The 60948-nt window shown below is 39.6% G+C and overlaps 3 protein-coding genes and 1 long non-coding RNA gene across 8 annotated transcripts; 3 read left to right on the top strand and 1 right to left on the bottom strand.

The window, feature by feature from the left end:
• The first annotated feature begins 10573 nt into the window (after positions 1 to 10573).
• LOC124299510 (uncharacterized) lies at positions 10574 to 11464 on the top strand. Its single transcript, XM_046752765.1, has one exon. It carries the CDS (start codon positions 10574 to 10576, stop codon positions 11462 to 11464), a length of 891 nt encoding a protein of 296 aa, XP_046608721.1.
• Positions 11465 to 20265: 8801 nt separating this feature from the next.
• Positions 20266 to 22774, top strand: LOC124300382 (transcription factor Adf-1-like). 2 transcript variants are annotated; one of them, XM_046754443.1, is made up of 4 exons: positions 20266 to 20506; positions 20762 to 21013; positions 21356 to 21518; positions 21617 to 22774. In XM_046754443.1, exons 2-4 carry the CDS (start codon positions 20764 to 20766, stop codon positions 22263 to 22265), a joined length of 1062 nt encoding a protein of 353 aa, XP_046610399.1. In that variant the 5' UTR covers positions 20266 to 20506; positions 20762 to 20763; the 3' UTR covers positions 22266 to 22774. The 2 variants fall into 2 exon arrangements, with proteins under 2 accessions (XP_046610399.1, XP_046610400.1); XM_046754444.1 differs by having other exon boundaries at positions 20747 to 21013.
• Positions 22669 to 24647, bottom strand: LOC124300381 (protein ANTAGONIST OF LIKE HETEROCHROMATIN PROTEIN 1-like). Of its 4 annotated transcripts, none has more exons than XM_046754441.1 (4): positions 24424 to 24647; positions 24307 to 24343; positions 23786 to 24130; positions 22669 to 23685 (listed from the first exon to the last, which is right to left on the bottom strand). In XM_046754441.1, the coding sequence occupies exons 3-4, from the start codon at positions 24091 to 24093 to the stop codon at positions 22803 to 22805; spliced, it is 1191 nt and encodes a 396-aa protein (XP_046610397.1). In that variant the 5' UTR covers positions 24094 to 24130; positions 24307 to 24343; positions 24424 to 24647; the 3' UTR covers positions 22669 to 22802. The 4 variants fall into 4 exon arrangements, with proteins under 4 accessions (XP_046610397.1, XP_046610395.1, XP_046610398.1 ...); XM_046754439.1 differs by having other exon boundaries at positions 23786 to 24095; XM_046754442.1 differs by lacking the exon at positions 24307 to 24343.
• Positions 24648 to 29590: 4943 nt separating this feature from the next.
• LOC124300383 (uncharacterized) lies at positions 29591 to 29932 on the top strand. The gene is made up of 2 exons (XR_006907204.1): positions 29591 to 29773; positions 29846 to 29932. It is a non-coding gene; the product is annotated as an uncharacterized LOC124300383 (long non-coding RNA).
• The last annotated feature ends 31016 nt before the right edge of the window (positions 29933 to 60948 follow it).

Here is a 60948-nt window from a genome sequence, read left to right as displayed (position 1 = left end):
TAGTGGCGGTAGCTTCATCGGCGGTAGAAAACGAATTTAAAGCAACATCAGGTTCCGGGATTCGGGAGAGTGCGTCCGGCACGTGATTCAAGGCGCCTTTACGGTATACGGTAGTGAAATCATAGCCAAGTAATACTAGTGACCATCTAGCTAATCGACCGGTAGGATTCTTTCGCTTGTGAAGCCATTGGAGGCTGCTATGGTCGGTCACGACCGTGAAATGGTACCCTTCGATATACGGGCGGAATTTTCCGATTGCCCAGATAACGGCGAGGCATTCTAGTTCGGTAGCAGAGTACTTCCTTTCGGCATCCGATAGGGTTCTGCTCGCGTATGCGATCACGTGCTCTCCGTCTTGGTCGGTTTGAGTTAGAACGGCGCCTAGTCCGCAATTACTAGCATCAGTTTGTACAACGAAAGGAATTTTAGGGTTAGTGGTCGAGTGATTGAGGTAGATGACAAAATTGGTTTACTTTAACACAGAAAAATTATTTATTATAAAACACTTGATTAAATTACAAAGAAAATAAATGGCGTAATGTAATATTTGAATACGCGCTGGCAGAGTTGATGAGCGCGGGTGACTGTTGAGTGTGCACGTCAGTCACCCTTGAGTGTCAGAGAGAGTCCCCGAGTCTGTCCTTGCGCTGTGTCCGTGCATCGGTTTTCTGCCGAGGAAACAGTTGGGAAGTAGGTGGATGGAAGGGATTTCTTGTCTGTGATAGGACGAAAAGGTACAAAGGAGATGACATGCAGAAAAAATGGGGAAAACCCAGTAATTAGGAAAACGTGCCTAAACTGCGCATGCACGATCAAGTCATAAAACTTGGATCTGCGTGCGGGCGGTCGAGTTGTAAAAACTCGAGACGCGCGGCGGCGTCGGTTGTAAAGGCGAGAGTACAGTGTATTGAGAGAAAAAAAACGAGAATACATTTAAGTACCTAGGAGTTCATAATTGCGGTGCAATAATTCAGGATTAGGAGAAATATGGATTTTTAAATGCATTTGGGATTTTTGGGATTTGTCACGTCCGGTTGTAATTTTCTGTTTAATTTTGTGAGGCGAAGCCGCCACAGAATATTAAAATCGGGGCACGATAGCGTCGGAGCGGTAGTTAATCGGTTTTTAATTTCTTCAAAAGCGAGAGATTGCGATTCAGCCCAAGTCCATAATTGGGTTTTTCGCAAAAGCCGCGTCAGTGGTTCGGTTATCGAGGCAAGATTTGGAATAAACCTTCGGTACCAAGAAGCCATTCCTAAAAATCGACGTAGTTGTTTTACTGTATGTGGAACCGGATAATTTACAACGGGAGCTATCTTGTCTGGATCTATTTGTAACCCATATTCGTTAACTAGAAAGCCGAGATATTCAACTTCAGAGCAACAAAATTCACATTTATCAGGGTTGACCGTGAGGTTCGCGTGTCGGATAGTTCGTAAAACGCATCGTAACCACTCGAGGTGTTCGTCAAATGTTTTTGTGGCGATGATAATGTCGTCCAGATAGGCGAAAGCGTATGGGTCCATGTCTGGTCCAATTAAGCGATCTAACAACCGTTGGAACGTAGCCGGTGCTCCGGTTAATCCGTACGGCATTCGCGTAAAGTGAAAAAGTCCTTTACCGGGAACAATGAAAGCAGTTACCTCGCGACTCGCTTGAGTTAAAGGAATTTGAAAATATGCCTGACTTAGGTCGATAGTCGAAATATACCGGGCGGATCGGAGTTTGTCCAGAATGCTGTCCATTCGCGGTAGCGGATACGCGTCCTTTTTGGATGCCTGATTTACTTGCCGGAAGTCAATGCAAAAACGGTAGGAGCCATTTGGTTTTTTAACCATTACAATCGGACTTGCCCATTCGCTATGCGAGGGTTCGATAATTCCGTTAGCGAGCATTTTATCAACCTCCTCATCGATAGCTTCTTGTATCTTCGGCGATACTCGATACGCTCGTTGCCTAATCGCGGGATGGTCACCTACGTCTATGTGGTGGGTGGCCAAATTAGTCGCACCTATTTTATCGGACGCTGGAGCTATCTCTGTTTTTAATAAATCCCGTAATTTGACGGTCTGCTCGTCGTTCAGAGCTACAATTCCGTTACATTGGGTATCGGGAGTAAATCGGGAGTGTGTTTGAAATTTATAAGTTACGGGAGAATTATACTTGAATGACCAGTTAGGTTCTGTGAAATCTACTATTATATCAAATGTGTGAATGAAATCTAGACCTATTATGCAATCAAAGCTAAGGGAAGGTATAACGCGAACGTGAATATCGCGGGTAGTTCCTTCCAATTCTATCGGCACGATTATTTCACCCGTGACGTCAGCCTTTCGGCCAGCGGCCGTTACGACTGCTCCGCTATGAGATTTTTGAATTAGAAAACCTCTCGATTCGATCAATGCCGAAGTTTTCAAATTTACAAAGGTTCGTGATGAACCGCAATCAAACAAGGCCGTTACACGTAAATCGCATATTTTGAGAATCAGAAACAACAGTGGTTTCCCGTGAAGCGGGTAGACTGGACTGCAGAAGTCAGTTTGTTCAATAGGTGGACCGGTAGTAGTATTAATAATGTCGGTAGTATTAATAATTTCGGTAGCATCAATATTTTCGGTAGTATTATCAATTTCGGTAGCATCAATAATTTCGGTAGTGTTATTAATTTCGGTAGTATTATTGATTTCGGTAGTATTATTAATTTCGGTAGCTAAAGAACAAGGTCTGACAATTTGTTCGAGCGAGGTTTTGGGCTCTATTGTGAGTCTGGGTTCCGAGGTTGCCCTTGCGCGCGGTTCCCGTGGTAGTTTTCCGCACACCGGGTACATGTGGCTCGGGTATATCCTGTCAATCCGCACGTGAAGCAGAATTTTGTGCGCGGCGCGGTGCACTGTCTCTGATGATGACCAGGTTGCTGGCAATTGTAACACACAAATCTGGAGCTTGTGCGTGCAGTTATTTGTTTGATAGACGGTAGAAACGGATTGGAACCGGTAGATGGAGCGGTAGAAGTTACAGGCGAGTTAACGTTATTCGGATTTTCATTTTGACGGTAATGATTCCGGTGGCCGGTATTATTCCTAGGTGGTCGTTGGTTATAACGCGGGTCAGGTCTAGGATCCGGGGGTCTTCTATTGATGTTCGGGTTTGATCGATTTTCTCGAATAGGTGTTCTATACGCAGCATTAACATCATCGTTTGGTTCGTCCTCTAGATGTAAGTTGGCTAACGCGAATCGCGATTGACGAGAGTTAGCGCGTGTTCCGCGATATGCTAGTTCCGGTAGCAGTGAGTTTTCGGGAATCGGTGGTACGTGATATCTGTTACTAGCCGCAAAACTCGTCTCTAATTGTCGGGCGATATCCTCTAAATCATCCAGATCTTCGAGCTCTCTTCTTCTTATCAATACTTGAAAACGCGGTAGCAGGTTTCGATAGGCATAATCCATCTCCTCGTCGTGTGAGAATCTGGGATTTAATCGATTAAAATACGAACGCATATATGTGAGGTAATCAACGACTGGCTCGTTTTCGCCTTGCGTACGGTTACGGATCTCTTCACGCAATGTGAATTGTAAATTCGGATCGCCGAACCTATAACGCCAAGCGCGTTCAAAATCGGAGAAATCGTGTTATTGAGGTCGTTTGTTTCGGAACCAGTATAAAGCTACTCCAGAGAGGAAAAACGGGAGACTGTTAAGAATATCATTATCGCGTAAATTAAACAAAGTTCTTCCCTCCTCTATTCGCGTTAAGAAAGCTTCGGAATCTTCATTACGCGTTCCTGCAAATCTTAGATTCCATTTTCGCATAGCCTCGTGTGCGGCGAGCGTATTTGGGGTGTTATTATTGAAACGCGGCGTGTTATGATGGAACGAGGGAGCTTCGCGACGCGGTGTAAAACTAGGCGGTATCGGGAGGTATTCTCGCGCAGTGTCTATATTTTGCGTTCGGTGTTCCAAAGAACCTCTAACATCGATAGCCGGAGCGCTGTTTTGGTTCGACAATGAATCATGCATATTACCGGAAGAAGTATTATTTAACGACACATGACTTTCCGTGTTTATTCTGACTTCACGCGTCGATTGTGGGCTTTGCCTCTCGTCCGTCGGTATTTGTAAAGACGAGGGGCCGGCTTCGGCACCAAGCATCGTTTTATCGGGAGTCGCGGGATCAGTCATTTCTCCGCGAAAAATTCGGTAGAATCGGATTAAACGATCTCGTAAAGTCGGTAAAGTTCCTTCTGCTCATAATGCACGCTGTCTTAGCTCGTGACGTAATTCCGCTGCAGTTAACGAATATATCCACGCGTCCTTTACAGACGGCAACGAAGGCATGTATTGTTGTTTACTATTTACAAAACTGCTTGTAACGAACACGGATGATCCTGAGTGTCAATACGCGGTCACGAACAATAAACACGGTCTCGCTCGTGAGTTGTCAACAACTATTGCGGGCGAATAAAAAAAACTGTTTGCGCCGCGCGCTGCTCTCCGCGAACAATGCGTCGGCTAGAAGTAAGACTCGCGGGGGATTATACCGTCGTTGGAATAATATCTTTAATCCGGGACGTTCCGTCCGCTAAATATTTAAATATTTGGGGTCGATTGGTCACTCAATATCAACTGTTTCTCCAGATCTTTTTGAATCTTTAGGTTAGTAACTGACTGAATAAAAGCGGGAAAAGGTTTCTTTTGTTAATGATAATTTCTCTCTTTCACTCTCTCTCTCTCTTATTCTCTCTCAAGTTTTTAATTGAATTATTAACTGAAATTTTTCTGTAGCTGGCCTTTTGTGGCCCCACGTTGGGCGCCAATTTGTAACGTCAAGTCTTTTCTGCCCCTCGTCGAGCACTAATTTGTAACGCTAAATTTTGTTACTTTCGGATGAGGACTTACCGTTGACACTTTGGCGCGATTCTCTACTTATCCGCAACATCAAACTATAATAAAATAATTACGTTGGGCGCCAGACGCGTTAGCGTCAATTTTCAAACAATAATGTAAATCAATAAAGTTAACACAAAACCGTACAAAAGAGATAAATAGAGAACCCGTTGTATGGCTGGCTAGGCACAGGTACGATCGCGTACATCCCGGTAGAGTGGCGGAGTTCAAGGCAGCTAGCAGTAATTCCAGAATTAAAGAAAATAACCAAATAAAGAATAAACTCCAGTTAAAAGGGAAATGAATAAGTCAATCGATCATATATTGTCGAGAAGGTTACATAAGTGAGACAGGCAAATAAGATGGTATCGATAGCGGTAGTAAATAAAATAAATAATCGTTGTTCACAAAAATATCGGTAGAATAGCAGTAAACGGTAGCTTCAACACGAGAGACGGTAGTTAACAGAGAAAAATAGACGTAGGCCGAGAGATGCGATATAATGCAAGAGTTGACTTAAAACTACACGTCACTGGGCGACGTGATCTTACCCAGGTTGCAAACGACGCTACGAAAATTATTATTCTGTTAATTAGAACGAGAGAGCTTTACTGCGATCGGTAGAAAACAACGTAACGGTAGTTCGGTAGATGATACGTCAAATTTACCATAAATTATAACCAAGATGAGAGATTGACATTTAGTAACAATTTACCAAGTCGGCAAACGATCGACTAGGTAGCCTTCGGTAGAATTATTCATACGGTAGATTCGATAATTTACAATCATTACATAATTGAGGAATCAAATAGTGAATTCCTAAATGTAACTTTTGAGAGAATACCAAAATACAAAGTTATGAGAGTGAGAGAATTTTGGAGAATTTACCAAATAGAGAAATATACAAAAATACACCGCAATACAAAAGAATAAGTGACAGAACTTAATTTAACAAAATACAGGCAAATAAATAACAGGCAGAGATAGTATAAAATTGTCAATAATAATAAGGAAAAAATGTGGTAATCTATAAGGGTGATTCTACGCTCGCTTGTACCCCAAGGAACTCGATTTACGATACAATAGGTACAAAAATAAATAAAAATATAATAAGCAATAACGGAAATAAAATATAAAACACACTACTATTACAAGAAGAGTATGGAATAAAATATGAAGCCAATAGGGCTCAAAATACGATAGAAAATACGGAAGCAAAATAATAGAGATTCACAAATAATTAGGAAAGTCATAGATACAAGAGATAATTATTTGGCAGTTACGAGGTCGCTCAGATACGAAAATAATGAATTACTGAAATCATGCAGTCACACGGAAGTCGTGGACCATGATTCACACAAAATGGCATCACACGATGCAATCAAGAAACAATAAATATAATATTAATGACCGGAATCATGCAGCCACACGGCGGCTTACAGCAACTTTAACCGTGGACCATGATTCACGCAAAATCGATAAATATTACGAGAAAGAATAGAAATTGTGAGCAACTTCGTAACAGTACAATTCAAAGGCAGAAGCCTTACCTTAACGGTCGATCTCAGGCACACAAACTGATTCTAAGTTAAATTATACTATAGAATAACAAAACTGGGAAGGAAAGGAAAAGAGAAGGAAAAGAATTTGGAAGGATAAAGGTACTCGGTAGGATAGACGGTAGAACGATAGCGGTAGGATAGACGGTAGAACGGTAGCTTAAAACGGTAGAGAGGTCGGGAGAGTAATTGGAAAATTGAAGCTGTTCCTCAACAGGTCGAGCGTAGAATAGCAGGTCGTAGTTCAGCTCGCCGATCTCGCGGTTGTCGTGAGGTGATTCTTCTTCTTTGATTGGTCGCTTGACCCCCACCGCAAATAGGCCATCCCCCTGTGGCGAATATCGGTTACTGCGTGGTCGTACGTTTTCCAAAAATTACCGCTAGATGTTGTGCAATGTGCTGCTCGCGATTTCGTCGTTGACACCAACTCGTACGGTTTCATAGTCGCTCCAGTTTGCAGTCCAGGCTGCCTATCCTCGGGGACTTCTTTGACAGAGGCACACACAGGGTGCCTCTCGGTCAAAGTTAGCGGGTGGAGAGTGACGCCTCATTGTTCACCTCCACCGGCTTTTGTACAGGCAGTAGCTAGCTGCCTGTACCTGAGGCCGTGCAGTCAGACGGTTGGCCAAACCGTGGACCACGACCCACACAATCGGTCCTCGTCGATAGGGAGGCGGCTAGTTCCTCTTTGAAGAACGATGCCCCCGGCCGCCGGGAGGATTTTTATCTCCCTGTTCACCGGCAGTCGAGGTGATACGGAAGGTTCGGATGGATGCTACCCCAGGTGTATATAAAGGTGCACCAAGGTAGCCAGTGTAGTCTGGTGAGACCGTCAGTAGGCGAAGTCGTCGAGAGCTGCAAACGGTAGATAGTGGTCCCTTGTTGATCGGGATCGTAGTCGTCCAAGTACCTTGTTAGCTGGCGCCTAAGCGCGAAATAAAGAATTTACAGAAAAGAATTAGTTAAAAGTAGATATTGCCTATTTTGTATCGAGTTCGTTTGGAGTATCCTGCTGAGGACGCGTAAATTAAAAATAATAACGGTTGTGTGCCCTTGTGACGGGCGATTCTGAAACGCCACGTTACAGTATATCACGATGTTTATTGTCAAACGTGTTGTGTACACGTATGCCATTATTGCGAACGGTTGAGTTCACCGCAATGCAGGTCGAGTATTGCATATCGTTAATTGAAAGTATTTTATAACTGATACAACACGGGGGTTGCTGTGTCCGAAGTGTTGTCAGCGCGTGAGGTATATGATGGTGCATGTTCATCGATTACCTCGCTGACGGTGGTTTGTGATGGTGGTACTGAATATCTATCATATTCATTATAGATCGTATCGTCAGTGTGTCGATGGGGTGCATGATGACCAGATTCGGAGTGTGAATATGATACGTTCGGAATTCGTTGGTGATGAACAGCTTCCATCGTGTTTGATTCACGACGAATCTGTGGTGCAGCGGGTAGCCGGTCGCTTTGAGAACCAGTTAACATGCGCATCTCGTATTCGTTAATTAACGTGAATATTTTAGATTTAATTTCCACTTGGTATCGCGGTGGAAATGTCTCCACCGTTTCCGCCATCGTGGTAAAGAATTTTAATAAGTTGGAGCTGTTTTCTTTAGGTTTCTTTTGTTTGGTGCTTAAGTAATCTGACAGCACACTCGCAACCTCAATTGCTGGATTTTTGTCTGGTTGAACGGTCGTCTTATTTCTATTCCGCAAACCTGGTGTAGACATTGGACGATGCGATACCATGCCTGGAAAGTGAAATCGTTACGTTTGGAATAAAAAAACGGATCTACCAAGGTGGTCAGAGGTGGTTTGGCCTATTTGATGTAGATGATGCCAGAATAAATAAAAAATTCTTTTGATTCCTTTCAATAGTAATAACGCATTGTTCAAGTTTTATGAATTCAAAATAACTCAACTACGAATGAGTGAAATTCAGAACTTTGTTGTTGAATGTTGATCAAGATTTACCGCCATCTGAATACATGTAGTATTTTCAAAAGTTTCATAACTTTCAAACAAGCTTCATTAATTTCTTGATCATTTATGATAAACACATTAATTGGATTGATTTTATTAACCGAATAATTCTTACTTTTGGGTATGAAGCACTTTATGGTGTTATTAGATCAAAATTTTCTATCAAAGTGACTTAATTACACGAACAATCTCATGTCGCGGGGTCTACACTTTCTTAATCCCTTTGCTGTCAAGCAAAAAGGAACATTTTCTGCAAAAAATGATTTCAGATTTGTATTTAGTGCCCTCAAAACCGTGAGATGACATTATAATAGTCTGGACATGTATTTTTCAATATGCACATACGAGTACAATGCGTCATGAAGCAAAACTGGCACTACTTTTTTTTACACATATATGTGTCACTGACAGTGGAAGAGTCAGGGAGCCCACACGTTTCTCCCTCTCCGAAACATGTCAATAATCAAAAATGGTTTTCAAAGTCAACTTTTTGTCCAAATGTTTTTTTTTTTGTGTATGTGTGACGAAAAATGTATAAAGCCTAGGACGAACATTATTTTCAACGAAGTCATTGTTCCTCATGAGATATGAAATCTACCCAGACGGTGGGAATTATTCAGATTGTCGCATTTATCCGAAACGGTAGAAAATAGTTTTTCAGCACTCTAACCTCAAAATCGCAACTTTGTCGCGATTTCTTGGCTTTCGTGATGAAAAATTATGCTCAAAACTCGTATCGATAAGGTTGTTTGACTCGCGTGTTACAGCACTCGCCTTCGGCTCGTGCCGTAAACCTTACGTCTCGTCAAAAAACCTTATCCATACTCGTTTAGAAATGTACTATTGTTGCATCAGATATTTTCACGTGCAAAAAGCAAAAAAATGGAAGAGATTCAAATTATAGGTTCGATTTTTAGTTACTGTAAAAAAAATCCTTACTTTGGTCGTTAAGAAGATTTAACACATCGTTATCGTCTGCATTATTGTCATTATTGTCCTCAATAGACAAAGATGGGGAATTATCCTCTGGGGTAGTGGTTCGTGACTCTGAAGATAAACCATTCGGCTCTTCAAAATTTGAATGTGTTCTTCTGTCCACCATATATGAAGCTAAAAAACTCATCTGTTTTTCATATTTCCAAGGCCTAATCTTAATTGCAGCTTGTCCACTTTTAGTTTTTCGTACGTTCATTGCCTTTCGATATGCATCACGCAACTTACGCCACGTATCCTTGCAATCTTCCACTGAAAAACATTGTAAAAGATTGTAGTTTCGACGATAGTTTGAGACTAACATTACAGGTAGAGTGAGAGAAAGACTGTTCGGAGAACTAAGTACCTTTAGATTTATGACGTATAGGTTTAGGCTAGCGAATAGTGAACGGAAAAACTTCGTATGGACGCAGGGGTTCATAAAAATATTTAGAAGGTGCATTTTTATACATAAGGGACGAAAAAGCGAAAGCCTAAAGATAAGGAGGAACCCTAGTAAAAGTTGGTTAGAAATGTAAAAAAAAATTGTCGTGAAAGGTGTTGAATCTCAAAATCAGTACTGGATATTGTAGTCTATGCGCGATACTAGGTGTATGTGAAAAAAAAATGTATTTACTGCGATGAAAATTAAGACGCTAGGAATGTTTCAGAGACTTTTCTTTTTGCTTCACATGCAAATAATCCGCACTGCAAATTACTCCATTAAATCTTAACAATTTTAAAAACCTTTTACCTGTCGAGAAATGTTATTACGTTTTGTCTACCGACGTATAAAATAGAATTGAAGATCCGGCTGACTAATTGATTTCTTTCACATAGAATTGACAATACATAAATAATGAGAAAGGATTCATTGATTTTACCAATTATATTTCAATAATAAAATTATTTCTGCTTTATCCTCAGTTCGATCGAATGAATCGCTTTTTATTTGACAGCACAGGTTACTGAACTGATTATTCTATACCAATTGCAATTTGTTCAATCGGAAAAAAACTCGTTTGGCCATATTTGATCATCATGTTTGGCTCAGTCAGTTCACTATCAGTTGTCTCAACAGAGCTCTGCTCTCTGACTAGGATGCATAAACATGTAGACTGTTATTGTTTGATTCTAGATTTTTGGCAACAGGAGATTACATGAGGAGTATAGCGTTTAATTACCGCTTGGGAGACACAACGGTCCGAGAAATTATTCACGAGACATGTGACGTGATTTGGAGAAGGCTTTCTCCGCAAGTTTTACCGGTACCCACGACGGAGATGTGGAAATCGATAGAGAATATGTTCTTTACCAGATGGAACTTCCCAAATTGCATCGGGGCTCTGGACGGGAAACACGTCACTATAGAAGCGCCTAGCAATACCGGCTCGTTGTATTTCAACTATAAAAAAACATTTAGTGTAGTGCTCATGGCACTCGTAGATGCAAACTACCGCTTCATTGCTGTGGACGTTGGGGCTTATGGAAAGAATAGCGATGGACGAATTTTTGGGAAGAGTGCATTTGGAGAAGCCCTGGAAAATGGAACGTTGTGCCTGCCGCCAGACAAACCCCTGCCTGGAAATGATGTACCATTGCCACACGTGATCGTTGGAGATGAGGCTTTCCCACTCAAAAGAAATATCATGCGACCATACCCAAGTTCACAATTGGCGAATGACGAATCAAAAAAAATATTTAATTACAGACTTTCACGTGCTCATAGAATTTCCGAGAATGTTTTCGGAATTTCAACTCAAAAATTTCGAATTTACCAACGAAGAATAAAACTAAGTCCAGAGCACGTGGATAGTGTTATATTAGCAACGTGTTGCCTACACAACTTTTTGATGAACGATGACCCTCCGATTCGTCAAAGTGTACATGACTCTGGCGCTTACACTTTGAATCCTATGGGAAACATCGGAGGGAATGCGACTGCCGAGGCAATAGCGGTCAGAGATAAGTTCAAAGATTACTTTAATTCTGCTGCAGGCTCAGTCGATTGGCAAATCGAAATGGTTCGACGTGGAATCAAAAATGTTTAACGTAATCTTGAATGTACATAACTTTTTTTGAAAAAAATTCCAGTCACTGAATATTTTTAAATTGTTCGCTCTTTCCCTTCAATAATACTCTAACGAACATTGTCCACGAAATTATACTTCTGAACCGTTCGCCTTCACTTGCATGTGGAATTTTATTCGGAAAAAAATCCAAATCATAGGACATACCGCTATTGGTGCAAAGCGTCTTTTCGAATCTGAGAACCTGCGGTGAAGACGTAATAAAGGTATCTGATGGATTTACCTCAAATTTTAACTGCACATTTTTAGGTAGCATCATAATTTGTAAATTTTTTATTAATTTAAGTTTTATAACTATCAATGCATCGCTACTTCAACTTTTTTTTTATTGTGCTCTTTAATTTTTATTCCGAAGGGCGGTTTGCCAGCATCGTGTACATCGCATACTATTGCAATCAAAAACACGCTTCACACGGGCAGCTGTATCTTCAATCAGTTTTTATTTCAATTTTTTTAATGCAATTTTACACAAGAGTCGTCAAAGTCGTGTAAATTTTGATGTCAAAATGCAATGAAAATGAAAAAATGAAACCTACTTTTTTCGCAATTTTGACAAAAAAAAAAAACCCTGAACGCAAGTGTGATAACTTGAAACTACATTTTCAATGCAGAATTGAAGGTGAAATGTATAGTTTTACTGAATAAAAAGATACGATAGACCATCAAATTCTATTCTGCATTTCCTTAGAAATAAATAATACTTATAATGACTGTGAAATGTAATCCCATACTTACAAAAATCAGATGATAAACTCAATTTTCGTACAACTTACCTGATTCTTTCATTGCTCTTGAAATATCGTTCCAGCAATTTTCTTTAATTTGGTGGTTCGAGTAGCGCGCGTCACACATATCGTACAATGGTTTGTACTTTTCAACAAGGATCAAGGTCTCTTCATCCATTGCAGGTATCTGGATGATACACAACGCAGATTTCTATACACAGAGTTCTTCGAACAGAAAGTATGCAAGCGACGCAATGCACGCTATTGAGCCCAAGCCGCGGCACTACGATACTTACCAAGGTTACCGACCAACATAATTGACTGATTCTCAATTGTTCGGAAGATTCACTTGTTTAGTTTCGGTTCTTAAATCACTCACTTCGAGTAGGCGATGAAAAAGTCCCCGCTACTATATCGCGTGCCTAACGGTATAAGGTCGTATGTGCCAAAAATGCGATTTTGGTGGTTAAAGGGCGTATATATATATATATATTTTTTTGCGCCATTCGCTATAAAAATATTCAAAACGCATAGATGCATTAAAATTAGACGAAAAAATAAATAAAGGTAAAAGGTCGTATGTCGGCGGATATGCCCTTTTATCACTAGCTTTACTTTGGTTTTATTACATTTGTTAACGGAATAAGGGCGTATCCGCCAATTATTACTTTTTCTTCGCAAATGCTATAAACACATCCGAAGCGCAAAGATTAATTAAAACTCGAACGTATTGAAAAATAATTTTATTATAATAAAAAAATTTAGAGATAATAGTACCTACAAGGGCGTATCTGATTTTTTTCCTTACAAACGCTATAAAAACCCTTGAAGCTCATAAATAAATTGAAATTTGAATGAATTTTCAAAACTTTTAATTTTGAAAAAAAAATTATTGAAGATAATGGTATAAAGGGCGTATACGCCACTTTTTTTTTATTTGTATACGCTTCAAAAACCTCTGAAATGCATAGATAGATCGAAATTGAAGAAAAAAAAATTTGATTTTCGATTTCGAATTTTTCTTTTATGATAATGATATAAGTGCGTATGTTAGCACATGTGCCCTTATACCATTAGTTGAGTAGTGCTTTTTCAGAAAGTTAGGGATGAAAGGGCGTAACCGACAGTACTTACGACCTTTTACCGTTATTTGATCAATTTTTCAATTTCAACGTTTCTGAACATAATCTCATGTTTTTCGCGTGAATACAAAAAAAAAAATACGCCCTTTTACCTTTATGCATGGTAAAAGGTCGTATAATGGCACACACGACCTTATACCGTTAGACACGAGATATCAAGAGCCCAGTCAATGAGCGATTTTTATGGCCTCACATTCCATTATATCGCAAGTCCATGAAAAAATATGGAAACTGTTTGGAACGACGTACATAATAAGAATTTCAATTATTGTGATTTCACGCCTGCGTGTTTTAGCAAAATAAAACGAAAATGTGGAAATTAAATGCAAGTTTTTCGCGCCACGTGCACTTTTACCGCAAACGCCAGGAGAACGGCTAGAGATAGAGCAAAAATGTGTGGGTCCAATCTTGTAGAGCATAAAATTTACTGTCAGAAAGTTTGTAGTGGCACTTTTCGATCTTCAATAGCTTAACCGTGAGAGCGGCCCAAGGAAAGACATCAAAAACGCTTGGTTCTTGCTAAATCCTCGAAAATACGTTTTACTTGTTAAATTCATTTTTGACATGTTAATGTTATCAAAAAAAATCACGAAAATTCTCTATGCAAGAAAACGTTTTGAAGAAAAGATTTAGCATTTAAAAAAAAAATTTCCTCGCAACTTGGTTTTGTGGCGGCAGTTTGTTACTAATGTTTGTTTTTCAAATTTTCCTTTTTTGCGAATCGAATGTAAATTTTGAAGCAATTATCTAAACGGGATGAGACAAAAATGCAATCCTGAAGATTCAAAGAAAGTCAGGGGGTTGAATTTTTATGGCATTGAATGACGAAAAGACTGCATTTTGTCTCATCTCGTTCGGGAGATTAATTCAAAAGTTTTATTCGATTTGAAAGAAGCAAAGATTTGTGAAACAAAAATTAGTAACAAAATGCCGCAACAAAACCAAATCGCGAAGTAGTACATTATGCAACAAGGGAGTAAAGCCGCAGATTATTCCTGAGGGCAGTAAGCCCGAGGGAATCATCGGTTTTACTCCCGTGTTGCATATAGGATTTTATATTCGACTGAACCGTGGCCACTTTATTGACCTGAGGAGCTGGACAAAGTGGCATTTGATTCCGTCATACTGTTTGTAAACTTGCGGGAGAAAAGTAAATTTGCGGGACGAAAAGTATTTTTTCTGATCATGTCAAAAAATAAATCTCTCTCGATGCAGGGAATTTCGAGTAAAATGTAAAAAAATCTCATTCTTTACAGAGTTAATTACTCGCTTCGCTCGGGCAGCAAACTTCACCCTCATCAAAATCGCTTACTTCTGTCCCTAGTGGCGTAATGAACTATGTTCTTTGTACGAAGCCTTCCATGTAGAATCATTAAAAGTCTGTTTCGATATGAAAATGTCCATATGAATCACAAATTTGAATTTCTAGACATGACGCACGGGGTTTAAAAATCTAAGAAAATTCATGAAAGTAGTATTCAACCATACAAATGATATGGTGGAATAAAATTTTCCGCAGCCCTTTTTTGGTCGAATGAAAATCCACTTTGTAAGTTGAAATATTTTTTTTAAAAAGCTTATAGGCGGATCAAGAGTCTGAAGAAATTCTGAGACGGAAGTACCAATGTTCTCTACTACCATGAATTTTTTCAGCTTTTTCACCTCTATGGTTTGAGAAAAACAAAATCCAAACCACCACATTTTTCGACCCTTAGAGGGTGGAAAAAGGGTTCGCGAGGTATAGATCATACGTACCTTAGTTTTTGGTCCCAACCAACCATAAAATCATACAAATTCAGAAATTCGTGACGGGGGCATTTGACCTATCTTAACCCGAGGTACCCTTTTTACAAATATTTTCGGGCCACTGCACCATGGAAAAAAAGCACTATTCAATGGCAGGCTGATGACACATTAGTATTCGTTGGATACATAACACGAAGTATATTATACCGCGAACAGGTAAGTTTGTTTATCGTTAAATTTTATCAGAATTTCACCGGGATCAAAATGGCCATAAATTATGAAAGTCCGGCATAACTTCCGCACGGGTTTAAAATCCTTTAAATTTTTATATGGAATTCCGTGTGAAAGGTTTATAAAAATGTAGAGCCGTGGTTTCTTGTGATGCAACATTCTGAATGTTATCGCAAAAAGAGGAAAATTCAAATTTCCAAAAAAATCTGAAAATATTATTCTCCTCAAGCCTCAAGACTATTCAGAACTAGACTCAGTATTGTGCCAGTGTGCGACATGTTGTTGAGGAACAGTACCCGATTGGAAAACCAGTGATCGCCGCGACGATTTTCAAAAATTGATTGCTCGAAAACCAAGCACATCAAAAATATGAAAAAATTGAATAATCTTGTAGAGATTTGATCCTATAAGAAACTTGCCCAAAAATCTGACAATGAGTGGGTGAGCTTTTCTGATTAGTGGCAAGACGTCGTATATCTTTTTTCCACTATCGGTTATAAAAATGACAGTAACGCATAAATAAATTGAAATCGACAACTTAAAAAGTGAAAAGCTTAAGATCGTATGTGAATCGATACGACTTTTTGTCATTAAAAAATTGAATTGTCAAAAAAATATATACAATTATACATACATACGTATATATCAAAGGTAAAAGCAAAAGACCCTATCCACCAGTTGTGTTTTAGGTTTTTTTCAACTCAGATCGACGCGAAATGACGAAAATAGAACGACAGTTCTACTTGAAATTGATCAATTAGTACAAATTTTCATCGTTTTTTGAATGACTCTGATTTGTTTTTAAGGAAAGGGTCCACCTATTTTAAAGAAGGTCACAGAAATACCAAATGAGACTAGTGATATTTTTGTTATGTGACTTTTCACATAAATTCTAATGGAAGAACCCACGGAAAGATGATCTAATTTTTACAGTATTTATAATTTATTTAATTTCGAATTGATAAAGGCATCGTAAAATTCATAGCCTTATTGAACTGAAACATTATTCAAAATGTGAATGAATATTTTCGGAATTTTGGCTTTATTTTTACGATTCTTGAATCATTTTTTTTAAATAAGAAGCGCTTTTCTTAAATAATTCGAAAAATGAAAGTTTCATTAGAAAAATGTTATACCACAAGTCGTCGATGTCAATGAAATGCGTCTTATTTGATCTTTCTCTTTTGAAAGGGACAGATTTTCGAGAGGATGCTATAGTCAGTCTTTACCGACCGCGTAAAATTTCACGCATTTCAACTGTTTTTGTAGCCCACGTACCGCTAACGCAAAAAAGCTAGTTTGCACCTTTCAACATGCAATGCGAAGCACAAATATCCAAAAACTTTCTTTTGTTTCACGTGACAATAACGCCAGGAGTTATTGTTACACGAAATAAGTTTTTTTGTAGATATTTGTGTTTGGCATTGCATGTAAAATGACGATAACTGCAGTTTTTTCGCGTCAGCTGTGCGTAGGCTACGATAAAAGTCAAAATGAGTGAAATTTTACGCGGTCGGTAGACTGACTACAGCATCCTCTTAAATAGTGTGTTTTTCTGAAAATATCAACCCTGCAGTGAAATATCATACATCATTTAAGATTCAATCTAGACAAATTTACAACTTATGAAGTGGAATCCTTTTCCTCGTAAAGTAAACGATTCAAAACACTATTCGAAAATTACTGATGTATTCTACATCATTCAAATACCTGCGTTATGAAGGAAAATTCAGGATACGTGAGAATTGATGTCAGAAAAAAGACAGTGAAAATTTTTTTTCACGGATGCATTTTACACAAATCAACACTTGATATTTTTTAAGACTAATTTTGTTATACATATAACAAAGATATTCGAAAGGTTTCTGCATAGAACTTACAAAATAATCAGATGAACAAAAATGTAAATCCATGAAATCCAAAAACTTGAATATTATGGATTTCTACAGAGGTTGGCCGCCATTCGTTCGCCGCCGTTCGGTTCGATGCTGTTCGCTGCGGCAAAGTGCGCGCATTTGCATAAGAAAACATAGTGAGAATATCAAAATTCGCCGCGTATCGCCGCCAGGTAGTACGCGCACAAATTGTCACAGCGGTTCGGCGCGGTTCGCTGCCGGTTATCGCTGTGCAATGCGCGCATTTGCATAAAAAACCATGTGGAGAATGAAAATTCACCGCCGTTCGGCGCGGATCGCCGCCGTTCGCCGCGGTGCAATGCGCGTTGGCCTTTAGTCGGCGTCAGCCTTAACTGTTAACCTAACAAGCCACAATCATTGAACGTTTGTCGTGAGAAATAAAATATAATTGCATGGTCGTATTTTTTATGCCAAATCGAAATAATAGATTATTGAGAATGCGACGAAGATTGCGGAATGCCTCAAATTCATTCATAATCCCAGAAAATGAATTTCGAAGTCTTTACAGGCGAACAAAAGAACTAAATACTTTTAGCTTCTAGGTTTATAGATATATTCATTTATTGTCAATATTCACAATAAGAACCAAAAATAATGATTAATTGAACAATGAAAGTGTATGTATTGTACATACGTCCCAAGCCACTCCAGACACGTGAAAATGTGGCATCAGTCACACGAATGTATACAAATTAATTGATATGGCGTTTCCACGATGTCAGCATCGTTCAATACCTAATTCGGAAAGCGCCTGAGGTTGCATCGAATTATTATCGATCGATATATATTATTATTGAAAATCACTTTTTCCATTTGTTTACCAATACCATACACCTAATTTACTCTGACGACTCCGGCTGCTGCATGGAAATCGCTTTCATCCCAAGGGTTAGAAGCAATCAAAACAAGTCTTATTGTGCGTCATGCACTATGAAAAACACTGGACAGACATGGTTGATCTCTTCGCTTTTACAATTTCTGCGAAGTTGCATTCATTGTACTTTTATGGTCACTAGACTAAGGAGGTCACTGAGGCGGAAAGTCCTACAGGTGTAATAAAATGGCCGATTCTTGCAGCTTTCCGTCCCAATTAACTCCGGATTAGAGATATTTAGTGGTACTCTTTGTATATTCCCTACCTGCGATGTCTTGCAGTTGAAATAAACTGAGGTTTGAATTTGATTTGATTGCTTTTCTATTTTAATTGCATCAAGTATACATTTTACAATATTTTCGAATTTCTTCCACCAGTCGTCACGGCTGAAGATTTCAGTTTCTTGCCCCTCTGCCATTCTGTCCTACCAAGAGGATTACAGTATATGCAATTGGTAATTTTTTCCACAAGTCATCATACGTGGAATATTATACAAGATTTGAAAAATATCATATGCTGCAATTTAATAGTAAAACATTCCAGAGTACATAACCTACAAAAGATGTACATTTCCACATGTACGTCAAAATAATTAATTCGATAATTAACAAATATATTATACTTATTCGAAAAAATATTATATAACGATAATAATTTTACAATAACTGCACAATGCTTTAAAGACTTGAGTACATAACCATACGCGCGCCTGTTCCTTTTTTAAATTATCGCTCACAAATATGTGTATCAAGCGTCACTAAACACTGTCAAGACCTCCGAGATCCCTCGATAAATAAAACTTGCGATACTTTTTGCGAAGTAGCGCTACACTTCAGCGATAAACATCGCTATCTTCTACCTACAGAATCGTTCGTAGCAACGCTCGTCGATAATTGCGGTTAACGATAACGTTAGCTACCGAATCTCGTCTACAGAATATCGCTACGGAGGAATAGTTCAAAGGTTACGAAATCGGCCCCAACGCGACATTGAGGTCACGAAGGCAGGTGAAGACACCACTGATATTATATACACTGGATTGGATATTACCGTATACTCTACGTGTAAGCTCGTGCGTCCAATTCAACAATTGAATTTACGCCATCTCGTACAGAAAGTTGTCACAAAATGCTCGCTAGATTTGAACTGCGTACTACATGCTATTTGGATCTAACGATATATTCGTCGCACAAAAAAGTTTTTGACGAGTAAAATAATGTTTGATACATTAAATGAAGAACAAATCATTTTTTCGAAAGTATATCATTATTTACAATCATATGGTGTAAAAGATCATTGAATAATATGACGAAAAACTTTTATTTAAGCGTCATTTTTCTTCATGTTCAAAAGAGTCCTCAATTCTAAGAAGTTTCCGTCCATTATCCTTTATCCTATGCTGGACTGAATTCCATACGGATTATTCAAAAATTTGTATAACACTAATTCAACCGTTAGAGAATCCATTCACCATCCATTGATCATCAAAGTGGAGCTTAAGACATGTAAAAAAAGTTTTGAATTAAATTATATCGAATTGGGTGAGTAAAAACTTTATTCAAAAATATGAAGAATAGAACATTCCTTGTGTTCACAACAACATTGTGAACGCAACTCGTTGGTCGCGCGCTTTCCAACCCACGCGAGGCAACGAGCCTTTCACACTTTCTAATCACGCGACCCAGAAGAAAGTGTGACGTCACGCGCGCCGCCCACGCCACCCACGCAGCCGAGCGCGTTGCGTAAGCAACCAACGTGGTCTCCCGTTGCCTAAGACCAACCGAGGCTGCAATAAGAGACGACCGATCAGACCGATCAGACCGATCGGCAGGACACTTCGGGTTCACCTCGTTTTGACCAACCTTACTGACGCTGACGCTACAACGCCACGCCTTACCTACGCTTCCACGCTACGCCGACGTTACGCCACTACGACGTGTGACTGACGCTACTACGACACGTTCGAAGACAGACCGGACAGCAGACTGATTGCATGACGGATCCTGTTTATCTGGCTGCGGCCAGCCCACATACAAACATAGCAGCTTCGAACCCTCCTGCTCCTTGGGTACTGCACCCTATCGATATCCCTTCACGGCCTCTCACCCGACCTCCAGCTGTATTAAGGTCGAAGCACATAAAATTACAGAGGCCATGGGCAGAATGCAGAAGCCGTAGCGCATGCGCAATTGCGAAAGTCCAGTAGAGCCATATGGCTTCTGCATTCTGCCCATGGCTTATGGATTTTCAATCTACATAAAAATCCATAAGCCATATTCCATGGCATAACAAACACAGAAGCGTGCGTGATTGTACCACTGTTGATTACCTGCAACTCAAAAGAATAGGATATACATTTTAACAGACAGGTAGGCACTTTTATTGTTCAATAATTAATGTAGGTAAAATTACATACTGGACATGGGTGTCAATATTTCGTCTTTTGTAAATACAACTTTGAATCCTGGGCAGTGTAACATTTTGAGGTTAGGCGGATTTACGTGCATGATTTCTCCAACTCAAATTTACCACATGAATAATTTATTATCTAATTATTACAATACATCGGTTGTATGATGATTTTCTTTATATTCCATATGAATATTCAGATCTTGCCGTTATAGACATGGACAACGATCATACGGATTACTGTCGACGAAGCAATAATTCAAGGAATTTCGAAGACTGTGGAATGCAAGAAAATTTGGATCCTCAAGTGGTACTGCAAAATCAAGAAGAGCGAGGTTTTGATGAAATCTTGATAGATGCGGTTAAAAGCTATCCGCATCTGTACGATACAAGCTGCAAAGACTACCGCGATGCCATTAAAAAAGAGAACTCCTGGGTGGAGATAGCCGGAGTTTTGAATGCGACTCGTCAGTATTATTTTTGTTTGCCAATGAAGTATTCTTATATGAGCAACCTTGCTCACTCTAAATTAAGGTCGATGATTGAATTCGAATGACAGATTTCTCTTGCAGACATTTGCAATGTGATTTGCATCTCTATCACTTTCTTTGTAATATATAATTCTTATCAATGTGTACTACACTCACATCACTTCATGAACTTCCACAAAAGCACACAATTCATCATTTTTAAGTTGATCCTTTATCAAAAATAACTCGATGTGTAAAAAATAGATCAAATACTGAAAAACTGCTATGCTATTGTGCAATAAATGTTTTTAAACAAATTTCTCATAAATTCAATTACAGCTCAAATTTGCTCCACTCGTTGGACTCGATTAAGGGAATCTTACTCGAAAGAAAAAAAAAAAAAAAATACTGAGAATAAGAGCGGAAGTGGAGCGGCTCAACGGCGAGGATTCGTACACTTCGAAGCCATGCGATTTATAGATAAATTCGTAAAAACTCGATCGTGAGATTTCTCAACTTTATATTTTGCAGACTCTTACATCATATTAGTAAAAAATTGTACTCTTGTGGATCTACAAATTGAATTAAATATCTCCTCAGATCGGTCAGCAATGTCAAGATGACACAACCATTCAGTTCAACTCATCAGCAAAGCGAGAGTCGAAATCAGGCAATCTCAAAATGGGTGCAGCAGCAAGGCGATTTCACTTCGGAAATCCACAGCAGTTCATCGCAACAAGATATCATCAATGTATCGGAATCAACAAATCGACCGACTCCATGCACGACACCCGAAGTGATGAATTTTGAGGAAGCGTCATCATCATCGTCTTTTTCAACAGATTTCACTGTGAACGAGTTTGAAAATCGATCAGCGTCCACGTCGAATGAATCATCATATCAGTCTCCACTAGCGTCACCCACAATACATGAAACTCCCAACACTTTCAAGAAACCACCATCATATACGAAGGGCAGATTTAATCCATATATAACGATAAAAAAAGACTTTAAAAAAAAAGAAGCAGAGAATGATGAATTTGAAGCATCTTTCATTAATTTTAATAAGGTAGTTACAGCGCATTTGGTAAATAAGAAAAAACCTGAACAAACATGTAACGATCACGACCATTCTTTCGGCAATTTAATTGTGACAGAATTGAATAGAATGAAGGAGGATGAAAAAATCAATAAAAAACGAGAAATCCTGAAAATTTTATGGCAGAATAGTAGCCCCAAAAAAGATTAGATAGTTTTTCTCCAATATATTTTTTTGCTATGGAGAAAGAACTTTTGGATGAGTTTGTCTACAAAGTGGTCAGGTGGAATTAAACGTTGTTTAATTGGCTGTGTGAGTGACTATTAGATTATAAAAACATTAAAAACTGAAAATTATCATGTCTAGTCAAAGGCATTATCATGTTAAGTCATATCATATAAATATAATATTTTTCTTCATTAATTCATTATCATATAAAGGCGAGACCTGTTGAAAATTTCTCATTACGATAATTTCTACATATGTATAAGAGATTCTATTCTTAATTTTATATTTTTATTTAAGTCAGTTAACCACCAAACTTACCTGCAGTGTTCAAACTTAAAAAAAAACAGTGATTTTATGAATAGTGGAAATAACTTACAAACTGATGTAAGAATAATCCTTTTAATAAGATTAAGTATCGCATAATATGTTATTGTTGATGGTATATATTATTAGTGAAACGGGACCAGCAATAAATATTACAATATAATATACAAGTGAGTCGTACGTCGATTAATTTTTTTAGTCTAGATTTTGCCCCCTAGTCACATAATCGTACTGCCAATTTACCATTCCCGGTGGTGTTAAGAAATAATTGCTCAAAGTTTCTCTTACGTTTACTGCATATGCAATCCCATTTTCGATATTCTCGATAACTTCATCGTTGTTTTGAAACTGAATATTGTCACCTTCTTGGTGGCGGATGTAATTGTGTAAACACACGGTTGTTAAAATATATTTATTTATATTTTCTGGAATCGCAACAATGGGTCGATTGTAAATTGCCCATTTTTTAGCTAAAATCCCAAACGAATTTTCTATTATACGCCGTGCTCGAGACAGTCGATAATTGAAGATATTTTTACGTTCGCCAAGATAATTTCCTGTGAAAGGCCTCATCAAATGTTTACCGATAGGAAATGCTTCGTCTCCGATGAAAAAATAAGGCATTTGAATGTCGCTTCCGCTCAATTTGCTGGCTCCTTCAGGGATATTTAGCTGCCGGTTTTCAGGATTCAAGTCGCTAATTGCGAAAATTCCACCATCACTGTTCTTACCAGCGGAGCCGATATCAACTAGTGTGAATTTGTAATTATGATCACATACAGCCATCAGTACTACGCTGTATCTCTTGTGATAATTGAAGTACAGAGTGCCAGAGTTGGGCGGACATTGTGCATCGACATGTTTACCATCGATCGCCCCCAAGCAATGTGGAAAATTCCATAGTTGCCAAAAGCCTTCAGCAATTTGTAAATATTCTTCTTTCGAAGGCGCTTGAAGATATCTGTGGCCAAGAACTCTCCCCAATGCGTCGCTGGTCTCTTTGATTATCTTATGCACTGTTGACAGACCAACACGATAAGCAAACGCTATGGCAGGAACTTTGTCTCCACTTAAAAATCTGAAAGGTAAAAATACATATGACGATATTGAATGGATACGTATTGTATTATACTTATTTATCCACGTAGAATTACATCTTGACTTATACAAATTAATACCGTAGCGTCAAAGCGAGTCGTTGTTCAGGATTAATAGCACGTGGACTTCTTTTTAACAAACTTGGATTTGCAATATCCAATAAGTTCTGGAATGATGGAAGTGTCATACGAGCATATTTCCAGAACATCTGCGGATCAGTTTTCAACTCTTGAAAGAGATTGTGGAAAGCACCCTGCTGCCGTCTGCGCATGTTAATTGGTCGGACCCACAAACGTCTGCGCCGCCGACGTATTCTCTCTCTTCGGCGATTTACCAAAATTGCTCCCAGATAAACCGAGGAAATTAACAATAAATCAGAGTCATCCATTCCTATAATAAAAATTCATTATGATTCGAAATTCAATCTAAACAAAAAATATAATTATATTAAAAATTTGAATTGTAAAAATCACTTAAACTGTAGAATGTCCAAGATAAAATACTGAGATTAATATATCGAACAAAACATTAACGAAGATATTGTTCTTAATAATTGACCAAAAAATGAATTGGAGAAATCATGTGCGTAAATCCGCCTAACCTTAAAATGTTACACTGCCCAGGATTCAAAGTTGTATCTACAAAAGACGAAATATTGACACCCATGTCCAGTATGTAATTTTACCTACATTAATTATTGAACAATAAAAGAGCCTACCTGTCTGTTAAAATGTATATCCTATTCTTTTGAGTTGCAGGTAATCAACAGTGGTACAATCACGCACGCTTCTGTGTTTGTTATGCCATGGAATATGGCTTATGGATTTTTATGTAGATTAAAAATCCATAAGCCATGGGCAGAATGCAGAAGCCATATGGCTCTACTGGACTTTCGCAATTGCGCATGCGCTACGGCTTCTGCATTCTGCCCATGGCCTCTGTAATTTTATGTGCTTCGACCTTTACTGTCCTTGTGGGATGTACGGAGAGCTCGACTGACATCACCTAGCTACTACAGACGCACCTCGGCTCCAGTTTCCCCGTTTCCCGAGCCGCAGCGCTCGTTCGTGTCGACTGCCACCCAGGCAACCGACAGTGAGTGGGAGTCTCCGGTAAAGACGACTGAGAACCGCCGTCCCCCGACACCACCAAGCTCTCCAGAGAGCCGGTACACGCCGCCACCTAGGACTGAGACCGACCCCCCTCGACGCCCGACATCCTCGCTGCAGCCTCCACCACAATTTAAAAGGACACAAACCTCTCCTATTATCACATGGCAACCATTATTCTAACTTGTACATATGTAAATAAAATAAATAAGATGTAAAATGAACTCAAAAATAAACAAACTCATCTTCGACTTCAGCGACCCACACCTTCCACGCGGTTCGGTCGAACTACTAGCTATCAGATAACGAACACCTTGCAACGTTAAGGCATTTTTATAGAGTTGCGTGCGATAAACCACAACCGTAATATAATTAGTAGTATCAATCCACAATCCATTCGCATGAAAAAAAAGTTACAAGCACAATCAAAAGAAAATAAAAAAGATGTACATATCTGAGCATGCAAATCAGGTACAAATGTGTAGGTGATCATGTAATTTGGTTACATTCACTGTGGTGGGCCGATCGGATTCATCCTGAAATTCGGTCTGCTGCAAGTTTTCACCTACAGATGAGTTAATAATAAATAACGACAATGGAAATACACAGAAATGTGTCACACACGATTTTTCTGTAACAGAGCACTTTATAATCTGTAGGTAATTAACCGCTTCGATGGCATTGACGCAATAGTGCATCACATCGACGTGTCTTTATGCACACTGAGTTTTCTCGGACCTAGAAGGGATTAATAGTTTCGGATCTTACCAAATAACGTTGGAATACTGCCTTTGCGTAGAGTTACATAATTTTTACTTTTCTTCTGAAAGTAAGAGGGTTCAAAGTGGTCGGAACACAGAAAGCTATCACTTGAAGGAGACCACGGTCCAATGTTTATATTTGCGATCCACTGCTTCATAATATCAGGTTCATCCAATGGGAACCTACGTAACAAGCCAAGTTTAAATTTATTAATTCACACGTTATGTTGCATTGAGTAACGGTACTTACTTGAAGAATGTATAGCCACGTCTATATTATCTTAATCGGTGACGAGATGAACACTCTGATTTTGGGTTGTCAAATATAGTTGGTACACTGTTCTTATTCAATGTAATTAGGAATCCTGTCCTATCAAAGCAGTCACTTGTAAAATGAGCTGAACACACTGTGCTATTTCGGTTTGGCTTCCAGTCCTTCCTCTTTATTTCTTTTAACCACTGCTGAAGGCGCAACACATCTTTCTCGAGTAATCTACACATCGAAGTATAATTTAATCCCTGAGTCAATAATACCCGAGTTTTCAATTTCAATTATAATAAGATCGGTTCATAATTCAAATATTGTGAATTTTTACCGACACGATTCGTACGTAATAATACTCGTTAAATATAATTAGTAAATACTTCGTATGCTGACATGACCTCTGCAAGTTATCATTTGCAGAACGCTTCAGCGTTGTATACTCACTTGTGAAATGATCGCCCACGATATTTTGATTGCTTTGTTCTGCAAAAAACGCAGGTACTCATTGTGACCTCAATAATTGTTACTGTAATTTTCCATCGCAATCGATTATATACACATACATTGTAACGTGGCAGTTCGGTTAGGCCTGCCCGTTACAATAGACTCCCTGAACCCTGGGCGAGATCCCGGAATCAGGGTCTAGAAAATCGAGTCGCGGAATAATCTTAGAGAGCGCCAGAACTGGAGTCACGCACCCGAGCTTCGACAGGGACGAAATAGAGCATTGCGACCCAGATATTTCAGGCTTTTGTTTTTTATTTTTTTTTTGAGTGCACCGGCTACCCTACAGCGACCGACTCCGACGCTGAACATCTTTCGAGGCAAGGCGAAACCACGGAGATCTCGCGGGAAGGACACCGAGGCTGCGGAGGGGGAGGCAACGCAGATCCCTGCAGCGCGGGAATCCAAGGCGGACGCGATTCCCGCTGGCGGCCGGCGCGCCGCAGCCTCCCCGCTCGCCCCGCTTACGCCCAACCAAGGCAACCGCGAGGCACCAGCTAGCGACGAGGGAGCACCACCCCGCCCAACCCCAGGACTACGTAGAGCTGCGCGGGAGACGACATCGCGATCTAGCCTTAAGTTCTGCGCCGCGTAGAGACGACAGGTGCGCAGCAAGTTGCGCAATCCCCTAAATCGATGACCGATCGATTGTTGCGCATTCTTAGGGTGATGACGTCACGAAAAATTAGCGCGACGAGATCGGCGTTGCGACCATCCGAGATCACTCTAGTCCTGGCGAGTGAACAAGGTAGTCGAGTTGTTTTCGAGGTAGAGTTTGCGGTAGTTTTGCGCCAGTGAAAGCTTGTTTCATTGCGAGGACGAGGGCGATGAACCGTCACGAGGGTGTAGGGGAGTTCGTCCACTGGATGTGGAGCGGTAAGCGCTGCTGATATTCTCGCGATCGAATTTCGAGCGTAATTGAGTAAAGGCTGATCAGATAAAGGATCGCCATTTTGGAGTTTGCGTGTCAAAAAGTACTCGAAATTCGTTTGTCGATTCTTTTGCTTGGTGACCGTAGCCTGAGTTGCGCGCAAGGGAGTAGCGTTAATTTCGGGGGATCCAGAAAATCGAGTCGAGCCACGGGTTGAGCCGAGACGTTATTGTCTCGAGTTTGAGTGTGACCGAAGTCCGTTACACGGGGTCATTTCACTTCGTCCGGCAAATCCTCCATTCTCGTTTAGGTCGCGAGCAGTCACGGGGAGCATTCGAATTCGCGACTGCGTCCCGCCGTCGCCGAGGAAGTGGAGCTCGGGTGCGCGCTGATAAAAATATGCGTTTTTAGAGGAGGATCGCGGGTGTCGCGACGAGCCTCGCCTCAGTTTAGTTATTTTTTTTCTCTTTTTGTTTGCAGTACCAGTTAGTATTAAGTTGGCGATCAGCGCCATTGTGTAAAGGACGTTCGCGAGCAGCGCATCGAGTCCGATTTTGTTTTTGGTTTTTACGAATTAGGGTATTATTAAGACGGCGACTAGCGCACGTAGGCCGTAGAGGTCTCCTAGATTTATTCACCTTTTTTTTTGTTGTTATTTTTTTTTATTTGGAGTATTTCTCTCTTTCTTATTTAGTTTGGATAGAAGTTAACATTGTATTTGGAATCGCGAAGGACGACTTGCGTGGTCGTATTATCATTCTTTTTATTTTTATTTTTATTTCTTTTTGTTTTTGTATTATCGCTGATGAGAAATATACCATTGGAATTTTATAGTAATTTAGCCACATCACGCGTTGGCTTACTTGTGTTGCAATTCTCTCGACCCAAAAATTACCACTCCCCTCTCCGCGGTACTGAGCTACCGAGCATATGGTCGCGGTGTGTCGTATTACCGATTTCGAGGCGTGTTGATCACGCCAGGCGCCCAACAAATTTCGCGATATTGTTTCAGGGTCAGGATACCTCGCGGACGCCAAATTATTGTGCACGCAGCAAGTTCCCGGTTATTTGCTCCGAGTGACCGAGGTGCAGAAAAATCCACGTCACAACATATATATATATATATATATATATATATATATATATATATATATATATATGTATAAATATATTGTAACGTTTTAGGGCGTTACGTTAATAAAATATGGATCCGCGAGTTTACTTATTATCAAATCAAAGGCGTGAACAAAAATATCGTGATAAATGCTTTTAATGCAATATACGTGTTTCTTGTTTAAAGTCTGAAACAAGACTGTTTTTACAATAATGTTGGTTGGCGCAGCAACCTTATTCTTTTTAGAGACATAAGAAGTTTATAAACGTCTTTTATCTATGCCGACTACTAAATCATTAAAGAGGGGGCAAAAGGGGTGATTTCACCCTTTGTAACACTACTCCCCCCCGAGGAAAAGAGTCGTCCCGACTCGGGAAAATTAAAACAATTATAAAGGTGATCTAGTAGTCAGTGCTCAAAGGTGAGTTGGAGCTGTGGCTCTAAAAATTTAAGAACTCCCTTTTTTACTATCTGGCATTTGCCCACAGTCTCAAGGTAAACCACAGAAAACCTTGAGCAGATAGTTGAGCGTTAAATAATCTCAAAAATTCATGTGCCTTGTTTTATAAAGGTAAGTGTTATTAAGTGTTATGTATCTTCATGAAAGATTGTCCGAACGAAACAGGTTCAGGTGGAATCATCGAGGCAGGAACCGAAAATTCCGGGATCAAACAGGATAGAGACAGATTCCTTTTTTTCGAAAATTCATACAGGAAACAGGGAAAAAGATGGGTGACTGGTCCTAGTCTTCTTTAGAAACAGCACACCCTAGAGTTTTGGAAGGACAAACGTGAGTGATGGTATAACTAATCAAATTCACTAAGTGAATTTGGGAAAATGCACGAATAAAATAAATTGAATATGTAATCAAAAGAAAAGAAACGATCTTATCTGAATCATTTCCGTGTATTTCTTCAAAATAAGTCCACCAGTCATCCTCAGGAATCGGGGAAGATTGGAAGGAGAAGGCTGTGTCAAATAACCTGAAAAAGTACTCACAAAAACTGACACTTAAGGTCGATAAAATGTGAAAATCAAGCAATCGCTCATCGATCTCGAAAAATAATCGTGGCTCTTTTCACATTATTAAACCAAAGCGTATCCGACACAAAACTCGATTCTGAAGAAGAAATTTCTAGAAGGAAACAATTGAAGAAAACAAATTTCAAATTGATTAGCAACTCAGAAATAACAAATCATTATAAGAAAAGTAGTCGTTAAAAACAGTTCTTTTTCAAAAAAAAATGGATACAAAAGAGCATACTTCGATGAATGCGGCTATGTTGGTAAAAGTATTCCTTTTCGAAAATCTAGAAGAACTTAGCGAAATAGAAAGTTCAAATTATTTTAACTCTCTATGGAGAGAGATGTCCTGCGGCCAACTAAACGCAGTTTCTGAAAAAGGAAGAAGCGGCTTCCTATGCCAAAGCTGCTTTGAGTCACAGTGAGTTCATCATATCGAGTAACACAAATAAATTATAAGAAAATAATTTTTGTTTCAATCATTTCTTTTTAGCTCTAAACCCGAATTTCTTCTACAAGAAGTCTCCCTTCATCTGACCTTTCTCAAAGAAAAAGCGCTATGTCGCTCATGCAAACAAAGTCTTTTTGACATAGTAAAAAAAACGGAAGGATGCGAGGGATGTGATAATGTAAAGGAAGAAATGAAGAAAATTTTAAATATTACTCGCCATTTCCCGTTAATGTAGTTTAATTTCAAAAATTAAGTTTTAGTTATCATAGTTAGTTGTTTTTTTTTTTTTTTTTTTTTTTTTTTTGTTGAGAATAAAATTCTTTCAATATTAAATTCAAAGGTTTAACTTTGTCCGTGTGTCATTGCAAGACAGAAATTAGAATAAACTTGGTCGGCTGTGGATTCTGCATTGATAACCAAAACAGGAGCCAACAAAGAAGAAAAGGTTTGTTTTACTAGCCAATCTTCATGAACCTCATGAATAGTTCTGAGTAGCTCTGAAGAAATACTCGATTCTTCCTCACGAGAACGGGAATTAACTCGAGCAAAAGAAGTTTCTGGGGAAACTCGCAGATAAACAATCAAATCTACTCTGAGCTCAGACGAGCGAATGAGAAGATCAAAATTTTTTGTCAATAAATGAGATTCGCAGTCGCGAAAATTACCTAACCTTCGACGAGCTTCTACAAAACAATTGCTACTGAATATCGATCTTTCCATCACCTTTACAGGCAATGAAGTCGTCTGCAGATGTCTATCTAACATAACCATTTGAGCGAAATGTTGAAAATAATAGCAATAACGATCTGGGTTCTGATACATCAAATCTGGAAGATTAATTCCAGCTACATTTCGATATTCTTCAAGAGGTTCTAAAAGTGTACAGACCTGGCGATCTGCTAAAAACCTCTTGGTGAAAGTTGTTTTTCCGCATCCGATATTTCCTTCAATAATAATCGTAAGCGGTCGAGTTTTACTCAAATGAATTCCGAAAGGTAAATTCTTCTCCCAATCGATAACCGACTGTAAAGAAGGTCAAGTCGATCACAGTCGTCAAGGGTGTTCGTTTGAAGATCTAACCTCGAAGGATGTCCCTGGTCTTGGAGAGACTGTTCCAGGTTGATCCTCTTCAAAAGGAGCAAGACGATCCAAGTGAACCACTTTCTGACGCGAATGAGGAGATCTTCGGATTCTATAAACAACATCATTTATCCGGTTAACCACTGAGCAAGGGCCTTCCCAATTTGTTTGTAGCTTTGGACAGCGTCCTTTCTGTCTTCGAGGTTGAAAGAGCCAGACAGAATCTCCAGGATTAAATTTTAAATCTCTGGCTCGAATATCATAACGAGTTTTCAATTTATCTGGAGCCATAGAAATTCTATTCTTAGCAAAGTGATGAATTTCTTCTAAACGTTGTTGTAATAAAAAGGCATAATCTGTTTGATGCTGTCTTTGCACAGGAACAGGGCCTTTCTCTAAATCTGACGGAAGTCGAAGATTTCTTCCAGTAAGCATGAGGGCTGGCGTCTGTTTCGTCGTCTCATGAATCGCAGACCTGTAAGATAAGAGGAAGAAAGGGATCCAGGAGTCCCAGTCTCTCTGATTCTGTTCTACGAAGGACGACAAATATTGTAGCAAAGTCCGATTCAGACGCTCTATCATGCCGTCAGATTGCGGATGCAAAGGAGTTGTACGAGTTTTTCTAACCCCTAAAATCTGAGTAACCTCTTTCATTAGGGTCGACTCAAAATTTCGGCCTTGATCAGTATGAAGTTCTAGAGGAACTCCGTGTCTACAAATAAATTCTTTAACGAATGCCTGCGCTACAGTAGAGGCTTCTTGATCAGCGAGAGGAACCACTTCAGGCCACTTAGTAAAATAATCAGCAATAACCAAAGCATATTTATTTCCAGAATGGGTTATCGGAAGAGGTCCGAGAATGTCCATCGCTATTCTTTCAAATGGAGCTCCCACGTTGTAAATTTGAAGAGAGCTTTGTCCCTTCGCTCGAGGTCCTTTCTTTGCCGTGCAGATTCGACATCTTCGACACCAATCTTCAACGTCCATCCGGCAACGGGGCCAAAAGTAGAAGTTGCGAATTCTGCCTAGAGTTTTATTCGAAGCGAAGTGTCCGCCTGCAGGAGAATCATGATAAAGAGCAAGAATCTCTGAAACTCGTGACCTGGGAACCAAAAGTTGCCACCTGATTTCTTTCAAGTCTGCAGATTCCCATTTTCGGTATGAAATTCCATCAATTAAAAGAATAGAGTCCCATTGAGCCCAATAAATTTTCAAATCTGGCTCGGCTAAAGATATATCCTGCCAGTCCGGGCGAGTTTCTGCTTCTTTCCAAGACTTCACTTGATTCAAAGTATCGTCCTCTTGTTGCGATTTTCTCCATTCCTCCTGGTTATTTTCGAAAGAAATCTTTCGTATTATAAGAGAGGGGTCACGATTTTTCTCTAATCGTGCACACTGTTTACACTCTGGCATTTCCTCGCAGGGTCTTCGAGAGAGAGCATCGGCGTTTCCATGATGAATTCCTGCTCGATGACGAATATCAAAATCGTACTGACCGAGCCTTTCTAACCATCTAGCTACCTGACCTTCGGGAGATTTGAACGAAAGTACTACGGTCTTAACAACAGCTAAAAGCTCTCTACGAGTGACACAATAATTCCTCTCGGTTTTACTCAAAACTCTGCTGAAATAGCTTATCACTCTCTCTTGACCTCCCTGAATTTGTGACAGAACCCCGCCTATTCCTGAAAGAGATGCATCCGTATCTAAAATAAAAGGAATTTCGACCTCTGGATAAGCTAAAATCGGCGAAGAAATAAGATTTTCTTTTAATTTCTTGAAAGCCTCTTCGCATTCCGGGGTCCAGTCAAAAGGAATCTTGATTCCGGTCAAATGATGGAGAGGTTTAGCTATACTAGCGAAACCTTTTACAAATCTTCTGTAATACGTACAAAGGCCTAAAAAACTTTGAATTTGTTCTTTGTTCTTAGGTGTCGGCCAAGAAGAAACCTTCTCTATTTTGGATGGGTCGGTCTTCACACCTTGTGCTGAAACGACATGTCCGAGGAAGCCTACTTCTTTCTGGAACAGATGACATTTTTTCGGGCTCATTTTCAGACCTGCTTGCTTCAGTCTAGCGAAAACTTGTCTGAGATTTTGAACTTCCTCTTCAGAGTTCTTGCCAAAAACGATTATATCGTCTAAATAAACGAGGCATATTTTGCCAGTGAGCCCATGGAGAACAGCCTCCATCATTCGTTCAAAGGTAGCCGGGGCATTACTCAAACCAAACGGCATAACCTTGAACTGCCATAATCCTCCTCAACCCGTAACAAAAGCTGTTTTTTCTTTATCTAGAGGATCCATTTCGACCTGCCAGTATCCGCTCTGAAGATCTATGGTGCTAAACCAAGTTGCACCAGCTATCAGGTCGAGTGTCTCATCGATTCTGGGTAGAGGGTAAGAATCCTTCTTCGTTATATCGTTCAGCTTCCTGTAATCGATACAAAATCGTTTGGATCCATCCTTTTTGTTAACAAGGACGATTGGTGAGGCCCAGGGACTAGACGATGGTTCAATCACATCGTTCTTTAGCATGTCTGCCACAAGCTTCTTCACCTCTTCTCGGGCGTTGAGAGCAAGTCTTCGTGGAGCTTGTTTTATTGGTGAACTCTCTCCGACGTCGATCTTGTGCTTTACAGAAGTACATCGGCCCTTATCACCACTATCTTTGGCGAAAGAATCTATAAACTCTAGCAAAAGAGATTTAAACGATTCTACCTGAGCTGATTTTAACGAAATCGAAGATTTCTCAACAAGGCTCTGTAAATGTGAAGGGAAACGTTGTTGCAAATCATCCTCCGAAAGTTTTATTTCCCGAATTCTAGGAGGGGTCCAATAAATTCCATTCCTATTCGTACAAAGAGTTATTTCGCGATTGTTTGAAGCTAGTGAATTTCTCTTAGTCGAGATAACACAGTTATGAGCTGTAAGAAAGTCTATTCCCAAAATACCTTCATCCTCTATATCTGCTATAAAAACCTTATGTGGAGAGTCGATACACCCAAAAAGGTTAATTTGGACAGTAGCCTGTCTCAAAACCGGGGTCGTCTCTCCAGTGGCTGTTCGCAGAGAAAAAGAGGGAACAATCTGGTCATCGGATTTAAAGAGATCCGATCGAACTACGGTTACTTCCGCGCCCGTGTCTATTACCCATAGACAATCGACGCCATTTACAGTACCGCGCGCGTAAAGACCAGACTGTCGTAGACTTCTAATTAAAACTTGCTCTCTAAGAGGGCTTTCACTACTAACAATCTGCGATGATTTTCGCCCTGACAAATCATCTCGAATTAGTTTTTTGAGTGAGTTCCTGTTGAAGAACTTGATTGAGGATTTGCTTCCCCTATTTCTATATTTTTCTTACGCCAATTATAAGAATTTGGATTCGAACCTTGCATCGGTTTTCCACTAGTTTTCTTAATTAGAGAACAATGATTGGCGTCGTGACCTGTTTTTTTACAAAATATACAAGTCAAGCTAGTTTGACTTGTCACGACCACGTTTTTATTTATACGCTGGTTTTGTTGGTTTTGAAAAGAACCTCGATTTCTTGGTTTAAAATTGTTACTGTTATTTCTATTTTTATAATTTTGAGGTTTTGACTCCTCCGAGTGTTCAAAACTTCGCCTTCTTGAGGCGTTTTCAGACACCTCAATCCGACGAAGCTTGTTTAGCCCAAAATATTGCTTTCTCATTGCCTCCACCTCGAGGGCTTTGGCTGTTGCCTCCCGCAGAGAAGTGAGGCCTGACGTTCCAACGGCCATTTTAATCTCTGGATCATTAATCGCATTCAAAAAAGCTTGCGTTGCTAATAAATTTCGAGACGGTTCGTGATCCGGCAAAGCTATACGAGAAAGCCGTTCAATGTCCTGACTAAGAGACGCGAGGTCTTCGTCTCGTCCTTGTCTTCTTGTCTGTAATTGTGCCGTGTACAGTTTCGTTAAGTGGTCATTTCCATACCTCAACTTTAATGCAGAACTAAGTTTTTCATAATCAGAGATTTCTTCCTCAGACAACGCCGTTAAAACATTCAAAGCCGGCGTTCGAAGACCGGAGGCAAGACTGTGGGCCCTCATGGCGGAGTCCCACTGATTATGTTTAGCAATTGTATTAAACTGGCGTTCATAATCTGCCCATGGAATTTTTCCGTCAAAAATTGGCGGTTTTAAAGGATAAAGAGGTTTCTCATTAATCTGAGAAGCAACCTCAGGAAATCTCGAATTATTTAATTGATTAAAATGAGAACTTCGAGGCCAAACTTGAGTCAAAGACTCGGAAAAACCAGCCTCATTATTTACTCTCATTCTACTAATTGGACATTCATCTACTCTCCTAATAAAAGGCACAGACCTTGATTCAGGAACATCCTGGGTTCGACCTGGATGTTGGACCTGTCGAACAGTGGGAACGGGAACAGGAGAAGGAACAGGAGAGGGAAGCGGCGTAACAACTCTGGAACCTCGTGGGGTGACAGCCGGTTCTCCTGAGCCATTCACCTGATGAACAGCCTGAAGAGCTGCCACAGTCGTCCGGAACAGTTCGTGTAGACTAGTTTCGGATCGTTCTTGTGCCTCTCTATCAAGCCTGCGCTGTTCCAGCTGTTGTTCATGTTCTTTTCTTCGCTGTTCCAGCTGTTGTTCATATTCTTTTCTTCGCTGTTCTTGTTGATCAAGAAGCAGCTGAAGAAGTTGCTGTTGATGGCGCTCAGCAGCCTCTTGCTGTTGAGACATGATCTTCAGCAGATCAATTTGAGAGATTGCCGAAGAAATTGGAAGAGGGTCCACTGAAGGTGATGGAATTGTTTCAGGGACCCGCGGATTCTCCATAACGAAAGGTTCTTCTCCGCTTCTTTCTCTTCGTCGTGAGCGCGTCAAACGACTGCTACTCATAATTGAAGTTCGCGCACTGAATTGACTCAATTAATAAGAACTCAAGATCCCGCTTCTGACACCAATTGTAACGATTTAGGCGTTACGTTAATAAAATATGGATCCGCGAGTTTACTTATTATCAAATCAAAGGCGTGAACAAAAATATCGTGATAAATGCTTTTAATGCAATATACGTGTTTCTTGTTTAAAGTCTGAAACAAGACTGTTTTTACAATAATATCGGTTGGCGCAGCGACCTTATTCTTTTTAAAGACATAAGAGGTTTATAAAAGTCTTTTATCTATGCTGACTACTAGATCATTAAAGAGGAGGCAAAACGGGTGATTTCACCCTCTGTAACAATATATATACATATCTAAAGTGACAAGAATCTGTACATAATGGCTAACGTTCAATTGGCGTGACGGGGCCACGCTTGATCCAATCCAGTGTATATATATATCAGTGGAAGACACCACTAGCTAGGGACGGGCGACATCAGTTCGATATTACATATATCGATATCGTTAATTCGATATACCGAAATATCGAATCGAGTTATAGGTCATGGTCTATTAGCGCATATCGATATTTTTTCTTCGATATTTGCTTCGATATTCGTTTTTTTTTTTTTTGTTTATAGTACGCCAAAAGGGATGGAGAGATAATACAGGAGAAAAAGGAGAACGGTGTGCCTCGTGGTCGGTTCGTCGGTCGGAGTCGCCATTGCGTGAGAGACACTTCACTCTCTCCGCAACGCAACAAAACTCATTTCACGAAAAGCTTCCCTCTGTAATGATTTTATAGTAAGATCAGTTTGAAGATGAAAAAATATACTAAGATATATAAATCGCTGGAGAGAACCAAGACGAAGGATAAGGACAACATAACCTCAAAAAATTAGAGCACGTTATACTGTTTTGCGCTGAATGCGCGCATAAGCGAGATTCGGTACACGGTCTTAATTTTGTTCCACCAAGGCGTTTTCGAGAAAAATACGTCAAAATTTCTTCGGAGTTTTGTTCACCCAGCTAAACCCTCTGTATCGGACTTGTACGAACCGCATTGCATCAGCTCTCCCGCACTCTAGCTTTTTATCGTCCGTAGTGAGCCTCGCCTTGATGAAAAAATGTTTTGTTTCGATCTCAAGGAGAAGTGATCCAGGATGGCCCTTTTGTAATTTGAAGTTCGGCGTCATTTCACAAAAGATGGCAAAGTGGCACAGCGTCAACACTGTCTGCAAGTCATTGTTTCGAACAGTTGCACAACAAGTATGTGGAGAAATTATGTGGAAAAAATATACGATCGAGAGAAATCTCGCCAACGAATAGACTGAGCAATTATTGGATAAAAAAAATTACGATCTATTCATATCCCAAACTATAGCAGTATAAATTGCAAACGAATTTCACTGACGTTGTGAGAATATGTCCCAAAGCAGTTCTATCGGTATACATATCAGCCAAAAGTTTTGTCCGTTTCGTACAGTTACATCCTATTTCTAGAATGAGCTGTGTGGCACAAATTTTTAACAGAGACTGTACGCCTCTACACAGAACAGTCATATACAAATGGCCACTCACACATAGACGCATAGCGACGCTGAACGCGACGACAGCGCGATTCCCAACTTTCATAAACAGTTCAACAGTTTCACAAAATTTAAAAGAAATGTCAGATAGAGTACGGCTAAAGGGTCGTTTCATTAAGAAAAAAGTGCGTGACAAACAAGTGAAAGCCGTGGCAGCTATGCGTCAAGCGCATCTGCCTAAAAACGCACCAGGTTCCCGGCCTAAGGGGGCGTCCATAAATTGCGTGAGGTGTTTAAGGGGGTGAGGGGGTCGAGTCAAATCTCATCTAATCTTACGTTGGAGAGAGGTGGTGTCCCGGCAAATATCACGCAATTTTTTTTCTGATTGAAACAGAAAAAAATGATACTATTTCGGTCCATTGAATCCAGATTGTACATGCTCAAGATTTAATCTTAAGCGTAATCGTAATACGATTAATATCACTCACTAATTCGATCAAAAGAAAATAATTTCATTCATACTTCGACGTTATACATCTACTAACTGTCAAACCACCATATTTGTTTCATACCAAATAGCTCAATTTAATCTGAATTTACGGTCAGGGTAGCCTGTCCTTTGTTTTCGCGCCACTGTCAGCCGAACGCGCGACTCGATGAACGAGAGCGTACGAGCTGAGTGGCAGTGACACACGGACAGGTTCCAACCTGCCTTGTTTATTCTTGTAAATGTTTTGCTCGACTCAGTGCATGCTATTACTTATTCAAAATGAGTTAGCAAGATCTTTATAACGCATACGTCAAAAGATACGTCTATAAGACAAAGAAGTCCTGTCAAGACGATGTGATGAAATTATGGAATACAGCGAAGCAAAAATTCCCGAAGAAAAAAGAGTTAATACACCACGTTCAACATGAGATTGAACGGCTTCTCAGGGAAGCCACTAAGAGAAAAGTTCGGTCTACCTTAGCATTTCTTCAAAAGGTAGGTTAAATAAATTTTATGAAGAAAATACTTTTTTTATATAAACTATATTGTTACAACCAATAGCATAAAAAAAAACCGAAGCAGTGAAATTCTTTTGATAAAATATGATAAAATCATAACTACGAAATATTAACGCGGTCACTTCCTTTACTGTTTTCACATAATTCAATATTTCTTAATTTTGTGCTAATCTATCTTTTTAATTTATTAGATTCATTTCTCTATTGTGATGCTTTGATTTCAGACCAACACTAAGATCTCTAACAGTTCTTCGATTCAGGCTGGGACAAGCACTGAGAGTCTTCCAAACATGGAATGTGCAGGTCAGGTTCAGATCAACGATCATAATATTCAACACGCGGAATCTGCGATTAAGGATGAGATTATTGACCAGCAGTCAAGAGATCAAAATTTGGACGTTGGTCTTCAACTGGCAGGTTAGTATTTGTCTTCCTTTCTATAGGTGACGTTTTCTCCATTTTGTCCTATTTTAAATAAAAGTTTGCTGCACTTCACAGGCGCTTCGAAACGGAAAAATCAGCCTCTTGTGATCAGCAATGATGAGGATGAAGCTATGTTGAACACTACACCATCCAACGTACGACCCATTCCAGCACAAGATACTATGATGAAAAATATTGCTAAGCTGCATATGGAGCTTGACTTAACGGAAAGGCGCAAAAGGTCTCATGTAGCTGACGGAACTGAATTCGATAAAGCATGTAATTTGCGGCGAGAAATTGACATTTGTGAGAAGAAGCTCAAGCTCAAAGAAAAACAAAGAGTATACTCTATGACGCACAGATAAAATCAAAAACAAAAAATAATTGAATTTCGTTCAAAGAATCCCGATGCAGCTAAGTCGTTGACGCCTCGTGCTGGCCCTGGACGCCCACGTTTAGAAGAAGAACAGTCTGAATTGCTAAAAACAATAAGTGATTGGGCCCTGTTTGGTGCTTTTGCTGGAGAGCGACGTCGTTGCGAGATAGTTCGAACGGTCCAAACGCTTTCAGAACTTACAAATAAACTAAGCGAGTTGGGATTTAATATTTCACGAAGTGCTACTTATATTCGACTATTGCCTAGACGAGTAAATACACGAGAAGCTGAGCGCCACGTAGTGACTGTGCCGGTGAAGCTGAGTCGTCCTGAAGCTGACCATCATAAGGCACACCAAGACCAATACTTTTCTGTGGCCTCCATAAGGTCGCTGGAAACGATAGCCTCAATACTTGGTCCTGACTCCGTAATTTTTTTTATCTCAGGATGACAAAGCCCGCGTCCCCATCGGCCCGACAGCGACGAACAAGCAGGCGCTATTATTAATGCACGTTGATTATAAAATGTCGTTACCAGATCACGACTTTGTGATTGCTTCGAGGCACAAATTAATTCCAAGCGTATATGCTTTATGTGAAGTGAAAACCAATGAGAAGGGACGACCAGAAGCTGTTTCATATAGTGGACCGACTTACATAGCAATACGAAGTGGCAACCACTCTACGTCAACCGCAACTAGTCACGCTCAAGATTCGTACACTCTTTTAACAATTGAGACTTTTTCCAAATTCATAAAGAATATAGACAGCAAAGTTAAACCTGTTCTTACAATTTCAAGTGACGGTGGGCCTGACGAGAATCCGCGATATCGCAAAGTGATCGCACACGCCATAGAGCATTTTAACAATATGATTTAGACGCAGTATTTTCTTGTGACTAATGCCCCTGGCAGGAGCGCTGTTCACAACAACGTTGTGAACTCAACTCGTTGGTCGCGCGCCTTCCAACTCACGCGAGGCAACCAGCCTCGCACACTTTCTAATCACGCGACCCAGAAGAGAGTGTGACGTCACGCACGCCGCTCACGCCACCCACGCAGCTGAGCGCGTTGCGTAATCACCGAACGTAGTCTCCCGCTATCAAAGATCCACCGAGGCTGGAATAAGAGACGGCCGATCAGACCGATCGGCAGGACACTTCGGGTTCAACGCTTCTGACGCACCCAACTGACTCTGACGCTTCAACGACGCCGCTCCAGCCCATCGACGCTACAACGACTGTGACTGACTCTGCGACAGCTGACTGACTTCACGACAGACCTGACTACACGACATTGTATAACGGACTCTTTTTATCTGGCTTCGGCCAGTGAACACCAAAGAACAACTGCATCCAACCCGCCTGTCCCTTGGACTCTACATCGGATAGACGTTCCCTCACGACCACTGACGAGACCACCAGCCGTACTTCTTTCCTTATGGGATGTACGCCGAGCACGCTTAAACCAGAGAGCCGATACACTCCTCCACCCAGGACTGTAACCGAACCCCTTAGACGACCGACATCTGCACTGAAGCCTCCACCACATTGTATTACCACTAAAACTACCCCATGTATTACTTGGCAACCATTCCAATAAATGTACATATGTAAATAAAATAAATTATAAGTATAAAATAAACTCAACACCACAACTCATCTTTGATTTCAAGCGACTTCCACGCGGTTCGGTCGAACTACGAGCTCTCAAAGAGCGAACAAGCGCATTCAACAGAGTAGAGAGACGCAGGCTCCACTCAGTCGAGAACTAACAAGCGTTGTTCTTTCGCATGACTTTTTTGGGACACATCTTGACTCCAGCGGCAGAACATTAGAAGAAAGTCTCGGAAAGGATAATTTCAAAAAGGCAGGGGATATTTTGGCTGAAATATGGTCTGCAGTGTGCATTGACGGACACGGAGTAGTCGCTAAATATATAGATAGACCCGAATAATGACACTTCCAGCGTTCCAGACCTGCCAGCCGAGGAATGGTACACTGAGCACGTTAGAGAGAGCCAATATTTACTCCAGGTACATTGCAGTTGGTTCACATCAAATTTTTATGCGTGTGTATTTTATTTTTTTTTTTTTTAATTTTTTAACGAGTACGAATATCAAAAATTTTTTATCAAGAGTTACGAAGGGAAATTGTTTATAATTAATTTTAGGTTGTGAAATGCGATGACCATAAGTGCTGCAACCCACGCCGGAGTGATCTGCATATGATTCTTTACGACCGTTTTCTGCCACCTCCATACCCTATCACTCAGGTTGATGGCCATTTGACAATTCCAGACTTTAAAGAGCACGACGAAAAGTCATTTGCTCCATTTCTAATACACCACTGCCTACCGATTCAACCGCTGAATGCCTTCATCAGCACGCCTTATGATCTCTATTGCCCAAGTGTCCGAGATGATTTAGAGAAAAGATGCTGCAGTACATGCGGTATTTACTTTGCATCTAGCACAAGAGCTGCAGAGCACAGGCGAGCAGCCCACATTGCTCCAGCTAAGCAAGCGCGTATGTTCCGCAAAGTACGACCCTCACGGATTGTCACAAGACGAGCTAATGAGTTACTGTGCGCAAGCGCCAACGGCTCAGAGTGGTTATATCGTAACGAAGTTGAAGGAGCAGATGATTTTACGGAAAATCATATGGACATGTTGGTTTCAATACTCTCTCTTGAGACCGCGCATGATTCTCCATGGACTGAATTAGAGTAGATATTCTTTTTTTAATCACAGTAGTTACGATTCAAGTATTCTATTGTTAAATTTTTATTACATTTATAATCAAACTCTCAGCAATATTGATTACTAGTCTTAACTAGTCGTAAATAAAAGCACGAAGCAAATTTTGTTTTTTTTTACAATAACAATTTAACGTGTTTACGTAAGAAACCCACATTTTGAAAAATCTCACGTGAGATTGAGGGAAGGGGGTGGGGATTGAGTCAAAACTCACGACATCTCACCAGGGGGGATGGGAGGGACAGAAAATTAAAAAAAAACCTTACGTAATTTATGGATGCCCTCTAACCTCAAATTTACGTTTGACGGTTAGGCGTATTGTTGACCTACAATATCTTTCGGACCATCTGGAATGTATCAAATGCAAAAAACATATTTTCTTGAGGAATACGGTAGAGGAATCGCGAATGGGTCTGAACTGTATATTAAATATTCCCTGCGAAGAGTGTTCAACGATGACACAAGTGCACACCAGAAAAATGCATGGCACAGGAGAAAATAAAAATCGAGCCGACGTCAATACGAAAGCTGTGTTGGTGAAAATAATTCTTATAAATTATAGGATGCTATTTGATCATTCAAAATAAGTCAAGTAGAACCGGTAGAACCTAAATATCTCAAATATTTTTTTAGGCGCTGTTCACTCCGGCATTGGGGAAACCGCTTTGAACAAGCTATTGGCCTGTTTGAATGTTCCTCCGATATCAGCAAACCTGTACAAGAGATATGAACGGGAAATCGGGCCAGCTATAGAAGCTGCTGTAAAAGACTCATGTCGGAAAGCTGCGGAGGATGAAAAACAATTAGTGATAGCTAATGTCGACAAGTTATGTCAGGAGATGTAAGTTTCATATTTTTTTCCTAAGCGTAGTAAAGCTTTTCAACAAAAGCATTGGCTACGGTGAGTAAATATCGAGAAGACATTCTTCGCAGAATGAGTGATAATCATGAAACTAGATACTGGGGGAGATGAGAAATTACAAAATTTTCTACTGCGGTTAGATGGCCGTAGATAGTTTACTCTGTATTCACAACAATTTTTTTAAAAAAATTCTGAAACAGGAAATGTTTGTATCCAAAAAGAATACTCGACGGTGGATCAAAGTTAATTATCTCCCACAACGCTATAGTAAATTTTTTAATTTCCCTCGCAGTGCAAAATTTCGCTATCATTACTCTTGACTATGATTTCTTCTAATTTGGGAAACTATAGAGTACTTCGACACTAATTAATGGGAAGCCAGAGCTGCAACAATAGGATTTATATTATAAATTAGTTATTAGATTTTTATAGCATTTTACAGCTATTTTTATAGGAATTTTGTCTATGAATAATTGTATAATACGATTTTTATCTGGTTTTTCACCTACAGACGTTTTTCACCAAATACTTGTATTTTTATCAATTGTGGTGGATGTTGACAAATAAACGGGAACATTTGACAATTTTTGAGTTTTGTAGTTTTTCTAGCATCCTACAGATTTTCTCTTTCTTTTTTTTTCTCTACCGTAATCAGGCCGAAAGACGTAGTCCAAGAGATCTTCCCTTTCATGGAGTCTCTGAGAGCTTTAACTAGTGTCGACGTTCAGCACCCTGAAGGTACAGAGGACGCCTTGGAGAGAAGAAAAACGTTTGATGCAGTCGTTGGGAATATCGTCAACATCATCGTGTCATATGATATGGGTTGGAGCAAACGCGGCAACGGACGGAGCTACAATAGCTTAAATGGTTATGGTACCATAACCGGATCCCTAAGTGGCAAAGTTTTAGATTTTGCAGCGCGTAATAAGAAATGCAGACGTTGCACCGCTGGTCATGATAAATCCGATCATGATTACCGACAAAACTTTTCTGGTAGTGCTAAGGCGATGGAGCCTGATGTAGGAGCAACTCTGGTCAATGACTGTACGATCCTCAAAGAAACTGGATTAAACGTCAAAGTGCTTATCGGTGACGAAGACAGTTCAACAATCGCTGCAGTACGACAAGGCAGTCCTGAGTTAGTTCAAAAATTAACAGATGCAAATCATCTGAGGAAAAATTTTATGAGCGCATGATACGATTTGAGAAAAAATTCTAAAGAAATGAGGGATAAGGAAGTTATCCCCCATTTTAAGAAATGTTTCTCTCACGCTTTAGTTCAAAATAAAGGGGACAGCGCCAACTTTGCCAAAAGTCTTCGCAATATTCCCGAGCATTTCTTCGGTCGCCACGAAAATTGCGGAACGTGGTGCAAAGAGCCGCACAAAATAGTGCTACAAAACGTACAACTGTAAGCAAAATTGTCGGAAATATTCAAGAAATATGCGGCCAACGCTGCTAAATTTTTGGTTGTCGCTTCACGTCAGCCGAACGAAAGTTTTAACAACATGATGGCTCACAAAACGCCGGAAAACTGTTGTTATAGTCTGAGCGAAGCAGCGGATTATAGATTAGCCAGTACCGTGTGCACGAAAAACGAAGGAGAAATGTATATTTTGAACGTCAATTCAAAATATTTAAATCTTTCTCCTGGAAAATACACCAAATCTTTTACTAAGAAGTTGAACCAGAAGAAAAAAAAGAGTGCGGTCAAGGCAAAATTGGCTTCAAGTGAAGCACGTCGAAATGTACTCGCTCAAAAGACAGAAACTTGTAGAAAATCAATGGTGAAGTCTGAAGGGACACGATACTAGAGAAATTGTGGTATGGATATCGACGTTCAAAATTCTACAAGTATTAATTTAATGTACCACTGAGAAATACTGCTGAAAATTTACTCGATGTTTTTTCATCTAAGAATGACTGCAACATCATCTATTTCGATCCCGAAACATCTGGGTTACCGAAAAATTCAGAAATTTTACAAATTGCAGCAAAATTCAAGGATCGAAAGTTTAGTGTGTATGTCAATCCATCAAAAGCTATTGATTCTACTGCGTCCAGAATTACAGGACTGAAGTTCATAAAGGGACTTCTGTTTTTTAACGGCAAACAAGTCCTGTCGATGTCACTGCGGGATGCTTTAGAATCATTTCAAGAATTTATCGACCTCTCGTCCAAACCTTGCATTTTTGTAGCCAATAATGTTTCGTTCGATTCCGGTCATTTGCTTCGGTATATTATCGAAAATGGAATGATTGCTAATTTTCAAAAGATCGCGGGATTTTCAGACAGCTTGGCGATTTTGCGAAAAATTTTACCTGAAAGAAAAAAAAAATGGAATGTTTAAACTGGAGACGTTGGCGCGTAATTTTTTAAAATTAAAAATAACTGACGAATTTCACGAAGCATTATTTGATGTAGAAATACCAGAGCAGTTGTGCCATCTGCTTATCAAGGAAGAAAATTTTTGTTTGCACCGTAAACCATATAAAAACTCAGTGTTGATGAAAATTTGTGCACCATCATTGCAAAATTTGAAAGGCGTAGTTTCGGACGAAATAATAAAAAAAATAGCAAGCGCTGGGTTCGATTTCGAAATTCTGACAACAGTTTACTCTACAGGCGGAGAAACTGCAATTCGAAAATTAATCGCCAAAGCAACGACTGCAAAAAAACCAGGCGTCACCAAAATAAAAAAAATGATTGATAAGATCATAGCGCGCCTGCAAAGCAGGTCTTAACTCAAAACTGTTAAGTATATCGAAAAATATTGAGTTTTCGTTCTTTGTTTTTCTATAATAAAAGTTTATGTCTCATTATTTCATTACAATTTCAATAAATCTTTGTCAATCGTTTAGAAACAAACGAACATTCTTTCCCTTATCTTGCCAAAAACAGAAAACTTGGGCTCTATCGATTTAAATTTCGCGCGCATCTTGCCCGCTGCCGCCTTACATCGTTGCCACATCGTCACAATCACTCTCCTCCACGTTCAGTGTCGGGTGCAAATTATTGCTGTCGAAAGACGACTAATCCGAAACTAGATGGTCAAACAGTTTCATTTTTCGTTTTGAATGATCTTTATATATTTGAGAACATCGTGTTCACTTTTCGAACAAATGGTAAGATCCGTTCTCTAGTTATAATGACTTATGTAACTGAAGTCAGAGTCTCTCACGGGTTAGGTATAGAAAACGTGTCGCAGAAAAATGATTTTCGATAGCGTTTATTCAACAAACTAGATGGTGAATCGGTTTAAAAATTTGAGCATTTCTTTATAACCGTACTTTCTATATATCAAAATTTCAAATGAGTCATAAGATTTTCAAAAAACCATAGAACTGCCTTAAACAGGTCAAAAAAATTAGAAGCCTCGGCTGAAAAGTCAGTTTTGTAATGTAAAAAGTCGTCTCTATTGAACATCATTTATAGTGGCTAAACTATAGTACTATATTAACTTGACGGTAAAAATTCACATGATACTTTTGTATAGAATTCAAATGCTCTACAAATTTAGAGAAAAAGAAATCTAATATCTTTTCCATGTTATTTCAAATTGGGAAAAAATTGAATTCTCAGAGCGACATTTCGAAATTGGTTGTATAAGAGATATCTTTTAGTGAGGATTCCTTCCGGCTGTATGTGAAAAGAGTTTTACAAGTGAAAGCCCAAGAAAAATTTCTGTGAGTTATACTTACACTTGTATGTTCATCATTGTTAGTTATAAGACTCGGTAACCGAGTTCTCTATTTGAGGTTTTTTTTCTTTTCATAAGAAAATGTAAGATTTCTAAAATCGAATATTTTAATCTCGACCCGAAGTTCAGTGACAACAAAGTGAACAAGAATACGTTGTTGCATGCTTGTTCAATATAATTACTGATATAATGATCGAGGAAAATTTTTTTTCAAATATTTCAAGTGAGAAATTCACTTGCATTTTGATGACTTACTGATAAAATTTTACAATTTAGATTATAGATTTAGTCTGCAAGGATAATTCTATAAAATCAACGAAAATATCCTGATTTGCAATTTCTAATCTGGCCGTATTTAAAACGATCAATGAAGTGAAATAATAGTATCAGAAATACAGATTTTAGTATTAGACATTCATTTGTCAATTCAATCATTTACAATAACTACAGAGCGTTACAAATTAAATAAGCGAGTTCTTATAATTACATACACACATCATTATATGAATTACGTTATAATCGCTTCAAAATTATCATCACATTCTAATCAATGCATGATAAATTTCATAGAAATATAACATTAAATGTTTTAAACCTATATGTTACACCTATCCCTCTAACAGAAACATTGGCTGAAATTTTTTTTTCCTGTTGAAAATTTTTTGTTTTTCCATTTTACTATATCGCTAGTATTATTATCGAATCGTTCACGTTACTTTGACGGCCTTCAACATTTATTGTCAATCGATAGAATTACTAGTTGCCGTCAGAGAAAAATGGAAAAACTTTGAAATATGTCTAAGGATTAAGAAATTTACAAAAATGGAGAAACTGAAAAATGCTTAATAATTAAGATATCGATACAAGCATAAGTCTTAGTCAATAACTTGCGTACCATTTGTCGTAAGATGAGATAAGCTCCTTTGAAAGAGACGCTTAAGTCATGTCAAAAACTTACACAGGTGTCGTGAGCTGCATGTGGCGATCGGATGTGTCCGGTGCGTCATTCAAATTTCCTTCGTTTCCTGATATGTTGTCAGTCTCCTTTTCCGTGCACGTGGTGTCTTTGTTTGTACAAGGATAACCCGTTCAGTAATGAACTCACTCAGGGAACGGCTCGCGAACCTTCACAGAATCCTGAATCGATGACCAGCGGGTCGCGGAACCTGACCTTCTTGGGACTGGCTTTCCTGTTTCGATCGAAGGTCCTTCCACAGCCGTCTTGCCCGTCAGCCTGCGGCGAACGGATGCAACTTCCGCCTCGCTCTTGACCATTCTTCTTCTTGTCTTTTGGTAGCGATGACCAGATCGCACCGCCTTCCACGGTGCAGGTCGTAAACGTTATCCCTCCGTTTCTGTCCCTCCCTTGCACTACGTAGCTGTAGGATGGACGTTTGGTTCTCGAACCCGACGCCTTGTGAAAGCTACAAGAGGGACGTGGGTTGCTCGAACATGAAGCCCTGGAACGGAAAGCGCTGCCCGAACTCGTGGCGGTGATCGAGATGGGCCGATTCTCTTTTTCGTCGTCCTCCTTGCATTCCAGTGCCTCCACCAGCTTCTTCACGAAGTTCGCAGAAGTCGAGGATGAGTGGCTTGACATTACCTTCTCCGGATCACGACATTTCGCCTTCAGTTCCTTGATTATTTCTTCCACGAAACTTCTGGTCGGAGATCGTTGCTTGTGCCTTTGTATTATCTTTTCCATCACAGTCGACTTCCTTGACGACATGAAGAAGCGGTTCAGGTCCTCCGCGTCCAATTCGTCTTTGAGAAAATTGTCCCTCTTTTCTGTCTCTTCGGATTTCATTTCGCTATCGGTCAGGATCTCCTCAATATCACTCAGCCACCTTTCGCCCTGCGTTTTCACCGGGCAATTAAATTTATTCGGAGTCGATGTGGCTAATGGTAGTATTTGCTCAGCGTCTTCGAAGCTCGAAATTTCCGACGACGAGACTTCGTTGTCGTCGACGTTATCCTCGGGCGGTTCCTGGTCTTCCGAAATCGACTTCTTCGCCGGAGCGGATTCCTCCACGCGAATTACGCTGTCGGTGCTAACGACCATCTCGTCTTCCTCCAGGTTGTCTAGTTTCTCCGTAGCAACAGGCGGAAGGACCAGGTTCAAGTTCTCTACCTTCCGTGACCGTGACATTTTCGGCCATGTCTTACTCACGTGCATCTTCGAGTAAGCCGCTGACAGTTTCATGATCTCCCCACGCATGTCTAATTCCGGACGGGGGGACCGTTGTGCGATCCTTGTCAAAATCGGCATCGCACCGGCTGTAAAAACAAAATGATACGATTTTAAATAAGACACCGTTTGTCAGCCGCCAAGAAATTGATTTTTCTAAAGAAACGAGACGTTAAATTCAATTTATTTACCGAATTTGAGAATCAAGTTTTTCGAAAATCATGAGGTCAAAATTTCTGATTTTTCTTTTACCTTTTTCTTCATACAAAGGTACGTTCGTTGCAAATATTTCAATACCCGGAACATAGATCCTTCAGACGATGAGTATGGAGCATTCAATTAAAGATTTGAACCGCGTATCTAACTGTCGTTTAACTTGGTTCGTTTACACCGCTTTTTTGTAACGACACATCGATTCTTACCTTCCATTGCCGCACTGTGCTTTTTGCAGAGTTTGCCCAAGCGTGTCCTAGTCGATTGAGCGCTCTTCCAAGGGGATGGGCGGCTCAGGATCGGTCGTGGTGCAGTCATCAGCCTACCTCTACGCCTATTCTTAAACGAATCGGGCACCGTCAGCCGCTCGGATGATTTCTTGGCCCTCATTTCGATCTCGCTCGGTCGACGTGGCTTCTGAAAAAAGTAGGAAAGAAACATGGTTATAATCGTGTCATTTATTCGGAAAAAGACGAACACTCGAAAGTTCTCAAAATAACCATTACGTCTATTAATATCGTTGAAACATCAACGTCTGTGTCAAATTAGCAAAAGAATAAATAAAAAAAGTTCAAAACTTTTCAACTTACGTCTTCTTCGTCGTTTTGGCAAGTTGTGTTGCTGAAACAGCCGGGAACAGACATCGAAGCCATCGTAGTCGATTTTTTTTTTCCTAATCAACAACTAGACAAATCAAACTTTAAATCCAACTGGACTTGAACAGATTCCGTTCGAAACTTTGACTCGGGATACCTTGCAACGTCAAGGACTAGCTCAGACTCTACAGGTGTTACTACCTCTGCGATTGACTGAGGAATAATGCTCATCGGGTCAAGACGTGCGATATTTATACTCTACGCTAGAAATACCGTTATCACCGCCAGTTTCAGGCTGACCAATCAGGTGCTGCCCTAGTGAGCAAAGGGACTACCTGGCCGGCCGAAGGGTGTTTGTGATTCGAGGGTCCGCCCGAACCTCTGCTGCACTCGCCTTGCAGCAGACTTTTCGAAAATGTCGGGAGAGGGGCGGTGCGGTATTAGATTTTAACATTTTTCGATCTGGGTAAAAAATTAGAAATATCGAAAAATTGAAGGGTCGCAATATCAAATATTCAAAAACGTTAAAGCGTAACTCTTACATTTAAATGATGTAAAAAGTCGAAGTGTGGAATAAGGCGAAGCACAAGATGTGGATTTGAATCATGACGATTGTATGTTCCGGTCTTAATCATTCCGAAGACTTTATATTTTGGCATTTCTACATTTTTAAATTCCATGAAATAGATTTTCGCGGTTTAGAAAATTCTATGCTGTGAAGCTTCACCATTTTTATCCTTTAACCGAAAAATTTGCGTACATCTTCTATTCAGGGAAAAGAAGAGATTTTGTGCCATTCTTATCATGGTTATCGGACGAAAATATTTCTCAAGTCTATCGGAAATGAATTCCGACGAATCCCGTTCTCGTACGTATTGAGCGATGATGCTTTTTTATTTATTCGACTTATAGTGTTTGTTATTGTTCAGGCTTCTAATTATTGACTGGAGCATTTTCTTTCACACGATTGTCCCAAGTTTAAAACAAGTTTATCATTTTTCTTGGATTTGTTTTTCTACAAAGATTATACTCGTTTATGTATCGTTGTACAAAGCTAAAAAAATGCCGATTTTGAACACGTTGAAGAGATTTTCCACATTCTTTGTCGGCAAACGATCATTTCGAGCAATCGTCCAATCGCGAATTATTTTTACTTCTATTTACACGCTTCTGATTCCGAAAAATGTTCTTCTCATCGTTTTTCGAAATACGGACGAATTGAAAATAAATAATACTCTTGAAAAAAGGTACACTGAGAAAAAAATGTTATCGGATTTCATAAATATTAATTGATCCAAATAATCCATGCGTTTGTAAAGTCGTGAGACCACATTTATTCAGAGCGACAATTTATGTAGTTTTTAAATTACGTCCGAACACGTAACGTACTACTCTAGGGCATATAAATGTTGTGTAAATTTGCTGGGCTACATGATTCAAGATTTTTTTTTCAATACGTTATGCTATTGCTATTGATTGCCACCGAACAAGTGTAGCAGCGTCACTCCAAAATAGTTTTTGGAAAACATGGCTGGATCAAAACTATAACCCAACATATCGCTTCGGATACCCTTACGAAAAAAAACCCTTAATATGGGGGTGAATTCGTACCCTCAATTCTTTTCTTATGGGAATTCAGCAATACCTATGAATTAGGGGTACGAATTGACACCCAAGTTGAGGGTTTTTTCCGCGAAGGTATCGTTGGCAGATTCGTATGAATCTAGATTAATTTAATGCGAAGGATTCGGGTACACAAGCATTTTTGAAGCTACTTTTCAATCGAGGAAGCTTGCCGTCTACAAGTGATTGAAATTGGTACTACTTCGAATCAATCATCATTTCGATTGAAAAATGTGAAACATGCACGTCAACGTCGGGGTGACCACTGGTCAGGGAATTCTGGAAAACCTGGAAAACCTGCAAATGTCATGGAATTCTGCAATTCCCGCATAGTCAGGGAACCGTTTACCATATACTATTTTCATACAAATACGTACCAAAGTTTTTTTAAGCTTCAGATGAATTAGATCGAATACCAATTTTCTTACCATCACCGCAAGGTTCGCTTCAAACTTTGATTATTCCTGAATATTACATTACAAAGGACTGCGCATCGGCTAGCTGTGACAGTGTAACTGAAATTACAGTTAGTACTTTCGTTTAAAGAAAAAAAAAGTGGAATTGTATGGAAAATACGTATTTTTTTTCAATATGTTTTAGCGAATATAGTCAAATGTTTCAGGGAAAATGATAAAATTTTTGTCTGGAAAACCCGAAAAAGTCGGGGAATATCGTGATGGATATTCACTGGCTACGCTGCAGCTTAATCAGACCGAGTGAAGTACGATCGTACTTTCGAAATTGGTTTTATAAGAGATATCTTTTAGTGAGGATTCCTTCCGGCTGTATGTGAAAAGAGTTTTACAAGTGAAAGCCCAAGAAAAATTTCGCTCCGAAACCTGGAAACACACCAGTGTGAGTCATCGGTATAGGTACACCTAAGCGTCGGTCGTTCAATAAACCGAATATCAACCCCCCGATGTTTAATGGGCTCGCGTTTTGGATTTGGCATTAGTCAGTTTTCAGTCATTTGGAGTTGTTCACAGTCAAAGGGCTCGATACAAGGGTATAAATGACTTACCTGAGCCGCACGAGAGACAAAATGCATTCCCGAATCAGTGGGAGGTGTAAGCTTGAGCAAACGTTCGAGGAAGGAAGGGTAAAGAAATCGGTTCACAATCGGTTTTATTTCTCCACACTGCCATGCGAAGTCCTCAAGCCGTCCCAGATTTTGGGGCGACATTTTCGCAACGGCTTAAATACGCGCTAAAAATTCGTGAATAAAGTTTTGAAACTTGTTTGACTGTCATACAAACGTTTTAATTAAATAAAGTAAGGGCGTTTACATCGATCAATTGTTTATTCGATCAGCGAGAATATGAAGTAAAAATTTCTACGTGGAAACGCAGCTTGTAGATATTTCACGCTGGTTCAATTCACTTATGCCAATTGCCGAATAAGCGCGATAGCTGGCTTTAAACTTTGCACCAGCCGTTAAGCGGCTCGTGAAAAAGCGACACCGCGAATACGAGACTTGTGTGAAACCGAATGTCGAAATTTATCGCGAACGAAAAAAACTAAGGCTGATTATCTCGTTCTTCGTCAAGGTATACGAATTTTACGGAATAATTGTGATGGCATTTCCGTTAAAAAAAAGGCTGAAACCGCCGTAAGCGCTGTGTTCAAAAATTCGACTTTCAAAAATTTCGTTTTCACAGTTTTAGCCGGTGATCTGGTCCGACCTTCAACGAAGAGACTCACTTCGTTCCTTTCAACAAGCAAAATCCTTTCTGGTCTCAATTACAGCTAAGGATTATGGATTGACCAAAAAGCCATCATGACTCCATTTTCCCAGAAGTGTGCAGCGGTGGCCTTTATTTAACAACCTTACAGCAATATCTGTCTGGAATTTAGTGCCCTCGCAGCTTATTATTTCGATACTCCGGCAATCTGTCCTTCTTCGAATAGACGAGCCCGGGCAAAGTCCATAATCCAAATCCGACAATGAAGGATGCAGTTACAAGTCTCGAATGTCAACGAAAATACGGTTATTAACCCGACAATATCGAGCGGCTTATAATTCCCCAACATGATTCTCGCCTTTCCTACCCGGGGTAGGTGGTGAATTTTTAATTGCACTGGGCAGGAATTGCACTTAAGAAAGAGCCACCCCGGGGGTACGAGTCACGCTGCCAGACGTCCGGTTTACCTGGCCCCCAATAAAGTGACGCCGATGAACTTCGGAACATTATTTGCAAACGGAGTCGACCACAGAAGTTCCAGGAACAATGTTAAAGCGAGAATAATTGAAAGGCCCGAATAAGGTCCAGCAATGTATTGACTCGACGAGTCATACTTGGAATTCATGTAAACCATTTCACCACTATATCCAAGAGTGTACGATCGTACTTCACTCGGTCTGACTAAGCTGCAGCGTAGCCAGTGAATATCAATCACGATATTCCCCGACTTTTCCAGGTTTTCCAGACAAAAATCTTATCATTTTCCCTGGAACATTTGACTATATTCGTTAAAACATATTGAGAAAAAAGAGGTATTTTCCATACAATTTCTACTTTTTGAAGTTATACTTCTTTAGGCGCGTTATGAAAAACTGATGAGAGTGAAATTTCAAGATGCGCGCGCATCACTGTAACACAAAATTAACTGGATGAAGTTGCCTACTCAACCGAATTCATTAAGTCTCGAGTCACAACACGTGTTTTATTTTCATACAAGTGCGAATTATATATGTGGTAATAAAATATATTCAGTTGTAATTTAAATGGAATATTTGGATTAATATTATTTACTATTTGTGAATATTAGTGAAAAAATTGTGCTAAAATACTTTTTCAAGTGCTCCAATATAATTGAGGTTAGTTAGCCGTATGTATTATTTATTGATATAAATTAAAATATCATTATTCAATTTAATTAATACTAAATATTATTAAATTATCAATGTTGGGTATTTATTATTGGTTTTTTGATATATACAAAATAAAGAAATGAATTTAATAGAACATTTAATAAAAAGTTCGTGACAAAAATTTAAAAGATTATTTAAATATAACGTAAGACATCCGTTATTTGTTTTATTGTTTTTTGATGATGCCAAAGAAGTATAACTTCTCACGCGCGTACATGAGTACACGCACCCAATTTTTTTTTTTTTTTTTTTCGAAAGTACTAACTGTAATTTCAGTTACACTGTCACAGCTAGCCGATGCGCAGTCGTTCGTAATGTAATATTCAGGAATAATCAAAGTTTGAAGCGAACCTTGCGGTGATGGTAAGAAAATTGGTATTCGATCTAATTTATCTGAAGCTTAAAAAAACTTTGGTACGTATTTGTATGAAAAAAGTATATGGTAAACGGTTCCCTGACTATGCGGGAATTGCAGAATTCCATGACATTCGCAGGTTTTCCAGGTTTTCCAGAATTCCCTGACCAGTGGTCACCCCGACGTTGACGTGCATGTTTCACATTTTTCAATCGAAATGATGATTGATTCGAAGTAGTACCAATTTCAATCACTTGTAGACGGCAAGCTTCCTCGATTGAAAAGTAGCTTCAAAAATGCTTGTGTACCCGAATCCTTCGCATTAAATTAATCTAGATTCATACGAATCTGCCAACGATACCTTCGCGGAAAAAACCCTCAACTTGGGTGTCAATTCGTACCCCTAATTCATAGGTATTGCTGAATTCCCATAAGAAAAGAATTGAGGGTACGAATTCACCCCCATATTAAGGGTTTTTTTTCGTAAGGGTATCCGAAGCGATATGTTGGGTTATAGTTTTGATCCAGCCATGTTTTCCAAAAACTATTTTGGAGTGACGCTGCTACACTTGTTCGGTGGCAATCAATAGCAATAGCATAACGTATTGAAAAAAAAATCTTGAATCATGTAGCCCAGCAAATTTACACAACATTTATATGCCCTAGAGTAGTACGTTACGTGTTCGGACGTAATTTAAAAACTACATAAATTGTCGCTCTGAATAAATGTGGTCTCACGACTTTACAAACGCATGGATTATTTGGATCAATTAATATTTATGAAATCCGATAACATTTTTTTCTCAGTGTACCTTTTTTCAAGAGTATTATTTATTTTCAATTCGTCCGTATTTCGAAAAACGATGAGAAGAACATTTTTCGGAATCAGAAGCGTGTAAATAGAAGTAAAAATAATTCGCGATTGGACGATTGCTCGAAATGATCGTTTGCCGACAAAGAATGTGGAAAATCTCTTCAACGTGTTCAAAATCGGCATTTTTTTAGCTTTGTACAACGATACATAAACGAGTATAATCTTTGTAGAAAAACAAATCCAAGAAAAATGATAAACTTGTTTTAAACTTGGGACAATCGTGTGAAAGAAAATGCTCCAGTCAATAATTAGAAGCCTGAACAATAACAAACACTATAAGTCGAATAAATAAAAAAGCATCATCGCTCAATACGTACGAGAACGGGATTCGTCGGAATTCATTTCCGATAGACTTGAGAAATATTTTCGTCCGATAACCATGATAAGAATGGCACAAAATCTCTTCTTTTCCCTGAATAGAAGATGTACGCAAATTTTTCGGTTAAAGGATAAAAATGGTGAAGCTTCACAGCATAGAATTTTCTAAACCGCGAAAATCTATTTCATGGAATTTAAAAATGTAGAAATGCCAAAATATAAAGTCTTCGGAATGATTAAGACCGGAACATACAATCGTCATGATTCAAATCCACATCTTGTGCTTCGCCTTATTCCACACTTCGACTTTTTACATCATTTAAATGTCAGAGTTACGCTTTAACGTTTTTGAATATTTGATATTGCGACCCTTCAATTTTTCGATATTTCTAATTTTTTACCCAGATCGAAAAATGTTAAAATCTAATACCGCACCGCCCCTCTCCCGACATTTTCGAAAAGTCTGCTGCAAGGCGAGTGCAGCAGAGGTTCGGGCGGACCCTCGAATCACAAACACCCTTCGGCCGGCCAGGTAGTCCCTTTGCTCACTAGGGCAGCACCTGATTGGTCAGCCTGAAACTGGCGGTGATAACGGTATTTCTAGCGTAGAGTATAAATATCGCACGTCTTGACCCGATGAGCATTATTCCTCAGTCAATCGCAGAGGTAGTAACACCTGTAGAGTCTGAGCTAGTCCTTGACGTTGCAAGGTATCCCGAGTCAAAGTTTCGAACGGAATCTGTTCAAGTCCAGTTGGATTTAAAGTTTGATTTGTCTAGTTGTTGATTAGGAAAAAAAAAATCGACTACGATGGCTTCGATGTCTGTTCCCGGCTGTTTCAGCAACACAACTTGCCAAAACGACGAAGAAGACGTAAGTTGAAAAGTTTTGAACTTTTTTTATTTATTCTTTTGCTAATTTGACACAGACGTTGATGTTTCAACGATATTAATAGACGTAATGGTTATTTTGAGAACTTTCGAGTGTTCGTCTTTTTCCGAATAAATGACACGATTATAACCATGTTTCTTTCCTACTTTTTTCAGAAGCCACGTCGACCGAGCGAGATCGAAATGAGGGCCAAGAAATCATCCGAGCGGCTGACGGTGCCCGATTCGTTTAAGAATAGGCGTAGAGGTAGGCTGATGACTGCACCACGACCGATCCTGAGCCGCCCATCCCCTTGGAAGAGCGCTCAATCGACTAGGACACGCTTGGGCAAACTCTGCAAAAAGCACAGTGCGGCAATGGAAGGTAAGAATCGATGTGTCGTTACAAAAAAGCGGTGTAAACGAACCAAGTTAAACGACAGTTAGATACGCGGTTCAAATCTTTAATTGAATGCTCCATACTCATCGTCTGAAGGATCTATGTTCCGGGTATTGAAATATTTGCAACGAACGTACCTTTGTATGAAGAAAAAGGTAAAAGAAAAATCAGAAATTTTGACCTCATGATTTTCGAAAAACTTGATTCTCAAATTCGGTAAATAAATTGAATTTAACGTCTCGTTTCTTTAGAAAAATCAATTTCTTGGCGGCTGACAAACGGTGTCTTATTTAAAATCGTATCATTTTGTTTTTACAGCCGGTGCGATGCCGATTTTGACAAGGATCGCACAACGGTCCCCCCGTCCGGAATTAGACATGCGTGGGGAGATCATGAAACTGTCAGCGGCTTACTCGAAGATGCACGTGAGTAAGACATGGCCGAAAATGTCACGGTCACGGAAGGTAGAGAACTTGAACCTGGTCCTTCCGCCTGTTGCTACGGAGAAACTAGACAACCTGGAGGAAGACGAGATGGTCGTTAGCACCGACAGCGTAATTCGCGTGGAGGAATCCGCTCCGGCGAAGAAGTCGATTTCGGAAGACCAGGAACCGCCCGAGGATAACGTCGACGACAACGAAGTCTCGTCGTCGGAAATTTCGAGCTTCGAAGACGCTGAGCAAATACTACCATTAGCCACATCGACTCCGAATAAATTTAATTGCCCGGTGAAAACGCAGGGCGAAAGGTGGCTGAGTGATATTGAGGAGATCCTGACCGATAGCGAAATGAAATCCGAAGAGACAGAAAAGAGGGACAATTTTCTCAAAGACGAATTGGACGCGGAGGACCTGAACCGCTTCTTCATGTCGTCAAGGAAGTCGACTGTGATGGAAAAGATAATACAAAGGCACAAGCAACGATCTCCGACCAGAAGTTTCGTGGAAGAAATAATCAAGGAACTGAAGGCGAAATGTCGTGATCCGGAGAAGGTAATGTCAAGCCACTCATCCTCGACTTCTGCGAACTTCGTGAAGAAGCTGGTGGAGGCACTGGAATGCAAGGAGGACGACGAAAAAGAGAATCGGCCCATCTCGATCACCGCCACGAGTTCGGGCAGCGCTTTCCGTTCCAGGGCTTCATGTTCGAGCAACCCACGTCCCTCTTGTAGCTTTCACAAGGCGTCGGGTTCGAGAACCAAACGTCCATCCTACAGCTACGTAGTGCAAGGGAGGGACAGAAGCGGAGGGATAACGTTTACGACCTGCACCGTGGAAGGCGGTGCGATCTGGTCATCGCTACCAAAAGACAAGAAGAAGAATGGTCAAGAGCGAGGCGGAAGTTGCATCCGTTCGCCGCAGGCTGACGGGCAAGACGGCTGTGGAAGGACCTTCGATCGAAACAGGAAAGCCAGTCCCAAGAAGGTCAGGTTCCGCGACCCGCTGGTCATCGATTCAGGATTCTGTGAAGGTTCGCGAGCCGTTCCCTGAGTGAGTTCATTACTGAACGGGTTATCCTTGTACAAACAAAGACACCACGTGCACGGAAAAGGAGACTGACAACATATCAGGAAACGAAGGAAATTTGAATGACGCACCGGACACATCCGATCGCCACATGCAGCTCACGACACCTGTGTAAGTTTTTGACATGACTTAAGCGTCTCTTTCAAAGGAGCTTATCTCATCTTACGACAAATGGTACGCAAGTTATTGACTAAGACTTATGCTTGTATCGATATCTTAATTATTAAGCATTTTTCAGTTTCTCCATTTTTGTAAATTTCTTAATCCTTAGACATATTTCAAAGTTTTTCCATTTTTCTCTGACGGCAACTAGTAATTCTATCGATTGACAATAAATGTTGAAGGCCGTCAAAGTAACGTGAACGATTCGATAATAATACTAGCGATATAGTAAAATGGAAAAACAAAAAATTTTCAACAGGAAAAAAAAATTTCAGCCAATGTTTCTGTTAGAGGGATAGGTGTAACATATAGGTTTAAAACATTTAATGTTATATTTCTATGAAATTTATCATGCATTGATTAGAATGTGATGATAATTTTGAAGCGATCATAACGTAATTCATATAATGATGTGTGTATGTAATTATAAGAACTCGCTTATTTAATTTGTAACGCTCTGTAGTTATTGTAAATGATTGAATTGACAAATGAATGTCTAATACTAAAATCTGTATTTCTGATACTATTATTTCACTTCATTGATCGTTTTAAATACGGCCAGATTAGAAATTGCAAATCAGGATATTTTCGTTGATTTTATAGAATTATCCTTGCAGACTAAATCTATAATCTAAATTGTAAAATTTTATCAGTAAGTCATCAAAATGCAAGTGAATTTCTCACTTGAAATATTTGAAAAAAAATTTTCCTCGATCATTATATCAGTAATTATATTGAACAAGCATGCAACAACGTATTCTTTTTCACTTTGTTGTCACTGAACTTCGGGTCGAGATTAAAATATTCGATTTTAGAAATCTTACATTTTCTTATGAAAAGAAAAAAAACCTCAAATAGAGAACTCGGTTACCGAGTCTTATAACTAACAATGATGAACATACAAGTGTAAGTATAACTCACAGTAGATTTATTCGACACATCAAGTTCACCTCAATATTTTTCGCGCTTACTTACTGCTGCAGACTTGAATTAAAACTGTATTGGCAATTATTCAAAACCGCAGTAGTGTAAATTGTATTTTATCGACGATCTAAAATATGAACTCGGTATCTTTCCATGAAATTTTAGCGACGTATACATGATACCTTGAAATTGTACAATCGTAGAAATCAATTGCCCGTATTTCGTAACAAATTCGGAACGCACTGCAGCCATTAATAATACATACCTATACCAATCTTCTAATTGCCATTTCGCGCATCAATATACGCAGATATTCATTTTCATCGCGCGATTCGATATCTCCAGCCTAATAAAATAAAGCCGTGTAACGGAACGTATACCAGATGCTACATCCAAGCCTCGGACAACGTCACAGAGCCCTAGACGTAGTTAATTTTTCAGCGGGGTGATATTACACCCCATTTCGCATTAACCGTGCAAAGAAAACAGCGGACGTTCAATACATCCCACGCTGTGTGTTTCACCACTGTGAAAAAGCACGCGAAATAACTCCCGAGCAAACAAATCTACGCACTGACTCGGAGACGAATCCGACGATTGATTCAGATATCGATAACAAATAAGCCCCCAAAAAATAAACTCGCGTAAATGAAACGATAGACAGACAAACAAAGTCGATAAAATAACGAATTGAATCAAAAAACAAGAATGAAATGAAAACTATTGAAACATTATTTACTAACATTAGACTGCTTTTGAGATCACTTCCGATTGAAACTGGATCGATAAATGGTAAGAGAAATCCAGACCGAGAAATGATTATCTTCAACACATCATTCATCATCCGATTGTGGACCAAAATTTTCTCATCACTAGATAATATTTCATCCAACTATTCTATTGTTGAAATCATCCAAATCAACCGATTGTTTGATGCTGATTTTCAAGTTTGTCAGGCGCCAAAACTTCCGGAATTAGTCGAATCGCACAGCTCGGAAAAAAAAATGCCGTTCAAACCTGTCTACGTCGACTCCTATAAAATTTTTGAAACTCCAAAGTTGGAGCTCGTAGCGTAATTCGGAATAAATCTATTTAGTCTGAAAAATGGAAATTCAGTTTTCAGAGCTTTTCTTCTCGCTTCAACTTAGGAGTGATCAGGTTCCGGATTTGTTCAGTTAAGTAGTCTTTGAGTAATTCATATAACACGCTCTTTTTTATAAGTCATAAATGATGAAATTCTGAATATAATCGGTCCAGTAAAATATTTTTCCCGATAAAGTATTTTCAGTTCAAAATAGATTTCAGCGGGAAATTTTATTCAACCTTATTGTACAGGTCGGTCCAATAACTGTTTGTTTCAATATTTTTTTGAGTGAATGTATATGCGGTATTCCAGTTCAACCGAGACAACAACAAAGTACCTACATCCTGCCCTCACTAAATTTCGTTTGAAACCGTATTTCTGAAATTTTTTTTCTCACTTGCTAAACCTAAAAAGTATTCTTTTCACTTCCAAACCGTCGAATAATTATCGCCAAAGTCGAAATTTCACAAAAAAAATACTGTTTCGGCCGATTGCCTTGATTCATATATTTCATATTTTCGCGCATTAAAAT

This window comes from Neodiprion virginianus, chromosome 3, assembly GCF_021901495.1.
Source record: "Neodiprion virginianus isolate iyNeoVirg1 chromosome 3, iyNeoVirg1.1, whole genome shotgun sequence".
Lineage (NCBI taxonomy): Eukaryota > Metazoa > Arthropoda > Insecta > Hymenoptera > Diprionidae > Neodiprion > Neodiprion virginianus.
The sequence above is the reverse complement of the archived record's forward strand: the minus strand, read 5'-3'. Positions and strand labels throughout refer to the sequence as shown.

What these genes read in the sequence shown, in the direction of transcription:
- LOC124299510 (XM_046752765.1), top strand. Translation starts at nt 10,574, where the DNA reads ATGAGGAGTATAGCGTTTAATTACCGCTTGGGAGACACAACGGTCCGA.
- LOC124300382 (XM_046754443.1), top strand. Translation starts at nt 20,764, where the DNA reads ATGGACAACGATCATACGGATTACTGTCGACGAAGCAATAATTCAAGG. An exon ending in CGGAGTTTTGAATGCGACTC is followed by an intron (nt 21,014 to 21,355) that starts GTCAGTATTATT and finishes ATTCAATTACAG; the next exon opens with CTCAAATTTGCTCCACTCGT. An exon ending in AAATTCGTAAAAACTCGATC is followed by an intron (nt 21,519 to 21,616) that starts GTGAGATTTCTC and finishes ATATCTCCTCAG; the next exon opens with ATCGGTCAGCAATGTCAAGA.
- LOC124300381 (XM_046754441.1), bottom strand. Translation starts at nt 24,093, where the DNA reads ATGGATGACTCTGATTTATTGTTAATTTCCTCGGTTTATCTGGGAGCA. An exon ending in CGACTCGCTTTGACGCTACG is followed by an intron (nt 23,686 to 23,785) that starts GTATTAATTTGT and finishes TTTACCTTTCAG; the next exon opens with ATTTTTAAGTGGAGACAAAG.